This window comes from Odontesthes bonariensis, chromosome 6 (genome assembly GCF_027942865.1).
Source record: "Odontesthes bonariensis isolate fOdoBon6 chromosome 6, fOdoBon6.hap1, whole genome shotgun sequence".
Taxonomy (NCBI): Eukaryota; Metazoa; Chordata; class Actinopteri; order Atheriniformes; family Atherinopsidae; genus Odontesthes; species Odontesthes bonariensis.
Genome location: NC_134511.1, coordinates 39,691,167 through 39,763,255, shown reverse-complemented (window position 1 = coordinate 39,763,255; position 72,089 = coordinate 39,691,167). Strand labels below are relative to the sequence as shown.

Below are 72,089 nucleotides of genomic sequence, written 5' to 3'. Positions count from 1 at the left end.
CTATAGTACTATCCATATGCAGGGGAGAAGGCAACAGCAGTTGTCTTTTGCTCAGGGCCTTTCTGTGGCCTTCCAACACAGATGCACATTTGTCACTAACATTCAGTCTTGATAGCTTTATCACTGCTCTCCACATCCCTGAAAGAGAATTGTATCCCCAGTTTACTCTCTACAGACTGTACAGGATGTTTTTATTCAAGCAGCTATGGATATTTAATTCATAGGCTGACAAAGCTGTGAATTGGGATGAATGTGAAAAACAGTTTAATTCATTGCACTTTAGTCAGCATTTATTTTTTATTATTTGCATGTGTGTGTGTGTGTGTGTGTGTGGAAGGGGGGGGTTGTAAAAAAGAGAGCAATAAAATTAATTTCATGCCTGATCAGAAATGATAAAAACATACCTTCTCATGCAACAGTTGACCTTTGTTTGAAAAAAGCCAAAAGAAACATACCACTGACTAATTCAGCCGTGCAGTCAAAACACGTCTGCAGCAAGTGGTTCTTTAAATTGTTCTGAATGCTTATTTTCTATCTTTAAATCTCAAAGCATGTCGAGAGACCGAATCAAAGTTTCAAAGACGAATTCTGATTTTTGTTGCCCTCAAACTCTGCAGCATGAGGTTAGAGGCTCCCAGAGCATGTTTTCTGTGTATGTTTTTGTAAAGGATGTTACAAACATTAGCTCCAGTAAAAATGAAGGAATTCAGCCCATAAATGACTCTTTCACCCACAAGCAAGGAACCAATGCCTGCTTTTACCTACTTTGAGAGATGCCAAGAAGACAGCCACTGGTGAAATGTAATACTTTTTACTACAGGCTTTTTCCACTCAAACTTAATGCACTTTTAGCATTAGCATTAGCATTAACATTTGGATCATTCTCGAGAGTACCACAAATGCCACAAGTTCATCCGCCTGGCTCGGTTAAACAAATTCACTTCTGATATGCTAGAAGAGACATGATGAACAGAAAAGTAAAAGCTGCTTTGTATGAAATAAAGATGGCATTTTGTTGTCCCATTTCAGTTGTTACACATTAGAATGAGTCCCACGCTCATTCTAATGGCTTGTCCTAGATTTTCTTCACCTACAGTGCACTTATTTTTCACAGTAGTGTCTAATCCGCCATCGTTCCTCCACTTAACACAAAAAAATCCTCCCCCTGTGTCACTCTGGGCAGCCCATGGGAGTTGATGTGGAGACCTAACTTCATCACATTGTAAGTAACATGGTTTTTATATCTCCCCTTTCAGCAGAATTATGCATATATGAATAGTGGACGGTCACCACTCGGCTGATGTATAATGCAGCGTGTATCTACATTTGTTTTGCATTATTCATACTTAATAGTTGTTGTTTTTTATTCAGAGGAATAATTTCCTCACTACTGAACAACTGAATCTTAAAAAGGGCCTCACGAGGGAGCCGGATTAGCATGTTTTTGGTGACATAGGCAACCAAAGCTGACGCGTTCTAACAAAAGGTTGTTGCCAGGTAGGAGAATCGGCATGTAAGTTTATTAATAGCCAAAATGCATAAAATGCATTGCTTGGTGTGCAGAGGTCCTTTGATCTAACAATGCTCTAACGTTATACTGCAAAAGGATGTGCAGAACCTATGTTAATGAGCAGCCTTCTGCTGTGTCTATTTACATTACTAGCTTCAGGGCAAAATATTTAACACTTGAAAGCATCACAAAGATGACCTCCAACTACCAACTGGGACATACATATACATATATATATATAAAAAAAAAGTGCGGATAGGAGCAGTAGTCAATACATTATTCAATAAGTTAAAAACTGTAAATAAAGCAGTGTTTGTATGAAGTTGGGCAATTTGTTCAGTTTTTAGTATACAACATAGCTTTAGCTGAGTTAGGAGTGGTTTTTTTACAGGTTTAGGATAAAAACCTGCATTTCAGTTTTAACTAACACATCACATGGTTATTTATTTTTTTTTTTTTACCTTTATATATGTTAATTCATGCTCCCAACATTACTGACAGCTGATTGTGGGCTTTACATGCAGCTGAATCCTTTGCAACCTTGCCCTCGCCTTCCAAAGGAAATGGAAGGACTTTTGGCAATTACCCACTGGGTTAACATGATTAAAAACACATTTCTTCATCACTGTGGATAATGAAGCATTTTATCATAATTTTTCTTGAAACCTAACTGAGTAATTTTTCTTCTGAAACGCAACCAAGCAGTTTTTGTTCCTAAACCTAACCAAAAAATGTTACTGCCTAAATTCAATCCTACCCTGCCAAAATTGTGCATCTTACACCCTTCCCTTTTTTACATTACTTATATGTTTTTTTATATTTTTTATATTCGCACTCTTTGCACTGTTTTTGGTGGCTTTAAAATTCGTTGTACCATGTATAATGACAATAAAGGCATTTTGATTCTGATTCAAATGCTTGAGATGTCTAAATATAGCCAAACTTAATATAAAAACAAAAAACAGAGTGAATGAATGTCTTTTACATTATTCCATGAGAAAACACTTCATGTGTCACTTTGTTTAAACTGTAGTGTACTGCATGACCCTATACAATCCGTTACAATTTAACATTTTAGTTTAACTTTAGTATTCATCCATCCATCTATCCACTATCTGCACTTGCTTCTGAACTGGGGGTGGGCTCCAACTCTAAACGACTGCAAGTCTGTCACTGCTGACCAAAAACAAGCACTAATGTTAAATTAACTTCCATATTTGTGAGTGTGTGTACTTGAGTGCTAAAGAATGTCCCCTGTGACATATTCTAAAAGGGCTGCTTGCTTTGTGAGAAAACCTCTTAATTCTTAAAAGAAATGTGACTGAGGTTGTAAGATGAACATCATAAAGCAAAAAGAATAAATTGATGACAAAAGACTCAAGTAATGTTTGTGTACATCATACTTGTACTTCAGTAAACTACTTATTTTTTTATGTACTCAGTTACATTTTAGCACTTTAAAATGGCACAACCAACAGATGAGCAGAATAAGCAGAATTAAACAGTATGTACCTAAGTGTTGAACAGTGGCAAATAAAACAGTATATGGGATTGTAAAACATCATCAGCCTTTGGAGCAGAGTGTAGCGCAGTTCAAAAAGCATGTGATGTGTTTTAAGGTTTTAATCCCCGAGAGATTTATGGCTTGATTTGTTCAAACTGCATTTTCATTTATTTCCATCACATTATCTGGACCTATGTGACATATTTACATAGATTTTATGTAGATTTGCTATATAATCATTTCAGTGCAATGAGGAGATATCAGTAGAAGAAAGATGTAACTATCTGTCAGATTGTGTCTTACTATATGACGTGTGTGATAAGTGAGGTGATAAGAATAACCTATCTGCATGAATATGATTCAAATCCTGACACAAATAGATCTTCTCTTGAGATTGCCCATCCAGTTGCCAGTGTTTCACACCAAACCTTAAAAAACGTTGACTTGTGCAAACAGTACCAAACAGTGAGCAAAAAAAAAACCATCCTGGATAACGTGTAGGACAACTGACTGTACATTTTAACACCAGTTTTTTTCCCTGTGAATATGCTGTATTCACAATATAAATTGAAGTATATTTTTAAACTCAACTATCTCTTTTCATAAAGATCTTTTAGATCTTTTCCAAATCTAATCAGGAGTTTGTGTTGCTAAAACTACAACAAGTAGCTGGGATACCTAACCAAACAGTGAACAGAAACTGCTAAAACAGCAAACTGATACAAACAAGGAAGAGAAAAAAAATCGCTGTCTCAATTTCACACGCCCTTTTACGAAGGCATTTATAGCATTTTACTGCTATTAATCATATGATACCGATGTGTCCAGCATAACACCAAAGTATGACTCGTGTGTATCTCTAAGTTGACAGGAGCTTTGACAAAACATTCCTGTTTGATTCCCTGTGACAGTGGGTTGTCTGGAGCAAAAGTTGCTAAGAAATAAAACTAAAACCATGATCTAAAACAGGGATTCACTCAACACTTGCTTGCTGGTTGCTATGTGAATGCTTTCATATTGCTAGAGGATTTGCTGACAAATGTTGAGATTACATTTATCTTTTGAATACCAACTGTGGTTTTCTATACCTGCAGAGTTTACAGCTCCTTTCCTTTACTGTAACCATAACAACTGAATGCCTAGTCCTAGCCTAAAATTAATTGCAGCCTTTACTTCAAAATCAAGATTGGTCTCTGCGACAAAACTTTCAAAGTTGGCCCCTCCCCCAACATCAGTTTGGAGAGAGAAAGAGAGATTGAAATAAATAACTAAAATATAGAAATATGAATATAAAATGTATCAAAGTTGCTGTTCTGCCAACAGAATGTGATTGTGTGTAGCACATACATTTACATAAGAGAGGAAAAGAGCGGCAGAGGACAGGAAATAGGTATTTGAACTGATTCACTGCATTTATAGTTCTCGCACTCTTGTGTCATTGACTTGTGATTACTCATTCTCTGGCCCTCCTCATGAGCTGCAGCCCCAAAACATAAGAAAAAACACAAGAAAATACATGCAGAGTCTGCAGAGAAATCCATCACTACACACTTCTGATGGATCATCTCTATTTTTTTTCAGAGACAAATTCTGTCATCATACCTTTAACTTCATAATGGAGTTTGCTCCATTATGAAGAAAGTCACCTATAAGGTTAACTGCAGATTCTACTCTGTTTATTCTGTATTGTCTGACAGTGACCCCTCTCTGCATTGCACTCCTGTCTTGTTTGCCTAATTCATTGCAAGACATAAACATGCCTCATACCGTGAAAACTGATCATGTATAAATCCCACAGGGGTAGTGATGACTTTACACACAACAGGAGGCAAATTACATGAAAAGATATCTTTGCTTTTGCTCGCATTTAATATTCCATTCAGGCTCTGTGCAGCTCCATGCTGTATGCAGAACAAATAACTTAAAGATTTGAGTAGGATAAAGTCATTATTGTTGTGTTTGAGGAATGGTTCACTTGCTGTATAGAATGTTCAACAAGCAGGTCACCATAAATATCTCCCTCAAAAGAAATTAGTAAAGGTCTCACCTCCTTAACACAACACTCTGATTTCCATGCAATACATGGAACAATCTATTGAAATTAAATCAAAGGAGTAAACAGGACATATCATTTACCTGAAATGAAGATTTAAAAATTGATCGTGCAATATTTACTCTTCCATATTTTGTTTAAAAGTTAAGTTCTGTATTATCATATAAGTATGGTAGAGGTGAAATGTGGACAGTATTTTCTTAGAAATGTGAGTGGCACCCCTGTAACTATAAGCTCTGGCCACCATATGGGTACAAATAATGCTATGAACATGACATATGTGTTGAAAAGGCACAGAAGCTATCCTCTCCATGGGAGCCCATGGTGCACTCCTGTGAGAGTCAGCATTGAACGTGTCTTTGGGGATGCTCCATTATTTACAGCGAGCCTTCCTGTGGCCACGATGAGACATGACAGGAGCCACAGGAAGCTCATGAATTAAACAGAAGGGCCTAAAAGCACGAGGGAGGGTACAGGGTGGTGGGGAGGCCTGAGGACACAGAAGGGCTGCAGATTGCACTGCACATGTCAACGCAGCCTATGGTGGGGCTGGAGGGAGGTGAGGCAAGCAAACAGGAAGGGACACACTGGTAATGGAGGGGGATGAGAGAGAGGGGGAAAGGGATTTCACTAAAGAAGTTGAAGCTCGAAGACAGCAAATTGAGACTAGAGTAAATAATGTCTGACAGGATTTGAAGTATGTAATCAGGCAGACAGAGAGGAAACAACTAAAAGAGCAATTCCAGAGTTAATATTGCCAAGGACACAATGATCCGTCGCAGACGCATATAAAACACAGGAGTGAAGATGATGTCATGCATTCAGAGGACAGTTCCTGGGGTGTGTGTTGTCTCAGCTGTTGATAAAATAGGCTGAGCATTGAGTATCCTCTGGTTTCTGTCTGCATGTCAGAACGGATGGGATAACCTCATTTAGGCGGTGACTCATCACCTGATACAGCCAACCAATGCACAAAAGCTGTGGGCTATAAAACGCTCCAGTAAACAACCTTTTGTAATGCCTCTCTTGTTTAAGTGAAGTGATAAAATCTAATTAATGGGTATTAAAGTCACAGACATGAATGCTGGATTTGGACGATGCACCTTGGCCGAATATTTCTATTGGTTCTCATTCTGTACAGTCCATATTGTATGCAGTACAACCAAAGGCCTCCATCTGTACCAAGATTAACCCTGAATGATTAGCACAAGTTTGGATGTCTAATGTCTTGAATTCAATGGCCAGTTGCCCAACAGAGCCATTCTGTTCTCTCTCTCTAACACACTCACACACACGCACGCACACACACACACACAAACATAATGGTTTGTTTTATCGGTCTGATATTTGTAAGTAACTTTTTTTTACAGGAAGTGCCTCTAATGACAACCCCCTTCACGAGTCACCAGGGAGCTGCTGTCCATCTCTCATGGCATCCCCAGACGGGAAAAGGAACCGCCCAGACCACTGGTGCCAGAGTGATATCATCTGACGATCTACCTCAGATATGGGCGCTCAGCCACATGGTGCATTTTCATACAGTGAAAGGTCTTCATCATTAATTTTCCTCCTTTTACACTCGTTTTTCCCCCCTGCAAATATTGATCCTGCAGAACAAGGGGAAATTGGCTTGTCATATAAAATGAGAAGTTGTGAGACTTATGCCTGAGTGAGCTGAATGAGTGCCAAGTGAATTAGGCTTATTAACAAGAATCTGATAAAGAAAGAAAAAAGGTTAACTTTAAACGGAATGTAGCTTCTCCCACTGACAGAGTCAGAATAATAGCAGTCTGTCTGGTGGAGAATCAGTTGTCATTCTTCTTGCACTGAAAGGATCTAAATTCCATCCACAATCCCAATGAACAGGAATTATTTTAATCTAAATAATATGTGGGTAACATGCAAGCTTTACACACCCATTTAATTTATTCCTAAATCAACATAGATATTCACAACAAATCCAGTATAGCAATGATATGGACATGCGTTTCTGTAAATGATACTTTCAATGATAATTGTGCATGAAATCAAAATTCGGATCTTTACCAAAACAGGAACTCACACATTACTATGGTGGAGTTAACCTTTATCTCTCCTCAAACACACACACACATTAACAAACCTAGATAAAGTCAGTGCACGAGGCTGCAGTGGGACACTGCATATGACGATATTATTTTCCAGTGCTGCTCTCTGAAAGGGATTAACACTGCTGGAAAAGAAAAATCATTACGCTTATGTTTGAAATAGAAAAACAGATGAAAAGGCGAAAAATAAAGAAATAGATTTGAATTTATTTGTACGTTTAATAATTTGAGAAGTGGTGCATAAACTAAGTGTCCCACTTTCTTTATCCATCCTTCGCTAAAGTGTGACTGAGGGGGCCATGTGCTTTCTGTCCACCCACCCCCTTCTAACCACCACTCAGCCCATATGTGCCTCTGAGTAGCAGCTGCAAACTCCCCCACTTGCCCTCTGAAAAAAGAAAGTGAAAAGCAGCCCTCAGCACCACAGTGAAAGAAGGAGAGTTTTTCTGGTTAGCCTATATAGCAGTCGTTGTGGGTGTAAATAAAGAACAGTACGGACAGAAAAAGGCTTGTGATATATGTTATATATGTGTTATACATGAAATGAGAAATCATTTCATCAAACTTTTTTTTCACAATTTCTCACTTTTTTTCAAATTAAGTAGATGCATCAGCAGTCACACAGAGAACTGGTAATTATCTTTGATGCACCAAAGTGGGCTTCCCATCTATTTTCTTCATTTCCTCTGGGGAATGCAGTAGGTTTAGAGCAGCCAGAGCACTTATTTAGGAAACGCCAAAGGAAGTCTCGTGCAATGTGAAGACAGGGGGAACAAATGTAAAAGCACGCTGCACACACTGACACAAATATCTGCAAGCCAGTTCTTCTTCTGTTTCAGATTTACATATACCACACATGTATCTGGTAAATGTCAGTTGATTTACGAAAAAAAAACATATCTGCTCAGTGGGACTAGTACTTGTTGCTTCCTTCAGCATGAGACATTTGGTGCAAAAGAGGAAATGGAGTTGGTAAATGAAATAGACCTCTCAAAAAATAACTGAAATGATAGAAATGTCAAAAAATGAGGGCCTATTTTAAATGTGTGTGACATTTAAAGACCACACCAAGCAACAGAATGTTGAAACTGCTAACTTAAACTTATTAATGGATGATAAAACAATTCTAATATATGAGTGAATAAATGCTACCAAACGTAACTTATATATCCAGAGTCTTATGTGTGGTTACCTGGGGAATTCCATGCAGTTCTGATGCTACATTTCAATGTGAACTAGTGCTCCTACAATAACAGCAGACACCACAGTAAGACAGACACGGATATGCTCATTGAATTAGATTTTTCAGATGACCGACTTAAAGTTTTATGTCATCATATTGAAATTCACATATGATATTAAACTTTAAGCATCTGGTTTAACATTGGGCATTTCATGGAAAGCTTTCATGAAACCCATGAAGTTAATGTTCAAAACCCATCCTCCAACCCCAGAGGAACTGAGCTCACTCTATCCATCCATCTGTTACAGGCACCTCCTTTCTTTTTCTGTAAAGATTTTTATGTTAACCCAGTGAATTATTCACACAAATCCTGAAGTGATTACAGTCACTTGTACAAGTGTCCCCTGATTGAGAGGGTTTGAGTGTGATGTGAAGGCAAATGTGCACTCCACTAATCCAGGAACTCAGAAAACACACCTAACTTGTGTGTTAATGCGAGTACTTCACAGCAGACACCCAAGGGGTGAATAGATTGACACCTGCTGAGAAAAAAAACTGCATAAAAAAAAGCTGTTGTGTGAGGAATTATAACAGAATGTGAGACTAAGAAAGGAAGTCATGCATGTCCCATCCAATATTGTCGCAGGGTTGTTCAAAATTTAGGTCTGATACATGACTTGTACCTCAGACATCCTAACCACACAGGATGAACAATGAGCAACATAAACTTAAACCACGGGTTCCTGCAGCAGTCAGACCATGGCAGCAACAAACCGGGGACTAACATTCACAGTTATTAGTATCCGTTTTCTGTTACTCCTCTCTCTTTGACAGCATAGAAGCTTAACTATCTCATCTTACAAGCAACATGTTAGTAATAAGAAAAAGAAAAAAAAGAACACATAATTGTCTTCAAACACATTTGAGGGTGGAGATTTTCCCATGTGCTCACATTGAGGGCAATGGAGTGTTAGGATCATATATTTATCAATAAAGATGAAAGCTGTCAGTCGACACCAAGTCAGGATCCCATGGCACTCATATCAGTGCCCATCCTCTTATCTGACAATGCAGTTATGGTGCAACAGAGCAAAACAGACATGCTGCCCTGCCATTCTCATTCAAACTCTCTTCTTCCCCTTGACTGTGCAAGCACACGCTCATTCTGTAATACAGACGTAGAAATACAAACAGGAAGACAAAGATATGGAGGTGTAGACATATGCAGATAGAATCCCAGTACACTTTTGCCAAGATGGACTGAGGTCTTGAGTTTAGGTTTGGACTCTATTATTCAACTTCCACAGTTTCTAAAATCCCCCTTTTTTCTCAGAGTCATTTCAATTCAGGAAAGGTGGTAAAGAACAACTGATCTACCTTTTAGCAGGTATGAAGCTGGTCTTCTCCCTTTAACTGTCTGGCAAGGAAAAGCGATTACCTGCATCCTGTCCACAATCTTATTAATGTCAGTCTGAGAGGATCCGCGGGGGCACTTTTCCACTCCCATGCAGTGATGGAGGACAACGTTCCTCCAGGTAAAAACATCATATCAGGCCAAGCAAGGACTTGGGACTACTGGCCTTAGCAGCGATGAAGCTTAAATAAAGTACTTGCAATATATACAGGGGCAATGATGTCTTGATGAATAAAGACCAGGCTGCTGTAACACATTGTATCACTTACAGTATAGCATCTTGCTCAATGAGCATGATTAAGTGTCCAACTACAGCTAGTGGTGTACGATTATTTGTGTGTATAGCTGTGCAGAGTGACTCTGATATTACATGTGAAGTGACCGTAAAGCTTTAGGTTTTAGCTGACCTGCTGCGTGTGAGTGGAGAACACAGGCATCAGCTCCATGAGTGACTGACAGGTGCAGAGTGTGCCCCCCTCTGAGTGACAGTACAGTTTTTCAAACTCTTGCCAACCAGTAATCATGAGAGGAATAGTCAGAAAACAGGGATGATCAGGGAGTGGAAAAAGGCAGAGAGGTTCATAAATTGCTAAATTGACAGAGTTACTTTAAAAAGATAAACTCCAGCGAGCAATAAGAGAGAGGAAGGGACATTAAGATACCCTTTTAACGGTGCCAGTTGCTCAGAAACAGATCAGTGTGAAGGTGGATTGGCCATGGCAGCTGCCCTGAGGACAAAACTGGAGATGGGTGGGGAACAACAGTGGCTGATATACTAGAGATTACAAATAAACTTTCTAGTCTGTCCAGAAATTGAGAACAGCCATGCTTGAAATTATTCTTTAATGCAGCTATCTTGAGATCATAAGTTAATTGCCCTGTTATTGAGAAAACTAAGCTCATTTTGTTGGGGTAATGAGTTGATTATTTTGTAACCGTGAGATAACAAAAGAGTCTCTGCTGATGGTTACAAAGATGATACTCTATGCTGTGATAACTAAATAGTCATGACAGTGATATTAAGAGCTGTAATCGAGTGTGATCAAATGAGCTAACAGTTTTCCATAATCATCCCGTGAGCTCGAGAAAACATACGCCGTCTTCCTGAGATAAAGTCCTAATTTACCTACCAAAAAGTTGCTTCTCTGACGATCGCTGAGATAAATCTACTTATCAAATGAAAACAAACTTATCTCAGGAAAACAATACCGCAAATCCATGATTTAAGAGGAAATTAATAAATCATTCAAAAACTTTGGCATGAAAAATCTGTGTTAAATTTATTTATATTGTTAAATAAAACAGTTTCACTGTGCCAGTCAGAATCACTGTATGTTTGTGTACTCCAGTTCATGTGCAGGTCTAGCATACATATGTTGTGTTGCTTAGTGATGACATATTCGGCCCACACGCTCGTCATACCCACTCTTTGCTTCTTTCACAGGGTGTTAATGTCTCCAAATAAGTCTTTGATTGCATTCTGTTTATACGTCTGACTAAGGCAGTCAAGCATTCGTCTGTTTTGTTGAACAAATACCCCCCCATTTATCTCGTCTGAGTGACTAGGATCGTTTTCCTGCTGCAGTGGTGGAATACAGTTCCACAGTGCTGCGGCTATGTATGTCATTAAGATGCAAAGCAATTAACAACTGAAAAGCCCTCTCTTGATACAATCTGACTGCTTTTCATGAACTTTTGATCATTTGATTGGCAGAGATGAGAGGTCGTGTACATGTAATCAGGACTGATATATAACACCACACAAAATATCTAAAATCAAACCAGAATACATATGAGAAATACAGTGAGAACAAGAGTTTTGGAGTTTTAAGTATCGTTACATGATAGAAATATTCTTGTCACACCACGTGTTAAAACTACATATTTACCATCACATATGCACAACAACACACATGGCATTATACACCATGTCATTACTTATTCAACAATCACTAAAACACATAAACAGTGTGAGGAAGAGTATGCATTTGATCAATTGATCAAGAGCAAGTGTGAGCACCTCTATAAAAGCAGAGGATTTAAAGCATTCAGGTGTGTGTTGACACAATGCCAGAAAGGGAAAGACATCAGCAGTGATCTTAGTGAGGCAGCTGCTGCTGCCCATCCATCTGGAATTCCATCTATTTATCATGCGATGGTGAGAAAGTGTAAAAAAGATTTACGAGTGGGAAGCATTCAAGAGAGTTGCCAGTCTTCACAGGAGCGGACGTCCCAGCAAGTTCGCCCGAAGGTCAGACTGTTCAGCTCTCAGAGAAACTGCCAAAGCTTTAAATTTCAGACCCTACGGGCCTCAGTTAGCATGTTAAAAGTTAAGGTCCGTGACAGCATGGTCTTAAAAAAAAAAAACGTACAAGAATGTCTTGTTTGGAAGGGTTGCCAGGAGAAATGTCTTCTCTCTAAAAAAAGAACATGGCAGTGTGGCTGCATCTGAGTACACCCAAACGGTTCTGGGACAATGTCACTCAGACAGACATGTTTGTGTGAATCCAGATGTTTGGACATAATGGACAGCGCCATATTTGATGGAAACAAAACATGCAAATAACCACAAACGCCAAGCACAGAGATGGAGGGGGGATTATTTGGGCTTGTTTTGCATTCACATGACCTGGGCACTTTTTGTGTTGACCATGAACTCTTCAGCATACCAAAGTATTCTGGAGTCAAATGTGAGGCATCTGCCAGGCGGCTCAATGATCCCAAGCACACCAGCAAAAATACAGCCGAATGGCTGAAAAAGAAAAAGAGCCAAGGTGTTGCAGTGGCCCAGTCAAAGTCCAGACCTCAAATCTACTGAAACGCAGTGGTGGCACCTTATGAAAGCTGTGCAAAAAACTCAATGAACGGAAGCAAAGTTGTAAAGAACTTCCTCCAAATTTTCGAATTTCCTCCTGAGTGATGTGAGAGAATGAAAACATTGAAAAGAAAACATTTTTGTGGTAAACACCGTTTTTTATTTCTTCTTTTAACTGTCCTGATGTGTAAAACATTAGAATTAGAAGAGTGTGATTTCTTTTTTCTTTTTCTGTAGCGACATCATAAAGAACAACATCTTATTTTAACATCAAATATGTCAAAGCCAAAACGTGTGTCTGTATGTCCACCTGTGGACTTCATGCTTACAACATATTTTGAGGTCAGTCTGTGACTGCCAAAATCTAAATGTCATTAACATGTCACAGTATGCCTGTCCACCTGTGTTGCCAGTTTTTCTTTGTTTATTTGTCTTTTAATAATCAATGGATAATGGAGTCGTTTTTCCTTTTAAATGTTAAAAACAACTTGTGCAAAAACCGTATTGATTAGATTTTGACACAGGTGCATTTGCAGGTGCCATTGCAGCTCAAATTTGCTGTCACTGGCTGTCGTCTGACAGCTGCCTGACTCTCAAAATAGCCATTATAAGGTTGCATTTCAAGCGTGGGCTGTAAGCCAAGGGAAAGTGCATATTTTTACTTAGATTATTATTGGTTATGATAGTCTTTCTTGGAGAAAGATTGAAGATATCATGGATTAAAGTTGTACCGCTCGGTGCTCACTTAGCTGTGTCTGCTCAGTGACTAGAGAAGAGTGGCAGAGGGAGGGGAGAAAGAGCAGCGCAGCAGCGGGCAAGAAGCCACCAGCCCTCAAACCCAGGAATAAAAGCGAACTTAGCTTCTGTACGCAAAGAAAAATGTACTTTGCTTAGAGCAATGGTTGTTCAAATAGAACGAGGTAGCGTTCCGGGGATCTAGGCGTCGGGGCTCGGTCGTTTGCGGACTGAACTTGAGAGGGCTGCGAACTCAGAAGGAAAGAAAACAACAACACTGGTAAAAAAAAAAAAAAGAGAGAGACGGGGATTACACACAACAGTGACAATAAAACACTCCTCGACAAGTGGTCTGGTGGCTGGTGCGGAGGGTGAGGACCGAAACAAACGGAAAATACCTGTGAATACATATTCTTCAGGAAATATAGTGTATGTTAATTTCCAAGTGGCGCTTCTGTGTGAACTTTAAACTCGGGAAACAATGAAGACATAGCGAGCAAGAACTCATCAAGTGTCTCGAGGCTGCTAGCCATCCCGCTAGTGTTAGCTTAGCTTCACTGTGTTGTAGCGAACGAATGCTATGCTAAAGCTAACGCCCGCTGCAGCCAGTTGAGCTAAGTTAGCTGTTGGCTAACCCTAGCTTGCAAGCTAACAGCGTTTTTGAGAAACTTTTTGTCTTGTTTCCCCGAAGCCCAAACACTGAAGGACTATTCTGAGAACAGAGGGGAAGGGCAGGTTCCCTTCTGGACTTTTTCCCCTCTACTTATTTTTTCAACATGATGGCTGCGGAGGTCAGCAGTGAGGATACGGGCTCGGTCACGACAGGGACAGGGGTGGCTGGCGGAGGAGGAGGCCCGGAGACGGCCCCTTTCCCTTACTATCCAAAGCCGAGCAGAGTGCGAGTTACTGATTTGGGACAAGGGCCACCACCAACCCTCCGCCAGCATTCAAACACTTCTCCGGACTCACTTCCCGACATGAGTATGATCTATCCCGTGGCTGGTGGGGATATGACGGGACCAGTGCTGTCCGCAACAGGGAGTGGCGGAACGGGAGGTGGACATTCAGTTTTACAAGGAACAAACTCAGGGACAGTGGGCGGCATGTGCTATTCTCCCACCTCAGAGGGTCCAACTAGTCGCATTTCACCCAAATCATCAACAGGCCCCGATGGTCCCCCTGCCTTTCCCCCACTACCACCACCACCTCCTCCCCTTGCAGGCTGTGGGGGGCTCGGTGGTACCGTGGATGAAAGCGACATGCAGGATGCGCAGGAAGAGGAAGAAGAGGTGGCGTTTCCTCTCTCTGCACCTCCCACGAACCAGTAAGTAAACCACCAGGAAAATGACAGCTTATTTTTTGATACTTCGAAATGAACATCTTCTAGCATCTTTTAGTGTTTGAGGGCTCGTCCTTCCTATTGGTGTAAAATTAGGGTCTGGTAGTGTTCACTGTAGATTAATCAGTAAACTTGTGCTGCTCACATGGCATCTATAGTTCTCAGCACACAAACATTACTTTACCCACTGTTGGTGTTGAGAGTAGTCGTAGTTCCTTATCACCTAGAAATAATTGAGCAATCTGAACATTATAAAATGTGTATTTAGCTTACCAAAGGACATCTGATGTTGCCATGAAAGCTGAAAAGTAAGATCAACAGTAAAGATGGGCTATTTCCATGGCACAATCAAAGCATTGTGTTCTAAATGATGAATTAATAAAGTAAAAGGTTATGTACAGTTGGTTAATTGTACATTTATCCAGGAGTCCTGCTGTTTTTTCATTATTTTTTTTTATTTGATTTACTTAAACTGGAGGATGTTAACATACAATATACTTAAAGCCAAAGTCAGTATTGTCTCTACTAAAGGCTGCAGCATACAAGTTACTTTACAGTGGAAGCAATTTTACAAATCCCATCTGACTTTGCAAAGATTGAAATCACCAGCAGTTTCCAGGCTGAGCTTGAAAACAAACACACATGACATCTTCTCGAATATGATATATTATCACAGATATCTCCAGGGAAGAAAGTAATTCCTGGAGAGAGCAGAGAGAAACTTCTCTTCAGGAATTATTTTCATCCGTGGAACACAAGGAACAAACACTAGATAATACTCAATACATGTCAAATTCTCTACAATACATAATCCATATGATGTCTTTTCTGTTGTCCTGCAGCATGGATGCTCTTTCAGTTGGTAACGTGCGTCAGGACAGCCCCGTAAACACTTTCAGAATTTGACTACAATAAGACTCAACTTATTTTTAGTGATATGCTTTATCGTGCCACAGAAATGTTTTTTAAGATTGCCCCCCCCCTTCTCTTTTTTACATCACAATGTTTACCGACAACCTCTTTAAAGTCCCCTGGCACATCAGGCATGAAAACAAGCACATGCCCAAACCCATGCATGTGCCGGTGTTGTAATAACCTAAATTCATCCCTCCCATTTGTTACAGTCTCATTAGAGAACTGCTGAGCTTTGTCATTTCTTGCCCTCATACTGTGAGATATGGAAGTGACTGGGCTTTGAGTGTGGATTCAGCTTTTATTTTCGGAGCCACCCTATATCTCCCTGTCAGATTACAGAGGGAGGGGAAGGCCAGCATTTCACCAATCATGCCTGTTGTTGGTAATGAATAACCAGAAATAGAACTCATTCTGCACTCGGATCCAGGTTCTTACAGAAAATACGACTGGAAGTAATAGTTTTTCTTCATAGGTACCAGCATTCCAGTTTATTAGCTTTCAGCTTTTTCAGTGAATTATTGGAGAGGTTGTTGTTTGTGAATAGATGGCATTTATTTCCATGGTTTGATTTATCCTCTTTTGTCATGAGAGACTTTAAGTCAAATGTTTGTCTGCCATATTCACTATCTTGTTACTTCACAGACTGGGGAGAATCGAGACGAGTATACTGAGTTGCTCTAGCCCAGTCTCAGTTGCTTTAGTTAGCCCAATTTGAGCAGGACCCATAAACAACATAAGCTTCTCTTTTGTGGTCTGGTGGCAAATTGATTGTGTTGATGACAGATGGACTTGAAGACTGAGCAACAGTTCTTAGAAGTTCATCATTGAGCAGTGTGAGGTGTATGGAGGAATTTGCCTACCTTTCTGGGCGTTATAGACTCTGAAATTATTTAATATGAAGCTGTAGGATAAAGTTGTGTTGATAGATTCTGACTCTTTTTGTCAGAAAATTGTATCCAGCAAACCTTGAATTAAATCAAACCCCCCCCCTTTTTTTTTGGGCTCTTTCAACAGCTGCTAGTTACCTACACCATGGTGAAAGAGAGGGCTTTCTTTTGAGTATGATGTGCTGTGAGTCAACTGAGGTGTTGTGTTTGGCCTGAAAAGGAAACTTATGTCGTTTTTACACATGAACACAGGAAATGTTCAGGAGAACGTGTGTGAACAACTGATGTGGTCTTTTTCTACAGTTGCCGTTCACACAAGCGAGTCACAGTGGGATACTTTCTGCTAGAGATGGAGAGATGGGGCTCTAGATGGCTGGAAATGCAAGGAGGAGATGTGGGGCAGTGGCAGTCTGCATTAGATGCAGAAGTTAGGCTGTGGAAATCACTGGGTTTGGGGGGCGGTCACTTGCACTGTGACTGCAAATGCTCTGGATCATTTGCTGATACATTCTTACGTTTTCTCGCCCACTGGTGTTACTGATATTTTCTAGGGGGGGCTGGGTAGAAAATCACCACAAGAAGTCCAGAGCGAATGTGGCAGACATTTACGCTCTTACATGCCGCCATTCAACTTTAAGGAATTCAAGAACATTTAAAGTTTGGAAGTGAAAATATATATATATTAACATTTGCATTAAAGAAAAATTGCGTGATATTTCATGAACTATTTACATTTCAGTTTAAGCTATATTTAGAAAATCGTTCACATATTTTCTTCTTCTTTTTTTGTTTTTCTTTTTTTACAAGCCGAAATAGTGAAATATACTACTACAGATCTCCTTGATGTGCTTCGGTCCTGCCGGTTTCACTCACACCGTACACCAAACCTTTTAGCATAGTTACTATAACTGTAATTACTGTTCACTTCTGTGTAAGAGGGTCCCTGTCTGTCCCTCGCTCTCAGTGTGAGGAAAAGGCCAGTTAAGCTGACAGCTACTCAAAACGGAGACGGAAGAAAACACATTTTCATCTGGAACAAGTCAACCCTTATAAGCTTTTAGCGGTCAAAGCAAACATTAAGTGTGGGATTTTTTTTTTTTTTTTTACAGCGGTTCACTTAAGCCCAGGTAAAACAAGTGAAACATGAACTTCCAAAGTGGCTGAATCAAATGTAACATAAAGTATGAACAGTACTGAGGTGGGCCACTCATAAGCTTCCACTAAAGAGATGCAGTTTACATAATAAGTTAATGGTTGTCAAACCGCTATTGTACAGTGACTGAAGCTAAATTAATATAATTTGTTTTTAATAAACAATGGCTACAGTACTCTTTTATAAGAGTTTCACATTGATGATAACTAATAAAGCAAGAGTGAAAACAAGAGTGTCAGCTGTGTTCAACTGTGATTGTTCTCGCTACCTTTAGAGACATGTGGCCCTGTGCCCGAGCTTAAACAAACAGCACATTGGGAAATGAGTGGTTGATTTTGAGTTTCCACGAAGATTAGAGGGGATTTTAAGTCATGAAGGGTTTCCCTGAGGAGGTGGTGGCAGGAGGAAGGGGAAGAAAGGGGGAGAAAAAAGGTGGATTTGAAGATCAGTGGCTGTGTGAATGTGTTTATCAGATTTACCAGCCGGCCGTGGAAAAAGTTGATGTAACCATAGCGTCAATTTAGGACCAACGCTACTTTATTGCCTTTGTGAAGGGTAGTGGAGACAGTTTGAAAGGTTGGCAAAAGGGCCTTGTCACACAGTTTAATTCGGCCATTCTCTACTGGAGGCTTTTCCCACTGACAGCAAAATAAATGTTTTACAGCAATTAAGGCCATCATTTTATGTTTTTCTTTTTAAATGATTTTGTTCTTTATTACTTAAAGGGTTGTATAAACTAATACAGGTGGTATTAAACTGTGCTTGCACTTTGCCCCACAAATATCCCCTCATACTCCCAACCATTATAGCAGAGGATGCACACACTTACGGTTGGTTTTTACCAGACTTGCTGATTGAGATACCACTCCGACAGAAAGAAGTACCAAAAGGTCTTGTTCATTTTGATGATCATGTTTTTGCATTGTTACTATTATTGAGATGAAGTTTATTGTTCCTAAATCACTTGCTCCACATAAGTATCGACAAAAAAAGGGGATTTCATTCTGTAGGTCATGTAAATGAGCTTATGCTGTTATAGAGGCATAATAATGAACATAGGTGGTAAATTTAATCGAGCACGATCACAATTTGTTGGACAATCACTCTTCAATTTAAAATTCCATAATCACTAGATCCTCAGCCTGTGCTGAGGATGCATAGATGTTTTTTTTAGGTCTGCCTCAGTGTGTTGTTACGATCTGTCAGCTGTTGGTGCTCCAGTTGTTGTTGCATTGTTGTTGTTATGCCTTTCAGGCCAACAGTGGACGTTGTTGTAGAGCATAATGGAGCTTGGCAACCAACCTCACAGCTCAGAGCTTTATGAGGCAGCGAGCGCAGCCATTGTGTGAAGCCATGTACCACAACAAACAAACAGAATGCTGCTGATCTTTGTGCTTTTCGCAGTGTTCCAACCGTTTGAATATGGTCAAGATCAATTTGTAAAAAAACACAGACCAAGTAGGTTTTACAGAAAGGAATAGTCGCAGCCACTGTCCCATGTTAACCCTTTTTTTTTCAAATGTATTGTTCCATTATTAACGTGTTAGAATCAGCATATGGTTACTTTCATTGTTTTTTATTAGTTCAACTTAACTAGTATAACTGAAGTCTTGAGTTTTTACCAGCCTGTTTTCTAACAAGCAGTGACGCTAACTGACTTTTCGCTACACTGAAGGTTCTGTAATTTGTCCATTTACTAATTGAAGGCTTGGCGTGAGATTGAAACCGGTTTCTGTATATTTAAGGGGCATACACTCCATATGATTGTGTGTCTCGGTCTTTAAACAAAGTTACAGCACATGTTAAAAAGTTATCCGGTATGTTTCCATTTTGCACGTTGATGTGAAGCACGAAATGTGTATTCCTACAGTTGTTTGTGTCCGATTAGATGCCACTCCCTTCCCCTTGCATCCCTGTACTTGAGAAACCAATAGGCATCATGCTCAGACGGCGTGGTCTAATAAGAGAGCTAGAGGGAGAGAGTAAGAGAAGGAGAAAGGCAGAGGAGGATAAAGTTAAGGGACTATGTCTCAGCAGCTGAAAGATTAACAAGTGTAATTCTTTAGCGCAGCCTCTAAAGGATATCAGGACCAAGGCATGGCTGTATTTTTCATCTAATTAATCAATCAAATGCACACAAGTACATTTGCATCTCTGGGGCCTCCTGATTTCTCTATTCCATGGATGTTACTCTTTGACCCTTGCTAAAGGAGATGACTGTGTCAGGGCTGCAGCTGGGGAGCATCATCATGCCTTGTTTGGATTTAGAGCAGCCTTTTCTGTCTTCCACATTGGAGTTTGCACTTTTTGCCAGGCTAACAGCAGTATCGTGGAGTGGGCACACCTTGTGAGACTACGGGACACGGGAGGGAGATGCAGCAGAGGGTGAACTCGGCGTAAGTGGGGCATCTCTTCTCACTGCAGCTCTTACCTTGCACTTCCTAATGGGTTGATGGATGCTACTCCTCTTTATCGTAATGATTAGTTTTTTGTAAAGTCCTATTCTAAAGCGGTTTTAAAGCATTGTTAGAAATGAAATGAGGGTGCACAATTTAGTCCAAAAGGCATTACTGTCCTTGCTTTGGAAAAATGTAGCCTCAGTTTAGCGATTAGATTTCTGAATGTATTCAGGGTCCTGATTTAGGACTGAAAGTTGATGCAAATTGTTGACGGGACACAAACTAAAGTCAGAGTGTTGAACTTGAATGTGACATGATCAACCTGCGCTAATGACCCCTCTCAGTTTGAGTTATTAGAGCAACAGAGACACATTGTCCACTGTTGTTGAACAAGTTTCACGGTGTCATCCATTTTTATTTTTATTTCTTTTACCTCATAAGCATTATTTAGCTAAGTAAAGATGACACAAAACTTCCACCAGACAATTTTATCCATTGAAGTATAAAAAAAAAAAAAAATCTATTTTATCAGATAAAGCGACTGGCACTGATGTACTCAAGTAATATGTTATCTATTTATGTAAAAAGCTTTCTGATTAATCTTGCTTATCTTGCCAGCCAGCTGGATTCTTATCGCACGATTCACAATATCCCACTTTTGACAGAATCAACTTTGCCAGGTTTAAGCTCTCTGTTTGTGGCTACCTTTATAAGACACTGGTTGGCCCAAACCTTTGTGTTGTAGCTGCATGCAGGGTTTAGGTGTGACGACAGTCAATAATGGCAGCATGATTCATTTGACTGGTTAAAGTAAAATACACAGACGCTTCATCTACTCACATGCTATATGTAACATTTTATATTTCTTGAGTTTTGCTCGGATAAGTGTTTTATATATTGTAAAAATGTCAGTGAACGTCACATTAAATGTGCTTTGCATATGGCAACACATAATGCTACGAAGCCCAATAGAGTTCTGCAGGCCTATTTAAGAGAAAAAGTTTTGTTTATGTTTGTATTGAATTGCTTTAATTTTATATGTAAAACAAAAAGTGTACTAAGTGCTTCTTACAGAAAGTCTCTGACTTGACTGAGGCGCATTGCTAATGTGCAGTAATGCAGCGTTTCATTACTTTTTGATTCTGATGAGGGCTGGCAGTATGTCTGTTGAGATGTTTTAAGTACAGATGCCCCCATCAAGATGGACGATGATGAAATGAGAATTTAATGAGAGTCAGACAGGCGGACTGACAGCGGGATGGCGTCTAACTAGCTCAAGTCACAGCAATCCCAGTCTATCCTTTTAGTATTACTGCCCCAAAATACGGAGCTGCAGCAAACGGAGGAAAATGTAAAATTGTTTAGTCGGATTCCTTTAACATATGGTTGCGATACAACTGGTGAAGTTGATTGGCATAAATAGTACTTAAAATTATCATTAAAACGGAAATTTGGTTGTATTCTGTTCGTATTAGTAGTATTTCCCATAATGGTCATAGACAACTGCATCATAATGATTTCACCCTCAGGATACTGACTGATTTGAGTTTACTCACCAGTTTATGCAGTTGTCAGTGGGTTTATGTTTTTGTGGTTATGTCACTGGCTGATTTCTCCTCTAGGGACTATTCAACAAATTTATGAGCTGATATAAGTGTTTTCTTGTGCTCAAAAACAAATGTGTCTCAAAATGCTCTTATTATGAGCTAAATGCACAGAAATGGCAGAGTGGTGTCGTTTCCTATTCAGTCTCTAGTGTTATGGTGTCGTGCTGGCTCTTCTTCTCTGTTGCGCAGTGTTTGCATTAATGACAGAGCAGACGAGTGCAATAAACTTTCACAACAGTTGTTAATAAAGTAATAAAGACGGTCGTGGGGCAATCTCAAATGTCTTAAATCAAGAAAGAAAAAGAGGATGTCAGGACATGCACGGTTAGGTTAAAGCTTGGATGGAGAACCTTTTACCTGTGTTGCTGTTTTAAGAATTAGATTTTCTTTTACGTAATGCCGTCTTAAGCAATTACATTTTCAATTTCGGCAGTAGAAAATGATATTGTTCTTCACAACATGCTTTTTTCGCTTCATAATTTGTTTCGGTGCCGTCATCATTACTTGGGCTGTTAACTGATGTGATTTGGCTCAACCTCTGGCAGTATTTATTTCATTTTAGCAATCAGCCTATTAGTTTCCCATAGGTGAACTGAATACAAAAAGGTAACTCAATGCCTTATCCTTTGTTGAGTTCAACCAAGGCATTTCTATGTTCCATGCTGTTCATGTATCGACATGACAGAACATTCCTGAAGTTGAAAGCAGAATTGCATACTTTCACCGTCATGGTCTAGTTTCATAGTCTGTTTATCTCACTGTCCTTCCTGCATAGTTTAACCTTTAACAACCCCTGTTATCATGAATTTTTTTGTGTGATGTGCTGTTCAGAGGATTTATTGTTTCGAAAATACACTCCCTGGCCAAAAAATGGGTGTATTTATGAATATGTCTATTATAATCGGTCATGACCTTGCTACAGAATATCTGTGTAGGTGTTAAGATTCGTCACTGTGTCTAGATTCAGTTTGGCTGCATAAAAAAAGGACTGTCATTAAAGTCTGTGTCTTTAAAGTCTTTTAGTTGGTTTTCGGGCCAGTGTCTGTCTCTTTTGTGAAGGAGTTGTTAGAAAGCTTTTATTTGGGAACTTTTCCCACAAGAAGCGAGCTGATTACGATATGTGCACCAAAGCCAGAGATGTTACAACAGCTTAGCTTGCAAGTGTATTAGGTCAGCACAGTGTCAGATTGTTTATCACTGTCATTAAACAACAATATTGGTAGAATAAGGCCAGAACCCATCATGTGTGAAACATGTGGGCAAAGCTGGATTGTATGTTTTGGAGGGTTTTGTACATCCTGGTGATACAAATGTCTTGAATAGGTTCTGATTAACCCAAGTGTGTTTTGGATGAATAAATAGAGCAAGATGGAACCAAAACCAGGACAGGCAGCAGAGCTCCTTGTTAGAATTGAGCTTTTTCTTTTCAGATCTGATCTGTTCAGTGTTGTGGCTGCTATTAGAGGCCTAAAGCTGTGGAAACCATAAGTGACCCCTCAAAAGGTGTTTTTTTTGTTGTGTTGTTTTGATTGGAATGTATTCAAAGACCTTCTGGATTAGGGAATTTGGTTCCAAGTCTTTCTCCACTTGATTCACGGCGATGTCTTTGTTTGTTGGAAATGTGTGTATAATGGGGCTCTTGGCAGTTTAAGTTTTAATTTCTGTTTTATTTCTTTTTTTTTCAAAAGTTATCTTTGTATCCATTGATTTCCCATTCAGTACAATTCCCTCCAGCTTTGTAAACAGTTTCAGAGCTCCTCGCTTTATTCTCTGACTGCCCTCAGTTGCCCCTCTTCAATTCTTTTATCACAAACACCCCCCCCCCCCCCCCCCCTTCCGTCTCATTTTCAGCAAGCTTTCCTCAGCTTACTTACAGCACTGTAGCAGATTTCATCACGTTTACTTTACAAGCACAGACCTGTACTCCCCGACACCAGATGGAAGCCATTTAGGTCTCCTGTGAAAAGAGCTACTGCTGCAGCTCATTCATCGTCTCCCCACTGGATGGTTTTCCACTCACCGGCCCTCTGTTTTAAAATGCATGAGTGGCCTAAATTTGGAAAACCATCTTCATTTTTTACCCTAGCTGGAAAGAACCTTTTAAGCAAAGCATTGCTTTCTGAGATTTTAACAAATATTGTTAAGTGTACTTTTTGATTAAAAGAAAATGCACTTTAAAGGAGTCATGGAAACTCACAGGAAAAGCTTTTGCATTAGTTTGGAAGTGGTTTCTCTTTAACGTTTGTTTTCATGAAAGACTTATTGGTATTGTAATTTGCAACACATCCAAACGGTGCTCCAGACTGCAGCTGTTTAGTCTTATGTTGCCACCTTTTTTTTTTTTTCCAGTCACACTCTCGCTTCCTCCTGGTGGTCGTGTGAGTGTGCTACCGTGTGTCGTGTATAATGCAAACCTGTAGTCACCAAGACGTGGGGTGGGAGAAATGCTGCACGGGCTGTCATCTACCCGTGTGGTCAGTAAGCAGTCTGCTGTTGCTCTTGCTTCACCTTTTCAGAAGAAAACTTCATGCATCCTCCTATGTCTCAAATGTCAAGTCAGAGAAGGAGGCAGCTTGTGTTTTTCAGTTTTAAAAGGCAAAGACCTATTGCTTCTGGAAAAAATAAAGTGCCCACAGATATTCTGGTATGGTGTATATTTCGTGTTAAGAGTCTGCTGACTCGCCCACAAACTTTAAATAGTTGTAAAGTGCAACAACAGCGTGATGCATCAACTAGGGGGGGTGCACTGATGGAGATGCAGCATTTTTAAAGGCTGGAATAAACTAATTAGTTTTCAGACGGTCAGAATCTGGCAAAGTGACAGAGCTGCCATTCACAACATTCATGGGGCACATTTAAATGATTGAAAAAAGTTTTAAGAGAATCTCCGAAACAATACAGCATGTACGTAGCTCATTGGAAGTTAAGGAACTTATTAGCTTACGTCAACGTGCTACTCAACATCTCACTGTTAAATGCTTTGAAAATGAGTAGACAGTGTAACCTAACGATGTAGCAAACGGATGTTTTATCTTAAAGGAAGGGATTCATTTATTTGGTCTCTTGTGTTTTTTTTTTTTTTTTAACTAATTTAGAATTAAACAGGAGTTTGATATTTTATATGTGAATTGCGAATTATAGATTTTGTGCTGGTGCGCCTAAAATCAGTAGTGCTGCTAGTGGGGAAAGTAACGTCTGTAGCCCCGTCATGCCTATTGTTATTATCCTTGTATTTATTTCCACATTGTTTGTCTTCTTTCAGGTGGTACCATGGAAAACTAGACCGAACCATTGCAGAGGAGCGTCTGCGCCAGGCCCGGACCCCTGGCAGCTACCTCATCAGGGAGAGTGACCGCCGGCCCGGTTCCTTTGTCCTGTCTTTCCTCAGCATGACCAGTGTGGTCAACCACTTCAGGTATGATGGAGTACCTCCAGCAAGCAGACATGACTCAGTCTTGGTAGCAAGCCCAGACTGAATCTGCAGCAAAAGCCAGTTTAAATCCTAAGAGAAAAACACATTCTAGTTTAAACACATTAGGAAAGTCCTGTTGCAAATAATTTGCAGAAGCTACTATTTGGGATGTATCCTGACCGGAAGGAAAGCTTTCGCATAGGTAATGACTCCCCCCACAATCTAATTTGAGGTAAAAACAAAAAAAAGAACTGTCTTGTGCCACTAAACTTATTATGAAGGCTGAAGCTATTCCAGCTTATTTTTTTTTCCAATGTACTTTCTCTCAGTCTCTTGCAAACTCTTGTTTGCAACTCAAGTCTACGGGAAAAAAGCCACGAGCGATGCCACCAGCAGCAGTGTTGAAAAGCAGCTTCATTTCCACAGTGTCCACCGTTTCTCTGAAAAAACACATTGTGTCTGGGCCACGCAGTTCAAAAACTTCTCCCAGAAGGTGGCTGCACACTGTGTCAGGCTTCTCACACAACTACCTCTGGAGCAGTGAGTCCCGGGCTGACTGTCGCTCCTGCCTGGGCTGACAGACCCATGCAGCTGTACCAGTGTGTCTCTGAGAGTAAGCAACGTCCAAATGGTTTCTGCATCTTGTGTGAAAAACCTATGATTCTGGCACTCGGCGAATGGGAATTAGCAGCAGCACTACTTCATTGCTGTTTATTCTTTACAATATGAGCGTAACAGGGAGCTTTCCAGATTTGGAGGAGACGTTGAAGAAGTCCTGAGGGGCTGAGATATATTCACAATGTTTTTGTTTTTGAAATTGTATTGGTTGGAAGGGATTTAATATTTGCGGCTGAGCTCCCTCCAGCCCACAAACCGGGGCTGGCGTTGTGGGTTTAATCAGCAATATAATGGATAGCTTTGGTCTTAAACAGACTATTGCCAACCTGGCAAGGTGTCACCATTAAGTTGCTTTTAACTTTGTCTGTGGTGGATTATCGTACATGTAAGTATAAAAAAATTCATACCACAGACAACTTTAACTCACTTAAAGGATGATTTTGTCAGATCACACAGTAGTTCAGGGATTTATTGGAGCAAAACGGAAATATGGAAATGCTTCAGGCGACCTGGAGTTGACATAGTCTTATTGGGCTGATTTTCAGTCACAATTTCTTGTGCTGAGTTGTCTGAAAGACAAGTACCGCATCAGTATTGCCATAGTTCTGATTTCTCTTTGTGGTGTGCCTGAAAGCTAAACACACACCTAACTCCCAAACACTGACTTTCACACAGCTGGCTATTTTTTGGGGGTTAAATTTAACACTATTCTCAGCCATTTCAACTCTGAAAATAAAAACAAAGTTCAAATGCCATAAAAAAGAACTACAATTCCATCTCAAATGAACAATTCTGGACCTGAATTTAATAGCGACACAGTCCAGCTTGAACCGTCCTCCACTGCTGAACTTCGAACGAAAGGTGTGTCCGGTGTTTGTAGGTCAAATGCCAAGAAGACAATAGATCGCTGCTGCCAAAGGTGCTTTAACCACATACTCGGTGAAGGGTCTAAACGCTTCTTTTGAGATTATGCTTTTGTTTTTCATCTCAGCGGATTATCTTTTTATTTTTTTTTATATTTATGTATTTGCTATTTTTCATCATTGTGGAGTTCTTGATATGATAGATAGATGTGACCGATCTCTGTCTTTATCTACTTATAGCTCTAGTATAATTTAAGTGCCGTGTTTTGGATTTGACGTCCTCGTGTCCATTAAGAGATTGTGCAATTGTCAGATATCCGTACAAGTATTGTTTTTCAAAATGAGGAATATTTTTGTCCCTAGAAATTGGTTTTCAAGGTTGTTGTTTTTTTTCCAAGGCTTGCTGTGTTCGGTTGCAATTTCTCTCCAAATGGGAAATTCAGTTGAATGTGTTCAATGCTGTGGAGAAAATAACTGTGCTCTGATTCATGTTATCGTTACCGCTTTTAATAAACTTCTTTGTTCTTTTCAGGACAAGGAAGCAAAAAAGGGGGTTCATATCACCCGGCCCCATGTGAAATTTTATCGTTTTCTGTTGTCTTCGATGCAAAGTGATGAGTCTTTGTTTTGTTTTAGTTTTTTCTCTGTCGTTCCTTACTGTTGCTTCTTTTCATTTATTTGTTTTACAGGATAATTGCCATGTGTGGGGACTACTACATTGGTGGTCGGCGGTTCTCTTCTTTATCAGACCTGATCGGTTACTACAGCTATGTGTCTTGCCTACTAAAAGGAGAGAAACTGCTATCACCAGTGGCACCTCCAGAGGTTAGACTGATTCCAAGGCTTGGAATATATTAGAGAAACAGAAATGAAAAGCAAAACGCAGCGTTTGTGACAAGAAATTCCTGCATTTGTGAAAGTTTGCATAACTCCTCAGGGATTTGAATCATTTTTAAATGATTTACACGAGGCAGTATTTCTTTTTTATGTCCCTCATTCCTCCCGTCTTCCAGAATAAACAAGGTGAATACAATTGAGCTGGATCGCATGAGGAACACAGTGGAATAACATATAATCTCATAAAAAAGATGCGCTGTGAATTGCAGCTCATTGATCACAATGTCTCTTTTTGGAGTTTTTGCTTCTTTGAAAACCAGAATCTTCATAGCTTTATATTAGAGTCTTAAGTACTCTTTGTGAATGGAATTATGTTAGAAACTTGAAGCATCATACATTCTGTATCAGCTAAGACTGAAATCTGAATATCAAAGAAAGGGTTTAAATAATGAACCCTAATCTCTTGAAATGTCCCATTAAAGTTGTTCAGTCGGTTCAAAGGTTTAAGCCTTAAAACATGGGGGGTACTCTTTCAAATCAATCAAAGTGAACCTTGATTCCTTTTGTCATCTACTTTTGCATGGGAGGGTTTCCACATCTATTCCCTTTTGCTTTCAGGCAGTATTCAGATCATTCTGAGGCAAAGCTCAGGCTAATGCTGATTATATTTTTATGCTGCTGTGTTATCTCCTTGTGGGAGTTATAGTGGAACACTTGATGTAGTCACATTAGGGATTTAGCATAAATATGATCCTGCAATGTCAAGAGTAAGATTTTTTTTTTAAAATTAGTATGTGTTTGTTTCCGCAGCCCGTAGAAGATAGGCGGAGAGTCAGGGCCATACTTCCATACACCAAAGTGCCAGATACTGATGAAATCAGGTAAGCATTTCTGCAAGAGGGCAAAACACAATTTACTTCCCTAAACTCAAAGGATAACACCCGTTGCTTTCTTAAAAGGGCTTTCATGAATATGATTCACAGTATTTCAGACAGAGATGAGAACTAATGATATTCGAGGCTTGAAAAGAAAATATTTGACTGTATCGCTCACAGAGAGCCGCCTATATTCGCTTTGATTTTTGAGGAATGAAAGCGCAGCCTGGAAAGCACATCATCTGTCTTCATATTGAAAAACAATCTCGTTCCTGTCATGAAGCCGCGGTAGGCACACTCACTGATGAGTCCAGCTGCATCCTGATTTCCAAAATTCGATAAACATCTGTCTGTCGTCAACCTTGATACTCGGGGTTAACGGTGTAGATGGATGTTGAGCATTTACCTCAGATGTTGTGAGACAGAGGAGACACCTGCTGGCAACGCTGTGGTATTATAATCTACACCAAACAAATATTGCGTTTTGCTTGAACCCATTTCTTTTTATTTCGTAGTCAAGATGGTGCCTTTTCAGAGCAGCAGTGTAGTAGCAAAAGATGGTTTATGACATTGTTTCATACAGTGTCTAAATGCAATTTACTATCCTCATGTCATTTTGGCTTCTTCTGTCTGCAGCTTCCTGAAAGGAGACATGTTTATTGTTCACAATGAACTGGAAGATGGCTGGATGTGGGTGACAAATGTTCGCACAGAGGAGCAAGGGCTCATTGTGGAGGATCTGGTGGAGGAGGTGGTAAGTAAAACGCAACACGAGGATGTTATGATAAACTGCGCCGACGATATTAAACTGTTCATGGAAAGATGGAATGGATAGTGGCCAGGAAAGAGTAAACTTGCAATGTGCACCAAAAGAAACCAGTGTTGCACCAAAATGGCAGCACACACATAGTGTCTACAGTTGGGATTTGACATACAAATGAATATCTTAACAGCTTTTAGGTACCACAAAGACTGCAGTCATTGATGTATTGACAGCTTTTCTGTATGTGGTGTTTTGCAGGGCCGGGAGGAGGATCCACATGAGGGAAAAGTGTAAGCTGCATTGTTCTGAACCTACTTAATAAAATAATGTTTTATGTACAACTTTCCTATTTGTAATTGGTTGCTTCCATCATGTTTTTTAACAACACAATAAAACCCACCCTGTCAGCTCAGCATCTTTTTTGCATCAACTAACAGGGCAGTTTGATTTCTAAATGATGTTTTAATATTGACTTTTACAGGCGGAGCAGCATGATGGCACAATGTTTACGCTGTTAGTTATTACTTTCTTTTCACCTGTTAGGTTCTTCAGCTTTGGCAAATCTTTAAATAGGACAGTATACTGACATTGTAGCTCTTTTTCATGTGATGTATTTGCATATTGATGTCAAGAATCGGTTGTTGAAAGATGCTTTTGTTGCAGTGCACCTGACTGAATATTCTCTAGTTGGTTGATTAAGTTGCATTCAGTTATCCTTTCTTTTTCTGTTCTTTTTGGCCCTTTTTCAGCTGGTATCATGGAAAGATCACCAAACAAGAGGCTTACAACCTTCTGATGACGGGTATCATTTCCCTTTGCTTTTCTTTATGCTAAAGTTATTAATAGCAGAAGACGTTGTCATTGTTTTTGACAATTTTTGTCAGATGTATGTTTGAAACCAAAAAAATCATAGCCCGATTCTGTCTTCCTCACTCTGTTTTTTCATAGTTGGCCAGGTGTGCAGTTTTCTAGTCAGGCCATCAGACAATACGCCGGGGGACTATTCCCTCTTTTTTCGTACCAATGAAAACATCCAAAGGTTTAAGATCTCCCCCACGCCCACCAATCAATACATGATGGGAGGGAGGTACTACAACAGGTATGTCTGTGTCCGCTGTGTGCAAATTGTAGCAAATTTGTATACAGCACATATTGTACATTTTGACTGATGGGCTGCATCTCGTTGGCTCTTTTGTTCGCTCTGGCAGCGTTGATGACATCATTGACCATTACAAGAAGGAACAGATTGTTGAGGGCTACAACCTGAAAGAACCTGTTTCAGTGCAGGTGCGCACTTTACACTTTAATTGAAAATATTTAGCATTTGCGACGATGAACTTTTGAGTTTAACAGAATAACGTATGGATGTAAGCTGCTTGTTTTGGTTATTTAAGAGCTTGATTTGTATTTTGTGCAGCAGCAGGAACAAGTACTTACTGATACAGTGGATGGGAGAGAAATTTATAACACTATAAGACGGAAAACGAAAGATGCTTTCTACAAAAACATTGTCAAGAAAGGCTATCTCCTATTCAACAAAGGTAGCTATAACTTTTATTGACTCTCAGGGCTTCTGAGTAGCTTCTTGTGCATGATTAATTATATTCTTCCTGCCTCTCCGTGTGTTCTGGTCAGTGAGGGTCTTAACTTTTCCATCTTAACCTCAGGTAAAGGCAAAAGGTGGAAGAACCTTTACTTCATCCTGGAGGGCAACGATGCACAGCTCATCTATTTTGAAAGTGAGAAGAGAGCTACCAAACCCAAAGGGCTGATCGACCTAAGTGTGTGCTCCGTGTACGGTGTGCATGACAGTCTGTTTGGCAGGTGGGTCACACAAAGTTGGCAAAAATGTGCGCTTAGTTGTCAATTTTTGAGGAGTTTCTTGAACACTGCGTTATACATTATTTATTGCGCACAGAAATGTGAAATTGTCTCTTCTGTTATTCTTTCAAAAGGCCAAACTGTTTCCAGATTGTTGTCCAGCACTTTAGTGAGGAACAGTACATATTCTACTTTGCGGGAGAGGTCCCGGAGCAGGCACAGGTAATAGGAGGCTCACCCGCTTACTATCGCAGAACAGTTTTGAGATATAATGAAGAAACATGTGTATATTTGTCTTGTGCAGATGCTTAAGTCTGTGATACTGGGGGGAAAAAAAAGAAAAAAAGGAAATGTTTGAAACATTGAACAGCTTTCTTGATTTCTATGAACCCTAAATTACAAACCTTAGATCCTCAGGGAATATTTTACCCCGTTTTAACTGGGGTATAATTTACAATTAGGTCCCATAGAGTTAAAGAGGGCTGCTAGTTACCTGAGGTATATAATGCATTATTTTTTAAAGTAATGTTAAGGTTGATTTAATTACAATAATTGCAGGTGATATTGTAATTTTGCAGTCCGGCCTCACGGGGGCAGTGTTGATTCGCTGGGAAGATGATATGGAGGCTTGTTATAGTATCATCACAGCCCTGCTGTTGGCTTACAGATTCGGTTCCAAGCTGCAAATGAAAACTAACCTTTAAACAGCTGATCACCAGGAAATAATATCTTTGCTAATAATGAATCGACTCCCATCAAAGAACTAGAGCAGGGAGATATGGCAGGCATTCTGAATGGTACGGTGGCCCAAAGGCATCAAATCGGCTGTTGTAAGAAGAGTTTGGGACTGAAGGGGTAACTTAGAGGAACCCCGATCTCGCTGCCTTTGTAAACACGCTCGTAGTTTCCAAGGCCACGTTTCCGAGTTGCAAGAAAATCCGCCACTCTGCCGAAATGTGTTCACAACAACCTACTTTCTTAGCAGCAGGTGAGGAGCAAAGAGGTTCTACTGCTTCTAAAAGCTGATGAACGTCTTTTGATGTGTTTTTAGTTTGTCCAGATCAGAGCCACTTCAGCTGAAAATATAGCTGCTGCAGCCTAATAATTCTCTTGATGTTCAGCCCCAAAACAGCATATCACAGTGAGCAGTGATTCCTGTGCTTCCAAATGTAGGTTTACCTGTTGCACTCCTTGAGAAATTACAGCAGACTTGTGCCGGATAACTCAGTGTAATAAAATACTGTATTAGTGTGAACTGAGCAATAATAATTTGTATTTTTCTGACTTTATAAATCATGATTCTATTTTCACGAAGGCCAAAAGAATGTGGTTGCATAATAGTCATGATTAGCACTCTTTGGTTTGAAAGTTATTTAATTGAAGAGCTGAGGGGCAAACCTCCTTTTCAGCTTCCAGATACAGATGGACAAAGTGACTCAAGTTCTTACAGAGAGCGACCAATACACGCATCTTATGACAATGTTCTGTCTGTGCAGGACTGGATGAAATGCCTTCAAACCTTCTGTAGTAACCTAAAAAAAACCACTGCGCCCACCTCCAACAAGAGGCTTCGACAGGTATGTGTACCATCAGCCAGTGTGTGCTCATATCTTATTTGACACCTTAGTTGAGCCTATTAGTATTTAATTTGTGGTTTCAAGTTCTGCGTCTGAACTGCTTTTTAGCCATTTAATCAATAACATAATGTTTTCTGTAATTTTCCTCAGGTGAGCAGCCTGGTGCTGTATGTGGAAGAGGCCCACAAGCTGCCAGTGAAGTATTTCACCAACCCTTACTGTAACATCTACCTGAACAGTGTTCAGGTTGCCAAAACTCACCCAAGAGAGGGACAGAACCCCGTCTTCACTGAAGAGTTCATCTTCGAGTAAGCGGTCATACTCGTGTTCTCGTTTCCGCTAAACCCACCTTGCTTGGAAATTGACAAACGTTTGCAGACGTCCTAAATGTATTTATCTGTCGTTTCAGTGATTTGTCCAGTGAAATCAACAGATTTGAAATCAGCCTCAGCAACAAAACAAAAAAGAGCAAAGAAAGTGACATCTGTAAGTACACCTTGTTGCTCCACTGTTAACATTTTTCTGTCTTCTTCAACGCATCGGTCTCTTGTCCTCTCAGTGTTCATGCGCTGCCAGCTAAACCGTCTGCAGAAAGGCCAGATGATTGACGAGTGGTTCCCTCTCAGCTCCCACGTTCCTCTGAAGGGCATTGAGCCGGGCTCTTTGCGTGTACGTGCCCGCTATTCCATGGAAAAGATCATGCCCGAAGAGGAGTACAGCGAATTCAAGGAGGTCTGACCCACTGGAAATGTGTTGCCATCACCGTGTCTTCTAGCTGTCCGTCCTGTTGGTGACTTCAAATGATGTCAATGTTGTATGTCCAACGCAGATGATCTTGCAAAAAGACTTCTACGTCATCTACTCTTTGGCTCACGTGTGTGGACAAGACCGCACCTTACTGGCGAGCCTCCTGTTGCGAATCTTCAGACATGAGATGGCCGAAGCCCCCCTATTGAGGACGCTAAATGAAAGAGAGATTTTAATGGAGGGTAAGAAGCACAAATTACCTGGAAAGGATAAACTGAAAGCTGGTGGAGCTTAATGGATTGGCAGGCCAGTTCCCTCAGGAACTGGATAAGTATCAACAATCATGTAATGTGAGGGCAGGCTGTGACTGGCAGTCCTGCTGCTTAGTAACACCTATTTCTGCATTGCTTTGCAGGTTGTAGCTCATTGTTTTGTTTGCTTTTTGAATGACTTCAGCCGTATATGTTCAGAAATGTGTACGACGGCGTGCCCATATATTTGGATAACCTTGTCTTGCTTGTGCCACATGACCAGACGAGGCCACGACCTTGTTCAGAGCGACCACACTGGCCAGCACGCTGATGGAGCAGTACATGAAGGCCACAGCCACACCCTTCGTCCATCACGCGCTCAAAGACACCATCCTCAAGATCATGGAGAGCAAACAGTCTTGTGAGGTACAAACCTACAGACGTTTGTCCAGCTGCTGTTTCCAAACACAACCGATCGGTTTCCACCCGATACATCAACAATCAGTAGTTACAGAAAATCACTTTCTCATGACTTTCTCAATCTTTTTGTTGTTGTTGCTGCTGCTTTCAGTTGAACCCTTCCAAACTGGAAAAGAACGAGGACGTGAACCTGAACCTGGCTCACCTCCTCAACATACTTTCTGAGCTGGTAGAGAAGATCTTCATGGCGGCAGAGATCTTACCACCGTAAGCTGATAACACCTCCACGCAGATTTCTCTGCATATCACATACTTGCACTTAAAAGTCAAGTAGACCCAAATATAACATCAAGTGTATTATTATTATTTGTTTTTTTTGCAACAGAACATTGAGGTTCATCTACGGCTGCCTGCAGAAGTCTGTGCAACTAAAGTGGTCCACCAACAACACCATGCGAACGAGAGTTGTAAGGTAAATGCTTAAGATGAATGCAGGGGACAACTTTTGGATAGTTGAAAGCTTATTTACCATCTTTATTACTGGCATGCTTTGCCTTCTGCTGTCTAATTGAACCATTCCCTTTCCTTTTCTAGTGGCTTCGTCTTTCTAAGACTGATCTGTCCAGCTATCCTCAACCCCAGAATGTTCAACATCATTGCTGGCGAGTATCTGTTGAAAAACACACAGTAGGTGTTCTGTTCATCACAGGAGACATTTTATAATATGTTTTGCACTATTGATTCCTTTTTTTACAGACCCCCCATCTTCAACAGCTGGCAGGACCCTCACACTGGTTGCAAAGTCTGTCCAGAATCTGGCCAACCTGGTTGAATTTGGTGCCAAGGTGTGAACTCTGTCTGCCTGAAACTGCAGTATTCAGCTTTTCTTTCTTTCTTTTTCTCAGAGCAAAGTTTCTTCTTGAACATTGTTTGATAACTCTTTCTTTTTTTGAACAGGAACCCTACATGGAGGGTGTAAACCCTTTCATCAAAAACAACAAACATCGGATGATCATGTTTCTAGATGAGTTGGGGGTGAGTCACATTTGTAGTAATTTATTACTTAACGAATAATCTTAACTGATCTGATTACTTGGTAAATATTCTCAGGCTCAAGCTTCTTAAATGCATCTTTCTTTTTAGAGAATAAACTCTTTGTCTTTGGCATTGGTCTTGATGAGTTTTTTTTGGAAAGTGTCAGTGCTTTCTACATTCTGTAGACAAAAAGATTCATCAAGAAATGATTCGTTGATTATTGAAGATCAAAAATAGCGCAGCTTGTACGCAGAGACTTTTTAACTGTTAACTTTCACATTGATCATTAACTGTGCTCGCAGAATGTCCCTGAACTTCCTGAAGCTGAAGACCACTTCAGGACGGACCTGTCGCGGGACCTGGCTGCGCTGCATGAGGTCTGCGCCACGCACTCGGACGAGCTTCGCACCCTGAGCAATGACAGGGGAGCACAGCAGGTCAGAGGCCAGTGATCCCTGCTCCACAGACACACAGGGAAAAACTTCCACTGTTAGAAGAGTCTCAGAGTCCTAATTAACTGGTGTTTCTTTCCTGCAGCATGTCTTGAAAAAGCTGCTGGCCATCACAGAGCTCCTCCAGCAGAAGCAGACTCAGTATGCCATGTCCAACAGCAACAGGTAGTACTGCACTCCCTCTCCTACCATCTCCCCATCCCTGCGCCAAGTCATCTCCCCTGGAGTGCAGCCCAGAGGAGAGGCATAGCATGACTCTACCCTCATCACCATGGCAACCCATCCACCTCTCCATCATGTCTTCCTCTGATAGTCCTACCCATCATCTTGTCTTGTTCACCACAAGAGAGCTATGCAACAGCAGCAGCTGAGTACAACAAGCGACGCAGTACTTAAAAACCAAAAGAATTTAAAAAACAACAACAAAAAAAAAAACTTGCATCGGTTACTGACAGCTTTAGGCACAAGAGAAATATTTTTCCCTCATGAACTCTGCAACTCTGACATGGGTACATGTCATTCCCTTCACGACGAGGGTCAAATATAAAGATGTCAAGCGATGTTTCTTTGTAGCCGCTGTTTTGATAGCACAGGTTGCCAAAGTGTACCACCCACCCCCACCCCCAAGTCCTGCTTAATGAGGAAACTGACATGAAGAAGCTAGTTCTCTCGGTCCCCTTTAATGGTAACTGGATTGTGAGCTATAATGCTTTTTATACTGTAATTAGTGACTGATTAATTTTAAGATTGTGACTGCAAATATCTTCAAAGTGTTGAAAGCATTTCTGTCTGTTCTTCTCTTCTCTTTGTTTTCTAGATTGGAAAAAAGTCTTTCAGAAAAATATGGTTATTTTATATGAATAAATTCTCTTGCTGGAATCATGAGTACATAAGTGAGATGAGCTGAACATTTTTTTTTTTTTTTTTTTTTCTCCTCCCATAATTGTAACGGCTACGTTTTGTTGATTTGGTTTAAGCTTTTTTGAAACGTCCCCAATGCCAGACAGGACACATAATCACAGAAACCAAGTAAAATGAGTGTTTACAGCAGTAAAAAAAATTTTTGGAATAGTACAGACTGTATCAGACATGCATGCACTTATTAAACTGTTTTTGTAAAGTAGATTATGGAGTTTTTTTTTTGTTTTAAGTGTCTCCTGACAAAGTTGGAGAGATGTGTGCACACTGTATCATGCGGCTCTTTCTTTTGAGGAATATCTTTCACAATAACTTCTAGAAAAATATCTTTATTATCTTGCAAATTAACACTCGGTCGTGTTCCGCATAAATGTCACCAACATTTGCTCATATCCTTTTCAGAATACTGGATCCAACTTTTGACAATTTTCACAACCGCATACATCTCACATGAAGTCTTCATCGGTCCATTCCTGGAATGAAAAAAACATAAAACTTTAACATGGAGCGAAGTTTGTCAGAATGCTGGTCTGAAGCAGATGTGAGAGATTGCTCTTACCTCTTCAACCAAGCGTGGTTCTTTAGCGACATGGTCGTCTTCCTCGTATCCTCGCTTTCGTTTGCTGCAATACAAAGAACATTTTTTTTTTTAGTATGAGCAGTCCTTAGGGGGGAGGGGGTCCTCAGTGTCTGTGCATCAGTTGCCTTGGAGTCCATCGTCAACACTCATTTAGATCCATTTAGAGTCCACTGTGCTTCCATGATCTCCATTAGTAGTAATAGTGTCCTTTGTCTGTTCATGTTCATATAGACTAGTTTACACCTACAGACAGAGCTGCATTCAGAAGCATTTTAATACATAGCAGAATTGAGTGATCTGTAAGCATGTGTCTTTCACAAACATGTCCACTTTATCTTGCAGGACTGAGTGCACCATCATGTCACTGGCTGCTGCCATCCAGGTAATGTGAGTTTTACGGATCTCCACCTGAGAATGTGGTAGTCAGACCCCCCCCTCCACAGCCCCCAGCCAGCCAAAGTGAGAGACTAAACTGAAGACTAAAGTGAGTTTGTACTTCTATTGTGAGCTTGTGGCCTAGATTCCTGGCGACACTAATGCAATACGACTGTTCTTCATGGAAAACCACTTGCTGCGTATACGAATACTGTCCTTCCAAAGCCCTCTCCAAAATCCGTCGTACACCTGCTGCGTGCTGAGCTCTGACTTTGAAGAGGTCATTTCTGCGAAGGACTGAGATGCACTTCGACTGTGCTGCAGAAAAGTCTGAACTTCCTCTGTCCTGTTACTTCTGTCTGGGTGGTTGTGATTTGGCGATTAACATGGAGCCAGACTAAAGGGGCTTCTTCTCACTGGACAACATCACTCGAGGTGACTTGACCTCAGAGGGGAGGCGATCCAAAGCACTGAAGTAGCGTTTTCTGCTGTCATCAGGGAATTTAAACGTAGCACCTCTTTCCAAGACGACACAAGCCTTAACTCCCTTTCTACTCACGATCTTCTCACCTGTCACCTGACTTTATGATAAGCTCTTTCTCCGAATCATCAATAACTTCCACTTTGTGTATAAACTTCCTTGCGGCACGTAACCACTTGTTACATTTTTATATGCTGTTGCTCTTTCCTTTTTCTTATTATATACCTAGGCTTGTAAAGCGATTGTGTTTGTGAATGGCATAGCTGAACAGAGCTGAGACATAGTCTAAGAGTTTGTAGGATATGCTTGTAACCTGTCCTGTGCATGTGTTAACCCTGACTGGATTCTGCTGTAGTCTGTGGGCCTACATACAGTATATGCTGCTTTAACAACCACCACCTGAACTCCTTCTATGCCTTTGGATGTTAATGAAAGTTTTGATGCATTGCAGTCTCTCTCGCTGTCCCACCGTCACTGGTGGCGTTTGTCCAGTACACCTCAGCACCGACTTTTCATACAGCTCCACCCTGAGAATTCATGCCACGCACAGATTTATCAACTTCAGAGTCCTAAGGATTGGCCTTGTGTGCCTCCTAAAAGATGCAAGCAGCTGCAGAGTCTGAATCTGTGCCTGTCATAGCTCAGAACTTTACCAAACCGTTTACTGTAGTTGCACTTAATACCACGGACCTCACCAAGTGTTAAAAGACAACTGGCGACAGTTGAGCCTAAAAGTCTCATCAACTATACCAGTATCAGTCATGCTACATGGTATGGATGGTGTAGGTAGCAGTGTGGCATGCAGTTGTACTTGCTTTCTGTATTTCATACAGCCGATGATGTGTTCCTTTTTATTTTTCTACCTGATTCTGAACCTTGAACCTTTTGCATCTTAGATACAACAACCTGGCTGAAATAAAGCTGTTACTACTTAAGACTTTTGCCTTGGGTTGTTCACTGGGGTTTGAAATCACAACTGTGATGAGATACATTATTTCCAGTATGCTACAATAGTAGTTTATACATAGTTCCTAATCTTCTTACTTGCTTGAGCTGTTATATTGAGCATGGATCCTCTCCAGCTTTTGTTTGTACGTGTTGACCTCGTCTGATTTGGGAAGTTCATACTTCTTAAGGAGGGTTTTCATCCCTGTGTGAACAGAGGGGAAAAAAACCCATAAATGGAGTTCTAACAGCTCAGCGTCGCCATCGTGTGGTGTCAAAAAGAAGTTTACTCACGTCTCATTAAGTCGTACATCTTTGAGAGAGTCTCCTTGTCCTCTTTCAGTCCCAAGCATTCAGTCAGGTAACTAGATAACAGAAATCATTAAAGAATGGGATTAAAAGATAAAACGATTGGAGGGTTTCAATTAGAAATGTATCCTGCTTCAGTTACTGGTTTTACACATTTATACTGTGCACAAATTAGGAAGTTTTGAGGGCAATTTACATTTCAAAAGGTCCCATTTCTCCACTGACTGAAAGTTTTGCAAATAACTAGAAAAAAAATCTAAATGCTTCTTTATTCAATCTGACTGGTGTCACATGTTCTTATTTTAGAACAAATATCCCACCTCTCCATGCTGAGACCAGCTCTTGAAGCACTGTTCAGTATAGCAGTCAGAGCGATCTGGGAGGGGGAAAATAGCAGTCCAGCATCTGTCATGGATGCCTGAGTCAGAAAGTCATCGGCACTCTTCCTCAGTGATTCTGGGTTCTCCAGAGTAGGATATCGAGTCTGAAGGAAGAGCAAGACAAAATGATCGGATAAACAGCCAAGCGAGCTAGATGACGGATGTGACCGCTCACACTCATTAACCCCCCGTCCCACTGTAGAAAATCCACCTTGAGATCGATGAGCAGACCCTCCATGGGTCTGTAGGGGTTGTGGACCACCAGGTGGAAGTTGAGCTGCTGGATTAGCAGCAGCTCAAACTCCAAGATTTGCTCTAGAACCTTCTCCTGTCCCGCTGGGGTCTCCTGCAGAAGATTTCCCACAAACTGGGTGCTGGACACATTGAACTCGTCCACTTTGCAGGACAGATATGCACACGTCAGCCTGAAACAAGAAGGTGAGTTTCAGATGGGACGTGCAGAGGACCACGGCCAAACAAACAACTTATGGCTCCAAAGCTTTGAAAACACTTGAGATCAGCCAGATCCATAACATGATTAAAATAGTACAAAGAGACAGACATTTAACTAAGATTTTTCAAATGCATTAATATTTTTTGTTATTAAATGCTCATTTTGGCAATAGGTTATGAAAACTTTGGGAAATAGGGCAACGTCACCGGCAAGGTTTCTGTAATTCTTAAAACAAACACACATGGCAACAGATCACTAAAATGAATGGGTATAAAAACATGGGCCGTCCAGCTTCTAATCAACACATGGACGGTATGTGGGAGCAGCAGTGCTGAACCACATGCTATCTTCTCTGAGAGAGAACTTGTTCATTTCAGCAAGACAATGCCACACCACTGGCAAAAGCAAAACTGAGTGTCAGAGAGCTCCATCGCTGCTCCTTGCTTCCTGTAAATCAGCACTACTCACATGATAATCCTGGGGTGATACTCCATTATGGAGTTGTTCACGTAGAATCTCCTGAAGTACATGATGGCTGTACCCTGAAAAGGTGAGACACGGGCAGTTCAGGAATCCTGAAGGTCACGTCAGGTATGTTTTTGAGAAAGAACAAAAGAAGCCACACACGCACCACCACAGACTTTGGCATCGCTGGCTTGAAAGCGTTGCAGAAGTCCAGCAGCCTCCTCTCATAATGTCGGAATAAAGCGTCTTCCTCATGACGCTCCAAGAACACGGACTCACTCACTCCAGGCTGAAACAAAAGTGAAATAAAACGGTCAAACAGTCCCACGTTGTTCTTGGTTTAAAACAAAACAAAAAACCGCCTCACGTGCTGTGATGTACTAGCTACCTTCCCGCTCTGCATTGTCCTGTTGCGGAATTTCTCATTGGCTCTGCACCTCATCTTCTCAACTTCATCTTCACTTCTGAAGGTCCAGTGTTTACTCTGTGAGCTGTTGTGGAACATGACGGCTTCTGGAACAAGACTGTCTGCTACATGACACAGCCAGAAGAGCAAAAACAGTCAAACACGGATATAAAATTTCAATTAAAAAAATCATGAACGTTAGCCGACCGAAAACTCAATGTGACAGACTCGCGGCAACATTCAACCACTTACGTTCTTGTATCTAAATAAGTGTCACTCCATAAATGACGGAGCTGGAACAGATATCTGTGTACAACACTACTGTTTTAGTTTCTCAAGTGTAACTTAAAAATGTATTCCAAATGACAGTTCCAGTCACAACCATAACAGAGCCCAGGCGCGTCGTCTATTTTTGACGTAACTCCGTCTCCTCTTGATGACGTAACAACATACCGTAATTAAAGATGTAGCGCGCACTGAAATTCGCCCCACGTCTGCTAAACTCTTCAAGAAAATGTGTTACTGTGGCAGTATGGGTGAGAAACCAACAAGTTGGTCATTTTTGATCGCTTCTTAGTTTTACCTGGAAAACATTTTATTTCTAAATATAATATATGTTAACGTTCACTCGTTTTAAAATGATTGTTCAACTGAATTTGAATAAATCTTTAACTTTGTTGATCTTACAAAATACGCCAACAAAGCACAAGTGGGTGCTTAGATTTTTTTTTCACATTCTATTTATATTTTCGACTATTTTTTTTCCAAATTTTTGCTCTGAAAATTAAATGAGTTTACAATAAAAAGCCAAAATATACAAGTGACCATGTTTTATCCACAGCTTGTGTTCTTCTCACGCACTGTTCCGCAGACCCCCCCCCCCCCCCCCACACACACACACACACACACTATGCCGTCAAAATGAGCCACCCCGAGCCCACCTGGATGAAAGTTCAGAATACCAGCGGTTCCTGGATGTATCTATCAAATGTTCTGGATCATTTTAGTTGGAAGAGCGCAACAGAGATGGAATCACACAGTATGTTTAGGCAGAGCCACTCAACCCCCACCAGTGTTTCCGTATACCGTCATTTGCATAAACATGAGTAATTTATGAATAATAAATACCCCTGCGTTCAGCGAGAGCCGCTAATTTGCATATCACCACAGCCTTGCTGTGTTATCATGAAGCCCTCCGAGCTTGCACAAACCACAATCAAAGAAATAGTGCTTTAACAGGTATGTGCTGCAGACTGTTTTATAATGTAAATGTCTTTCTTCACGTGCGGGGAAGATGCGTGTCTGAGCTCTGTCTTTGGTGGGCTTGTAAATTAAACCCCGCGTGGACACTGTGATGCTAGCGTCCGCGGTAGCCGTCGCCCGGGCTTGCCCCGTGAACTGCATAAACATGAAGCGCGGATGCATTATTGATGAGACTGTTGCAACGTTTACTGTATGTGCGCGCACCGATGGTACACAAGCGCGCGTGCACGCGCAAGTGGCTGTGAGCATGCATGTTTGTGCTGTCAGTCTTGACACCTTTCCACCTGCTATTTCGCGTAGTTCCGCTGCGTGTGATAACTCATTCCTGCCTTCGAGCTCGTGTTGTGCTATTTTGAAACGTGTATTTTTCTTCTTCTTGTCTCTGCGTCGCATATTCCGTTTATATTTTTGGCCTTAAGGAGACTTCCTCCGTGCAGTGTGACTTCAGGCAGGGGAAACGCCTGGATGGTTGATTGTGTGGCAGCAAGTGTGTGTGTGTGTGTGTGTGTGTGTGTGTGCAAAGGGTGGTTTAAAAGAGACAGAATTTCAGGCACCAGGCGTGTGTGTTGCTATGAGTAAAGGTTGTTTCTATATAATCTGACAGGCATTGTATTATGGGAAATCTTACTTGGATGATTTTGTGGCGTTGCCAGATCAACTCAATGATTTCTGAGCCTCCCTGATCAAGTTAGCCTCATTCCCTCAGAGCCAAGTCTGCAGACCTGTCTGTTATACTTCTGCTGCATATGAAAACCTTTCCAGGCATGCTAAAACGATTGCAATCCATAAACATAAAGTCAGCTAAAATTCAAGCATTGGCTGTACGCAACTTTGTAAACTTTCTGGGCAGGGAGAGGAGAAGAAGCAGGAAAATCTCCACTTCAGCCCCCCCCCCCCCGGCCCACCTCCCACCATCCATCTATGAAGTTACTTCCTGAGAAGAAAGTAAAGAATTTGGCAAAAAGCTACACAACGATGCAGATGAGTTCTTTGAGCGAATATCTTTCAGAATCTTTTCCCTAACTCTTCTATTTCCCGTGTCGTCCATTTCAGCCTCGCACACAAACAATTAAATTCTGATTTCCTGCATGCGCATATTCATTTTCTGCCCTCCACCACTCCCCTGTAGTGCGGTTACTATGACAGCCAGTGGTGGCAGTGCTGATGTCAAAGACTCCTCCAAGGACAGTCATGCAGGCATTGGGTCAGGTGATATGCACTGCTGCTGGGCATCAACTAACACCCAAGAACAAAATGGCCGCCATCCCTCCCCTCGCATCCATTTCTTTATCTAGTTTTTGCTGCCTGGGAGAGACTCTATTTGAGCTTTAAACAAGAGAGGGAGCACACCTGTGCTGGCCCGACACCTTCTTGGTTTTGATAATATGTGTGATATGGATGATGTGAGATATTCTCACTGTGATTGGTGTTACTGAGAGGCACCACAAAGCTGAGCTGTCTGAGCCCTCAGAAATCAGCTCCCTCTCTGAAGAATTTACAAATCCATCTGGAAATTTAAGTGCATTCATATATGTGTGGCTTTATTTTGAATGTGTCCGTATATTGGTTTTGCTCAGGTTGGCATTAAACAGCTTGGCAAGGTTTGTTTTTTCCCTCCTCCCCCTCTCTCCCTCTCCCCCTCCCTATCCAGACACTCAGCGCTCCCCCACCGTCTCTTTCTTTCTGTGTCTCTAATTGAGCTTTGTGTCTACCTCAATCTCCATTCAAATCCAGACTCATTTGCATACTGCCGCTGCGTGCTGGACAGCTCCCCAGCTGTACAGTACAGAACTAAATGAGGAACACAGACCTACTTTACGTGATGTGAATACTAAGCAGTCAGAATAGTCATTTTTCTGTTTCCTGAAAATTCAGCTACCTGAGAGATGAGGGGTAAATAGGAAGGAGTGAGGTTGTATTGAATCAGAGCATTCAGGGAGAGACAGGGATTACCAGGCTGAAAAAAATTTGCTGATACAGAGGCACAGTCTATTATTTTTGATAAAGCAAGACACTGTAGAAGATTGCATACTCTAATTTGACATAAAAGTTGCCAAATGTGCTATGATGTACCAAATGATTTGTTGATAAAAGCCAAATTTAAATTTGTGGCTGTATTAGAAGTTTAGATCACAAAAATCCAGCATGAAAATAGAGAATTCACAAACCTTTTTTGGCGCTAGTCACATGATAATTGCTCCAGTTTTGGCTGTGTTTTTGCAATTCATTTGGACCCCTCCAACTCACCCGGCATTGAGGATTTTCTGAGGACATCTTGCGCGAGTGCATGACGCATAATAATGTTGCATTTTTGATGCTCTCCAAACACACTTACCAGAATGTGTTAAGCACACTTTTAATGGGAACCTTAAAACCCCCAAGGCCAGATTTCATTTCTAGCATATTGGTATAGATTTGTGACATTTCAGCTCATTTCAGTGTTCAATCAAAGCCATAGCTCAAGGGAGAGGAAAACGAGCATGCTCTTTGCAGCAAATCCAGCTGTCCTTGGTTTGCTACACACACACACACACACACACACACACACACATCTTCATCCTCTACAGCCACACCTTTGAGAATTGGATGAAATTTGATGACCCATTTCAATTTTACCTTGAAGTCAAAGTGAGCAGTGCAAAAGTGCCCCTGATTTTTATTTTCCTTAATGAGTTTTATTTAGAAGACCAAGTCTTTCATGCCTTTTTGAATATGGCTGCTGGGTTTTAAATCACAGGAGAGTACGAGGAAAAAACAATAGAAAAAAGAAAAAGAGAAAATCCAACAAATAAAAAACACATATTTAAATACACACAAACATATATATATATATATGAATAAATAAACATATGTATATATATATATATATATATACATATAAATATTCATATAGAGTCCTTCATCCTGAGCACCAGCTTTGATGGAAAATGTCGGGGAGGACAGATAGAGAGATGTAAAGGTCTTTATTCTGGTGAAAATCTAAACCCTTACAGTATGACACTCATAGATGTCCTCTGAATGGCCTGTTATATCAGTGTGCAGTGCCCTCACCTTTCCAAATATCCAAGCCATTTGGATAAATTGGTGCTCATGTTTGACCTGTCTTTTAAAATTTTTGATTCAGTGTGTGTGTTTTTCTGGCACAGCTCTGTCTGTTTTACCTTAAACTGGAGTGTTTTGGTGTATTTGAGCATTCACGCATCCCACTGGATGTGTGCAATTTTTATATAATTGTGTAACTTCTGTTTGCTTCATTTAGAGACATTAATTCACATCATATTTCTTTAATTAAACTCGGAAAGGGGCGAGTGTTTCATCTTAAACATTCTGAACAAAATGAATCCTTCACAATGCATGATGCAAAACGTTTTGGTTTCACAGTTGAAATGGAAAAACGGAATCCTTTTATTAAATTCATCAATTATCAAATTAATAATTGTTCGATTTTATTTTCTTTCAGATATTTGGTTCCTTTACCAAAATTCGCGCTTTTTCTTAATTGGGCTGGTTTTGTCGTAAAACCGTTGGGTAAGTGTGTGTGTCGTGCATCAGTGTGAATCTGCTTGCAGTGGGGGTTATGCATCTTAATCTAATTAAGAACTGGTGCTTGAATATAGATGAAGAATTATGAGCTTACAACTGGGGGAGGGGGACTGTGTTTGATCAGGTCAGGTTGCCAAGCAACCTAACCATTTATTTCAGAAAAAAAAGAAGCCCTCTAAGAGTTAATAATCAGGTCATCTGCATTAAAATGCAAAGGAGGTCGGCAGACTGCACCTGAAGGACAGCAAACATTAGCTAGGGTAAATTCTCTTCTTACAGGTGAATCGATGACCTTCTACAGTCAACGCCTGTCAGAATTAATTGTGAAACCCGGGTAATCAGCCGAAATAAGCTTTGAGCTTGTAAAGATTTGCGGGAATAAATCGTGTATTTCTCTCAAGTTATATTTTGATAATTGAGCACGCTGAAGGGAGTCTAAATGTAGTCGACACATTTTCAGTTTTCTTTGAGTTTACGTACCTCATTTATTCCAGAGAATAAAAGCAAATACAATCACAGACAGGTAAACAAATAAATCTGACAATGGGGGTGAAAAAAAGCATTTTAAAAATAACAAATTTTAGAAACAAATATTCAGATTAAATGTTTTGTTCAAATATTCTTCAACTGTAATGAAAAATAACATTTATCAAATATCAACCAGCAGGAGGGACTTTTTTTTCTCTCTTTCTTTCTTTTACACTATTTTTGGATTCTCAAATTGACAATGCAACAACCTGGTGTTGAAGTGCTCCTGCTGTAATCTCTGGCACCCTCCCCTCTTTTGTTTTCCTAATTGCTGCCATGCCTTTTGTTAGAAAGTGTTCTTTTAAGTGCATCAATCCCTGCCAGAGAGCACCGAAGGCTTCCAGTGGACTTCCCATGGACTTCAACAAAAAGCCTTGTCAGGTAGATCATCCATTAGTCACCAGTCCACATCGTTCTCTGACAAATTTGACGTTTAAAGTACACGCGTAATTCCAAAGCGCTCCCTGCACTGCACAAATTGCGGGCATTCTTTATCCTGAAATGCCACAAATGTTGGCTTGAACTTTTACAGAAATATCCTGATGTAAAATGCTGATTTAGATCATTTCCCATTTAAATTTTATCTCAGAGAATAATTGAGGATGGGAAATCTATCTGTAAAAAATAACTGTTGACAGTGATTAGGATGACTAGAATTTGGTTCTCACATCACTGTTATTCAATTCTTTAGGTCATTTTGTCCCTAAAAGTAGATTTTTATTTCTAAATGTATATTTACACAGGATTGATACTTTTAAATAGCATTTAGTTTTTCGAAGGAATGTGAAATATTATTTCTACTACTACTAATAATAATAATAATGAAAAAATATATTACTATTATTGGAATCAATCTTTTTTGTAATCCCGTTTTACCTTATCTCAATTGGTAATATTTGTACAAATTCACTGTGATCTGCGAAAAACTGTTCCTCAATTTCCAGATTAAATAATGCCCTCTTGTGGTCTATGTGTAAAGAATATTGAAGGCAAGCAAATTTTCTAATCAATTTAATCAGCAGTACAAATAATTGCTTGTGTTTCTTCTCTTTCCTTCATCTCATAACACTCTCATATCCCCACATCATATGTTGTATTATGTGAAAAAAAAGATTATTTCCTTTTTTAATTGTGTTTAATAAACTAATTTAAGCTAAACCCCGCAAACACACACACGCACTCACACGCACACACCCTTATGAGGGTGATGGGAATTACTTGTTCTCCTCACTAGATGGAGTAAGAACATCATTTGACGGGCTTTACAACTGGGCAACTGCTACAGCACTGCGTTGTTGCTAAGAACTTTTTTTATTTTTTTAAATCTTCAAATCCAGGGTCTGAACTTACATCATCTTTCCAATTTATGCTGAAGAAGGAATTTCTGGTTTCTCCCCACAAAGTTGTTTATTTGCTGATTTGAAAGCAACACTTACCAAAGTGCCTGAAATGTAAAGAAAAACACAAAAACGGAGATTTATGGGAAGATCACTTCTGCTGTGCTTTCTCAGTGTGTTCGACAAAGTGGGACAGATTAGATGTTCGGATGATTTGCAGAGCTTCCCCTGCAGTCGACCTCCTCTGTGTGCTTGTTGTGTTTGCCCTGAACAAAATAACCTCTCACTGCGTAATATCTTTGAATCTATTTTAGAATTCAAATCACTATGTTTCTCATACATTCACCATCTTAAAATTGCGTTTCTCTGCAGTTCATAAAGTTTCCCTCTCTGCTTTCTCTTCTCCGGGCCTGCTTCATTCATTCATTTCAGAGCAGCGTATCATTAGCTCATGGTTGTGTTATGGCCCACTGTTGTTCGTCTCTGCCCAGCTTGTCGTTGTGCCTGAATTGGCATGGGAAAGAGATGGGGAGAGCTGTGAGACTCTATGGAGTTGACAAGTAGCTCCTTGATTAACCCATAGGCTGTCTGAACAAACCCACACTTTGCCTGTGTTCTTTATTCATCTCCCTTGTCCCCTTTCTTTCAGAAAGAGACCCAATAAGGCCCAGCAGGTGAATGTAAAGAAACGCGAGAGGACTCCCCTCTGATCAGCCTTTGAGAGCCAGACAATGGGCCCTCCCACCTCTTGTACCGCAGCATTAAAACCCTGATTAAAGCTCTTCCTGTTAGCGATTGATTGGGGATGCAAAGCTAAAACCAACAAAAACCCGCCGCTGCCGAGGCCTGATAATGACCGGGCCCCACCTACAAAGCACATGCTTCAAGTGATTAGTGGGGTTTTGTTTTCTTAGTAGGTGTGCGGGTTTGTGAGTGAGTGAGTGTGTGCTGGTGAAATGAAGAGAGGTGAAGGAGGAGAGGCTGTCTAATCATAGCGGGAGGTCTTCAGACAGATAGCTCTAATTAATCAACGGGGAAAAAAAAGTCAACAACAAAACTTTCCCTCTTTTTTCTTCCCTTGAAGATCTGTATCTCTATTAGGAGTGACAGTGTGTAGGTTTGTTGGGAATGTGTGCAAGTGCATATTTGTGTATTAGGTGACCATAACTAAATAGGTGGGTTCAGAATGTACTCTAAGCAAGCACAGGACTTCATCCATATCTAGTCATTGAGCTGTAAAAATGTTTTTTTTTTTTGCTTGTTGATGGTCAGAAGCTGCATCTTGTTTTATCATTGGAAGAAATTGGAATGTCATTGTTATGTAAACAGCCTTTTTTGCATGTTAATCCTTTTATGAGAGAACATTAGTGAGACGCGTGACAATGTGGGAAATGATTTACAGAAAAGACGCAGGGAAGACTTTAACTGTGTGTGTGTGTGTGTGTGTGTGTGTGTGTGTGTGTGTGTGTGTGCGCGCGCGTCTGGAAAGTCAGGAAGAGAGAAAGGCTCTTCAAGGAATCCATAAATATTGCATTTCTTTGTTTGATGGATGTTTGACACATTTTCATGTTTCCTCAACAAATTCCACCGTCACATTTTGCCTTTCGTCAGTCATCTTCCAAACAGCAGATCCTGACAATTATCCCAGAGAAGCTTCTGATCAAAACCACCTTATTCTCTCTGCTGCTCGGCTCCATCACGCGCTGATTCTGCATCACTCGTTTCTGCCTCTCACACAACCTTTAGTTGATTCCAGATCTCTATATTGCACCAATCGAATGTTCTAATGCAACAAATTGCATTCACAAAGTGTTTGTGTGACGTATAATTCACACATTTTTAAAATGGTCTCTTTGTTGATGCGCAGACTTCTATTGACAGGCTGATCATCTCAGCGGTTTCTCCATATGCTGTAACAAAGCAGCTAACTCATAGTTTAGATAGAGAAGGGCGTCTTTGTTAATTGTGACTTCTCCTAATGATGCGCTATCTACGAAATATTTTATAACACTGGGTTAAAAAAATGAAAAAGCATTATTTAGGCTAGTTGTTTTACCCTTTGCTTATTAAATTTAGAGGAAGATATATGTATTTTTAAAGAAGAGAAATAGAAACACCACACCATATACATTTTAAAATTATTGATATATGCTAATCTGTGAAATTCCATAGCAAATCTTCACAAACTCCAAGCTACAAGAAAAACATGTTTTTGTTGAAACATTCTCGGAGAGTCTGAATATCAGGAGAGCAAAAAATAGACGAGGAAGGCACGAGGAGGCCCTCGGGCGACAGTGAAGGTCCTGGGCAGATTGGCTCTGGGGCTCCACAACGATCCTCACATCCCACACATTTATCAGAGTAGGGTTAGTGCACCACAAGGTGTCCACACTTACACTCTGCTCTGTACAAGCACACTCAGACATTTAGACCCAGATATCCGCCTACACTCATTGTAAGCCTTATAGCCTTTTTAACTTGTCTGTGCACCTCTTCCTCCTACTCTTGTTATTAGCTTCTCACACTCAGACCACATGGCCCCGCCTCCTGGCATGTATATGAGTCAGAACAATGGGCAACGTAGTTATTTTCAAGAGCATAATTGGTCTGTAGTGTGCAAGAAATTTCCACTGCAGAATCAGAGAAATGGGACAGGAAAAAGACTTAGTAATGCAATTTACAAGATATTGTAGACATTAGAGATTCTTAAGAAATCAGGCTGGTGAAAAAGCACACTTAAGTATGTTTCTTATTAAGGTCATTTGAGCACTTCCTCTAGTAAGTTAAAATTCCTGTAGCTCAGCCTAAGTTCTAGGATCCCTTTTTCTGGTGATGGAGTCTTATTTAGTCTTGGATCAGGGAATTGTGGTTTCAGGCACAAATTAAACTTAGAACTTATTCTACCTGCCAAGCTGTCTTTCTTTCATTTGCACCTTTTACTTCCCTCCACTATTCAGAAACTTTTTGCAAGGATTTGGACTTTAACTGCACCTGACAGACAGAAAGTGGGATACGTTCAAGCGTCTGTCAATTAATTCAGCCTAGTTTGTTGTCTGACAACATTTTCTATGATTTTTCTAGATTGCACACAGAGCTAACCTCTGCATAGAAATGTCTTTTTTTTATGTGTCCTTAATATAATTGTAATTTCCTTACCAAAATAGTGTAAAGAAAACAAATTGTTCTGATTTATATGTTCACCAGGATAGAATTGGATGTCAACGTTGTATTAAAATGGTTAGAAAAAATAAATAAAAAAAGCTGAAAATATGTATCTGTGCCCTGAAAAAGACTGGCAGTCCTGACACAACCCCTGTCCTCAGCTCAAACCCCCATCCTTATCCTTGCCCCCAAACCTCAACAAACCGTAGTCCTCTCAAGCACAAACAGCAGCATGTTGTCACACACCCGACCCTCTGTGACAGCGCCGGGTCATGGAGGCCGATGACGGGCCATGTGTACCTTCAAACTTACATGTCAGTGTGAAGGATTGCCAGATTGTCAGTAACTCTTCTCATCCAACTCTAAAATATCCCATAGTCCAACGCCAACCCCCCCCCCCCATCCCCCCACACACTAACAGTGTCAGACCGGCTCAGTATCCTGGTCTATCTGACCCTAGTGGATGTGGATCAGTGCAGAGGCACTGACAACTCAGTCTTTGGCATGCCAACATGTCGGGTGTCGATGAAGTGATGCTTTGAATTAAAAGTGTGTTTGATGCTGAAGAGTTGCTAACCTGATTTGACTGGCTAACGTGATTTGACTGAGCTCAGACAGAGATAGAGAGCTACTATGCATGGAGAGAGGTGGATTCCTGCCAGCCCAATCTGCTTATTCAGTCGATAATGGAAGCAAATGCAGCCAAATGAACCCCAAGGTTCAGCATAGAGCTAATCTGAAATGCTAACAGTTGGCCTTACATTGATGCTATTCAAGGTCTTATCACTATGGTTATCTAATAGCCTCTGCTAAATTTCTATTGAGCATTACATGTATTTGCCATGGTGATCACTGATGAGCTCACTGTAATCTGTTCTAATTTCATTTTTACTGTTGTTCAGTAAAGAAATAAATGCAATCCAAATGCAATTATGTGTAAATGTTGTCCATTTAATATTTTATAGTCTTTAGCACTCTAAATATCTATGTTAATCTCTATGGCTATATTTGTTTAACACTAAACTCTTGAGATTGGCATACTGTGGCTAATTTCGTTATTGAGGAAAGCTTTTGGTGAGTGGGGCCAGGTTTCTGAGGTGTTGTCAGAGGTGATAAAGTGTCAGAATTGGTGAGTTACAAAGAGCAGAAGCGATGATTGGGCAGATGTGGCTGCATTATAAGATTTGAGAGAAAAAGATGTTGATGACTAGGGTAACCATTTAGATCAATGCCTCTGAAATTTCAGTTGGTTTTATTTTCCTTACCAATATTCTGCCGCATGTTGTTTTTGCAGAGTCATTAGCTTTTCTCATAAAAATACGAGCTGCAGCACCACGACCCTCAATCGAGCATCGATCAGTATTTTTCAAAGAAAAGGATGGTCCCTCTGTGTTGCAGTCCTTCACCCAAGAATTACAATACTCACAAAATAGCTTCAGGATGAAGTATACAGAGCTTTCCTTCAGAAAAAGATGTCCTCCCACTGATCAACTGCTTTGCTATCATTAAACAAGAACCCCATCTATAAAGCGAACAGACAAACAACCCTTTCTTTGGAAAGAAATATAAGAAGGAGAAATGTATTTTCCACAAAAGATTTTGTATATTGTCAGCTTTGCATCTGCAACAAACTCACCATTGTAATGCTTTTGAGTATAAATTGTGGATATATCTGTGAGGTCATCAGTCTCAGGTGATTTCAGAACAAGCCAAAGCTTGACCTTCTTCTGCTCTTCTCAGAAATGTCCTTATGATCTCCAAGTGTGAGGCCTTGCTCAAGAGGACCCAGCCTTGTTTCCTCCCTAATCCTGTATAAATGAACCAGGAAGATGGCTTCTCTGCTCCATCTCTGACCTCTGGGTTCTCCAACCCCTCCCAGTATGTGACAGGATTAGTAAAGCAGGCCTCTAGCACCCCTGCTGTCTCAGTGCAGAGCTGACCCCACAACCCTGTGGCCAGGTGGAGCTCTGCAATGAGTGGATACCCAAGACTGAATTATTGTCTCTCTTCCTCTCTAAATGAGGTGTCTTGAGGGGCGCCAGGTAAGACAAGTCACTCGGCGTCAGCTAACCCCTGTGGTCTGACACAAAAGAGGCAGAGGGTCACCTACCGCTTTCCAGATAAAATGAGGGCTTAAATCGGGGGCTCTTCTCTTGTCAAATCTCTCTCCATGACGACTCAAGAAGGCCAGACACTACTGTATAGCCTCCCCCAGTCTTGGCCTCCTGTGGACCCAAGACCCTGTTGACTGCTAACACCCCTGTACTTCGGCCCAGGTCCCCTAACAGTAGCCATAAAGCTCTTAATTCCTACTCTCAGCCCATCACTAAGTACTTTGTGCATAATGGAGCTATAATCAACCTCTGTCCAATGGTGCCTATTCTCTCAGCATGTCTGCACTCATGTTGAGCTTGTATGTCGAGTTGAAATGAGATGCTAATTAGACGTCATATCTACAGGGTTAATCTGTGTGTTCACATTCAGGTGCTTTTAATCCCCTCCATAACGTTTCTAATTTTCAGGTAACATTATGAGAGTAGTCAAGGGAAAAGGCTAACATTATCTTCCAAAACATTTTGATGTAGACAATTTTGAATTGTTCGGATGCAACCCAAGGGAGTCATTTCTAAGCCTGTGTAAAGTGTGTTCTGTGGCCCCAAAGTTAGAGACTGGATCCTCTTCTCTCTACCAAATAACCTTATCAAACTGCACAGTATGACAGAGTAAGTGAGAGGTGTGGCGATCCAGGTGCCTAGCACAATGCCCCTTGTCAGTCAACCTCATTCCTGGGGGTGAAGAGGGGCGAGGGAGGGTGTAGCTGAGGCAGCCACAGGCTCTTGGGTCTCTGTGATTGGCCTTAATCCGCCAGCTAATAAGTTCAGAGAGGAGCCATATGCTGCAGTGCAATGTGTGGGGAGGGGAGTGTTGCCTCATGTTACTTACACCAGGCCAGCGCTTTTTTAGGTACCGCCCTCCCACGGTCTGTTCCTTTGTACTGGGGGATCAGCCCTCTCCACGCTGTGAATGGTCCGAATTGATTAAATCCCACCGTATAATTGTCAGCAAATCCTAGCGAATCATTTCCCATCCATTTGAAAAGTACAATGTGCATTTCTCTTTTTCTCCTCACCTCCTTTCTTCCTCACCATCTCCACCCCTTAAGGTTCTTCCCCACCTATTTTTCTCCCTTTTTGCAAGGCCTCAAGTTTGTCCCTGCATGCCACTCCTGGTCCCCTGCATGACAGAGAAAGCAAAGACGGGAGGAGGAAAAGGATAAGAGGAGGCAGGAGTGAGGAGCCATAGGGTATGCTTGGCTGGACCGTTGGCCATAGATGAAAGTGGGCAAACGGGAGACGTGTTTTCATCTGTGGCCCAGGTTAGAGAGTAAGGTGCTTATCTGAGCTGGTGCCTGCCTAGGCACAGCCAGGGCTGGTCACAGACCATGAGTCTGGTCACAGCAGCAGCTCAATGCTGGGCAGTTTAGATTTGGCAGAAACTTTTCAAACAGTCTTACTTTGAAAAATAGCCAAGCCAAACTTTTGAAAAGAAGTCCTGAAATGAGTGTGTTCGGAGCAGTAGAAGAATTCAGTTCACGTGGTGAATTGATGGGCCACAAGAACCTTTAACTTTAGCATTTAATACATGCTCTTCCTCTGTAGTTTATTTCTTAAACCATAACCTCAATCATTCTATAACCAAAATCCGAAGCTTATGTTGTAACTGTGATGATTCAAGTCCTTCGAATGGGTCGTGTTTTGCTTTAGTCTTCTTTACTTTAGGATGTTGTTGTAACTTTTCGTCCAAATCTAGAGTTCAGGCCAGATAGACCATGAGAAAATTATCCTGAAATGCTGTGTTTGTCTCTTCCCTGCACTGTTCTGGCATCACTGTGTAACTCACTTGCATTGAGCCTGTCCAGTTTGGCTTCAAAGATAAGCAGCTGTCTTTAACGCCCCCATGTAGGGTCAATTTGCCGACCAATATAAGGGTTGGAAGGTTGTTTTTAAAGAAATGGGAACCAAAATTAAGCATATAAGACTGATCGATAGCTACTGCAGCCATGTACAGTTAAATGGGTAAGTCATCTGTGAGCCAGATATTTTGGCTCAGAACTAATACATCCACTTTCTCTGCCTTTTAATAACACAGTTTTTGGTGTCTTTTTGGATAAATATACCATATTCAAGCCAAATTATTCTGTAAAACAATGATCATAGACCAATTACCCCATCTGACACATGTCCTCCATCTGTTCCATCCACTTGTTCAACAAGCTTTCATTGATCTGACTGGTCCCTAGACAGTATTTCAAGCCTCTCCGACCTTAGTAATTTAACCCTTGACCTCAGCTACAGGGTGAAAGCATGTCCCAATGTAGAGATTCAATTTGTTTGTTTTTTTACTTTCAGGGAATTTATTTATATTAAGTTCTGTACACAGATTTTGCAGAAGATAAGTAGCTTCAAATGACATTTCATGGCCGCAATTAATGATGCACTCACAAAAACAGATGACACCATACCTCAAATCCTTGTGCTTCAATGCTTGTGAGTGATTTTCAAGTAAAGTGCTTATAAACAACCACAGGACATGCAGCGAGATTTATGAGGAGGGTTACAAGGGGAGATGGAACAATGCAGCATCTTAGCTGTGCTCATGAACAGTAAGCTGTGTAGATTTAGAGTTTATAAGCAGTAAAGGTTGTAATTATACTGATGAGGAGGAAGCTGGAGTAAGATGGACTGGGACAGGTAGTTGACTGATATGCAAAAAGCTATAGTTATGATGCTTTGGGATGGATAACAGAACCGAACGAACTGAGTTGGTGCCAATTCAAATCAAAACCCCAATGCAAATGTGCATGTGGATACGAAACTTACCGTGATAATATGATAATCTTGTATGGTATTGGTGAGGCTATGCTCCAACCTCTGACCCGTATATCCATTCAGACTACTTAATATTGAGACCATCAGTCGAAACTGCAATCTTCAGGCTGTCCTTCTGAAAACCCCATGTAGAGAGTTAATTAATAATAATACTAATTCCTAATAATAATAAAATACTTTTATCATGGCACTTTAAGTTGCTAGGCTTGAGACTGGGGATAGAGTTACTATAATGTGGATTTATTCTTTCTCTGTTTTAAACCTATGTCAACCAATACTGCAACACAAAAGAAGTCCATTGTCAGTTCCTATTGTTTTTGGACAATGGATTTGACCAAGTGATGGGATACTGTTGTTGCATGGATTACATTAACTCAAGTGAACAAATATATGGCTGCAGCCTTCTGACTATTTGCAATTAAGCCGCTTGTTTGCATTGTGTTTTCACGTTTTGGTCATGATACTGCTGGCAAAGTTAGCATCCAAGCATGTCCAGAACCATTAATCTCTCACTTGTCTGGCCCAGTTTCTTGATGATGTTCACTAACTTTCATGGAGAGTCCATCAGCAAGTCTCCTGGGAATGAGGTCATGGCGTTTGGTTTGTAAACTCTGACCCCCAGTGACCACAAAGGTCTGACCATACATGTGTCTTCGTACCAGTGAGGTCACCGACAGGAACTTGTCAAGATCCCTCAGTAAATAGATTAGAACTATTGTTTGTAAATAGAGTGACCAGCTGCTTCACTGCCCATCATTGAGAATGTGTGACCCGTGAAATAGAGGACATTAAGACTAGTTTATTAGGATTTCAAATGGCACTCATCACTTGTTGTAACATACATTTGTTTGCAATGAAATGATTGCACGTATTTTCTTTCTTAAGGCAATGCTGTAAACAAGCAAATAAATGTGACCCTCCAGCATGACATAGCTCAATGAAGCAAAACATGACTTTCTCCTCTCGTAGTTTTATTGAATACCAGTCAGTTCCTGGGATGGTGGGGTGAAGTCAAACATTGCCTACAACCGATCACTCCCTTGTTAACCCCTACCCTAAAACAAATTGCCCCTTTGGTATTACACAGTAGCCACTGGCCTGTGCAACCCCCCCCATCCCCAAACCCTTGGAGGGCACGGCGTGGCTGACCATGTTCTCATTTGACCTGCTTCTTCCATATGGAGTGGGCAGTGGACAGATTGAGAAGTTGGAAGGTCGGAGGTTAAATGACCAGGACTGTTTACAAGGCAACTGGGAGTTCAAACAGCAGACTCTTTTCACCCCATTGTCCACAGCTTGATAATGACACTCTAAGATTAGAGTGTATTTGAATGTATTTGAATCGTTACTGGTAAAGAACATTAACACTGAGAATTTTGTAGAATAACTGAACCATGTAAGTCTCACAGGAGAGGTTCATAATGTAAAACTAGAGAGAAATGCAAGGAAATACAAACGTATGTAATCATTTCTTCTTGGTGGTGAATAAGTAGCCTGAAGTTCTTCAAGTCTCCCACATCTCAGCTTCCATATTTTCTCACATGGGTTATGAATCTGATTAACACAGGGTATGCTTTTCTTTAGACACCCTGTGTTTACATAAAGAGGCCCAGTGGGACCAGCCCTCGAGGTCAGGGGGTCGAACTTTGGTTGTCAGAGAGCCTTGTGACATTTCTTTCCCACGTCTCCCGGCAGCCATTGTCCGCGGCGAGGAGCCCCTGTTAACGTTTGGCCCTGGGAGGTAGAGTGGCGTGAGAGGGAGGCCTGGGGGCATTGGACCCTCAGCGGGTCCCTGGGAAACGGGCGTAACCAGGCGGGGCTGAGGCGAGCAGAGACAGCATGGGGTCATTTTCCGGCTTGCTGCCCCTCTAAAGGGCTTTGGAGCACAGTATTTGCCCCTTGAGGAGTACTGGTGTGGAAGACAGTACAAAGGGCTTTGTTTGTGTGTATGTGTGTGAGAGAGATATGTGTGTCTGACTGCACACCTCAGCAGGTTTGTGTGAGTATAAAAATGATAATTTTGCATGCTTTGCATGACTGTAAATTTTGGTCTCTGGTTTTATCAATAACTTATTTTGTCATTAGGCAAGGAAGTTGAGTAATGTCATCATGCTTTCAGCAGGGCAAGGGCGGCAATCAGTGTTGTTGAAAACCCACCAGGGTGTGTGTGGTCATAAATATGAGGGTGTTACAGTAAAGGTGGGAACTGGTCCTGACGAGAAATCAGGATTGTCTGATACATTCTTTCAGATTTTCAAAAGTTGAGGTAAAACATGCAGTCTAACAAATTGGGTTAATATTTTCTATATAAGTATTATTGATAATAAAAAAAAAAGGCTCAGTGGCTGCAAGAGATGGTGGTGGAGAAAGGCCTCATCCACAACACAACACAATGTAGCACACTACAATTCATGTGGTGAGTAAAACTAGAAGCCGCAGGTCATCAGACGGCATTTCATGCATGGCCATATTTACCCTTTTCAGGTTATCCCAAAGGAGTGTAATTGTTGCAAATGAAATGCAAACACCTTAACCCTGTTATTCTTTTCCGAGGTTGTTCTAGATCATTTATTTGTTTGTTTGTTAATATCTATTGACTTGATTTATCTCAAGTATTTTCTTCCCTACACAAAGCAATTATGAGCCTACGTCTACACATCCAAAATGTTCAAGGTTGATGGGAGAGAAAAAAAAAAGACGGAGGCAGAGATTGGAATTTTTACTCAGAATAACTGAAAAGCACTGTGTGTTTGCCTCCAACAGACCATGCAAGCTCCTGAGTGCTATATACACAAGTTTCAATAAAATGTCCATTCATCCCACTGTAAGTGTACCTAGGCTGAACGTATTACCAGTGGCATATCAGCCACAAAAACTAGCCTGATAGAATCTCTCCACTCTTCCAAATCGCAGACAACACATTGCAATCTGCTGGCTGATTGCAGCCATTTTCTTGCTTCTCTCTTGAGCAGAATTGTTTCCTGGCCCCTCACGAATTGAGTTTATCAGGTGTTGAACAATGGAATAGGGATGGTTTATCGGATGTTAAACAACTGAGTAGAATATTGCAGGAAAAGGTCGCAACTTTTTGCATAACTCAAAACCAAACTTTGTCTCGACTTTTTATGCAGGAAGAGGAGCAGAAAACCTTTAAATTTAAAAGGAAAAAAAAAGAAAAGAAAGAAAAGCGGGCCAAGTAGTCCAGGGTGCTTTGGATGCTCTACAGTGTTTTCACACATCGCTTGTTGAATAGTGCTGCTACGTGGGAGGATGTCATTTTAATTTCAAATGTATTTATTCATGGATCTGACATTTTAAACCTTTGTGTGCTTCCAGATTTTCAAACTGAGCTAATTTTCTATCATACACCATATGTTTAAAGCACCACCACATTCCATAGGCTGTTAGATCTGAAGACTATTCACTCGCTGTCTTTCTCGCTTTGCCTCCCGCACTCCCAAACCCTGAACCTGAACTTGGGAGAGCAGGCATAGATTTATATGTATGCCCCTCCTTTGATGACAGGGTAAATATTCACACCCGCAGCCAAGGTGCCCCCTTCATTACCCATGTGCTATGTGTTTGCCCACCAGTTAAATTCTTTGGGGGATTGTTTGGTGAGATGAATGGAGCCAAAGTGCTGAAGGACGTATCGGCGTTCAGCAAACAAAACCTCCCCTGATTGGCTCAGCAACAGCTCGGTCCAGTGGGCAAAGTTAGCAGCGGGGAGGTGGGAGGGTGGAAACGAGCTGTTGTAGAGTTTTGCTTGTCAATTAAGGTGCTGTGAGAGCACCAAGCTGTGCTTGCCATCCCTCTAGTCCTGGTGGATCTGTGGAGATATCGCTGAGGTGCTATTCACCTCAAATAGGAAAAATCTTGTCAATATTCATCTATTTAATAACCCTGTATGTCCTCACAGTGCCTTTTGAAGACTGTGGGGTCTGCATTTCCCTTTGATGTACCTTCATTGTCAGACTCTCTATCTGAAATCTTCGAAGATGGAATTGGTGACATTTTCTCTTTTTTCATTCATTCAATCCAACCTCAAAGGTTTCAAGTCATTGTCCTCTTGTCCAAGATGCTTTGTTGTATCGGGTGAGGGCATTCAAGTTGGATGTAGTTCCCCACTAGGATTTCCATCACTGGGTAATGGAAGACCATGAGATTAAGGCAAAATGGCAAAGATTTTACAGACTGAAAATACAGTACTGAAAATACTGAAGATATATATGGATATTGGATGTTGGCATTTCTCCTCCTAAGACTGCATGATAACATGTGAACCAATGCCAGGTCTTCCTCATAATATAGAATCGTAAAAATGATATTTTATGTGCTAAATGTGTATGACTGCTGCGTACGTATGGTAATTTGGGATATTAGCTGCAGAACATGACAGAGGTAAACATAAAGAAAGAGCAGAGCTAAAAGCAGCATAAACAGGCTGTGTCCTAAATGCCAGTCAAGTTTTCCTTCACATAGGTTCACCTAATGCTGTTCAGTCTGTTAAAAGCTTTTTTCCTGCAAGTTGTTGCACTGGGCACAGCTGCTACCTGTGTGTGCGTGTGCATGTGTGTGTTTTCCTATTGTGTGGTGTCAAAGGGAGGCAATTCTCCCTCTGTTTAGGTTGTAGCCACTTTCCAGTTTGTTAGAAATACACAATCATTTTGGGTCCAGTCAAAACCCCCCTTTCGTTTTTGCTTGGAAAGGTTCCTAACTGAGTGAAATTACCCCAGAAGTATGTAAGTGCCAGCCCTGATAAGAATCAGTCAATGTTTTTAAATGCTATGGACTGGGCGCCACTGCTTCCTTCAGTGTGTCCTTTACCATAGGGTACATTGGACCATCCCTTATGCACTAAAGAAGGTAACAAGTTGTCAGAACTTGAATTTAACATAAAAGATGTAGATAACATTTGAATGTGGATTCCTGGACTGATTTAAATGCACCATGATGCAGTCAATAGCCTGATGCTGCAATTAAAATTCGGTTAAGTTCTTGCTGCAGAGCCAGCATGGAGTTAACATAAGATTTGAGCTTTAACTTTAAAGTAAAATGTGGAAATGAATATGGCTGCTCAATATGACACTAGAAATAAAAAGAATGTGTTGGTCAGAACAAAACCAGAGTATCCAAACATGTCAGTCCAACCAAAATCATAAAAAAATTTAGCTTCTTAAAACCAGACTAATTGAAATGACTCCTGCATGCATATGCTCAATGGGCTGTAGATGCACAGCTCATGCTCCAAAGTTCCATTTATTTGAATTTGTGTTAACATAGTAAAGCATAGGTGTATATTCATAAAGCCAAGCTCTCAGTAAAGCAACGGTCATTCACATATCTTCTGTTTCATTTGTCAGAAAATCAAACGTGAATAAATAAATGTCATATAATGTGTAAAGATAATATGTCAATTTGCAGTCATTTAAAGCATTCCCAGACTGCCACTATGATAAAATCCTGATTTTATAGCTGCAGTGTCAGCTGACAAAAATCACCATTTAAGTCACCTAAAAACATTTGTGCAGGGAATTTGGTTGTACCTACATGTATAATGATTTCCCTTAGAGAAAGTTAGAAGCGGCAGAATCAATAACTTGATTTTCCTTATGTACATGTACACTGGGACACGGATGCTGGTCCAGTTAAAAGATGTAACCACCTGAGCTGTGAAACTATGCATGCAACCATACTGACTCACAGGGTTTACAATGCAATCTAAAATTGAAATTCTGAAAAAAGATAAGGGTTCAATAAGAGCTGAAAATTGGATAAGAGTCTGGCCATTTGTAAGGTCTGTAGTGTAGGATTAAGCAACAAATCTGAACACTTAGTTGTGACATGGCAGAAAAATGACCAGGATGAAGACATTGTATCAAAGATTTTCCAACCAAGTTAGCCAAAACTTGGTGAGGTCAAAGGTATTTACAGCATTTACTGCTTGATATATGGTTTAAGGTTAACAAACTAAAAGGGTCCTTCTAAATGTGTCTATTGCAAAAAAGCAAAAAAGCAATCAAAATTTCATCACCTTTCATCAAATATATTTATTTGAAATGAAACACCCATGGTATTTCTAGAAGTGGTCTGTTGTGCTGCATGTAGGCTATTTGCATTTGGAATTAATTTTGGTTATATTATGGCGCTTTTAACATGTGATGATAGTGTTTGTCACAGAATCACCCCTAAAGGGGGCTCACAAGGATCTCATAGCCTTTTTTTCAGGGGTCGTGAACCGGAAGTTGGAAGAGACGATTTTACTGTTGTAAAGAAACAAACAACATGATGGAGAATGCGCCGTTGTGCATCGTGTTTGTCCAATAAGCAGCTCATCACAAACGAAATGTAGAGGGATGTAGCTTCATCTTGCTCTTCGTTCACCATTTTGCCTGAGTTTGTTGTTGTTGGTGTTGAAACCGGAAGTGGCTCTATTAGCAATAGTTGAAATGGGTACAGCGCCACCTATCGTACCGGGGTATGACATGCTTTGTGCCTCTGATTCGATTCATTCACCGCCATATATCCAAGGAGAATTACCCTTGCTCAAATAAGGAGCAACTCATTCTTATTGAAATTTAGCCAATAATCCGATCCTTTCAGTGCCATGTAACCCCACTGAGAAAAAAACAACAACCTCTCTGGATAAAGCAACCATTTCTAATTAATCTCCACCGAGCACCTTACCTAAACCTAAACCACCCAAAAATATTTTTAATTTGAAGCATCTATGTCATACTAGAGCAGGTTATCTTGTCAGACTTGAAATTTGAAACATATAAGACAGTTAGAGAGGAAAATATGCCAGTCAATTGAGAAAAGGCAGAAAATAAAGTTCAACAGAGTCCGAGCAGACAGAAATAAACTCAATAAAATGTTATTGTACTGTGTCTGCTTTAGCATCATAAGCGTACATGGTTAAAGAGCAAATAAAATGATAATTTGACAATTTCTTTTAAAGAAGGTTGTTTTACTGCTTTTTTGTGCATAAAACAAACAAAACGCTCTATGGAGACTCAAAGCTCTGAGCATAGGCAGCTATGCTAACCCATACAGTGTATGTAGTCACAGCAAAGTCCCAGGGAGATGAATATGACAGACTTTCCCTCTCTATAAAGTATGTCTCAAGGTCTGTCTGGAGGAGGACGTAACTAGAGAGCCCACGCTTATGAGCATGCAGCTGTAATGTCTAACAATTTCCTCCATTTCTCATATTCAGTTAATTTGAGTCTTCCTGACTGTCTGTGGCACTGTATGCTCTATACATCTTCACCCACCATCCCCTCACATTTTTACTCCGTGCACTCTCGCTGTGGAGGACCTATACACTCTCAGATAAGAGGAAATGAAGTCTCGTCGGCACAATTTGAAGCGCTGCTTTGAAGCTGAATGTGAAATAGCAGCTCCGCACCTCTCTGCTCCTCTGCGGCTGGTAAAATAAGGGCCCTCTCGTTAAAAGCACTTTACCTGTGCTCCCTCTATGGATCATTGCTCTCATTAAACAGATTGGGGGTTACATTCAAATCACAATTACTCCAAGCACTAACTGTTAATGGGCACAAGGGTTGAAAGAGTAAGAGAAATGTTTCTGACATTTCTTTTTATATCTCTCTTTGAGCTGCAATGAGATCACATCTAAAGGTTGAAGGTGAAGCATAAACCAACCATAACCAGAATGAGGATTCATTTTCAGCTGTGTGCCAAACTGAACTGCATTAGATATCAGAGCTAAGAAATTTAAAATTAATGCTAGATTTTTGTCTTCTTGCCAGCAGGGAAGTGTTTCTTAAAAAAACGATTATATATTTCAAATATAGAATCTTTCTTTTATTTTTTCCAGACTGAACCAGTGACCGGAGCAAATTCCAGTCCTTATGTCACCTTTGAGTACTTACAGAGTGGGTTATTTTCTTGAATATGTAGTACACATTATTGTGTTAGTGCAACTGTGTTTGTGTGGGGAGTGTTGCATGTGTACCAGGCAGCAGAAACACCCCCGGGTCCTCCTGCACAGTGCCGAGAAGAGAGCAGGCAAGATACTTTCATCTGCTCACCACCAACATCCTGCTGGGTATGAATGTGAGATGTTTTTCCGAGAGGTTAAAGGAGGGGAGGATATGTCACTTTGGGCACTGCAGCAGATTGGAAACACTTCATCTTTCTTTGTATTTCGGATTCAGTAACAATCCTAATTTGACACTTGATAGATTTCATGATATTTAAGTGACTGTTTGAACTTTGCATTGGTGTTCGTCAGGTAAAAATAAACCTCTTTAAGACTGATAGGCGCATTGTTTCCACCAAGAATTTCTTTCATTCCGTAACCTGCTGACTGTCTCAGGAAAAGAGGTTCATGGATCAAGTTTTCCATTAACCACCAAAAGTAACCAGAGGGTGGAGGCTTCTCCTTTATGCAGGTGTGTGTTTAAGAAAAATAGAATCTGATTTTAAAATGTGTGCATGCTGGTGAGCATTTTTAAGGTCCATGATATTTATGTGTGTGGGCCTCTGCTGGTGACTGCCTTGGGCAATAACACAGGATGTAATCCCATGTATGCCTTCAGTCTCTTAGCTGCCTGCGCAGATGTGGAGGAACGTTTTAGCCCCTGCAGTGTGCCGTAGGGCACAAGTGCTCACCCTCCCCTACTGCCTACAGACAACAGCTGGCTGGTGCAGTACCAGCAGTTTCTCCCTGGCTTTCCCCATCTGTGTGTGGCTCTTTCTCTGCTCAGTATCTGTGTTGCACAGTTCAATTTGCAGCAATGAGAGGTGGCTCAAGGAGGGAGAAATTGACTTTTGACAACCATTATATTAAAGTATGCACACTTTCACAAATTTGTATCGGTGTCTGGAGGTGAAGAGTGCTTTCTTGCCTGAAAATCAAATCATCTACCTAATGTATTGCCTTATCTAGATTGGCAGTTGGTTATACAAAAGCTGAGAAATATAGTTGGTAAAATACAGTTATAGAGAAGCCAAATGTCAAGCAGACATCCTTAGTGCTCATTTCAGGTCCCGAGACAAGCAATCATATTCTACATGACAAATGAATTCAAGGAAACATCCTGACGTGAGTGTCTTTGTTCTGCAGAAGCAATGAAATCCGATCCACTTAAAATAAACTTCAAATTATTCAACCTTTTGCCGTTTTCTTAAAATGGCTTAATCTCCATTTTCTGATTTAAAAAAAAAAAAAAAAAGGGAACCGTGTAAGTTTTCCCTAAATGCTTTCCTCTGATGAAACCTACGCAACCTATATATTCATACGTGAGCGCACTATTCAGAGAAACTCTTTTTTAATCTTTTATCAATCCTGAATTCTGTAGGCCACCTGTGTGTGTGCAGTCTGTAGGAATGTAACCAATACGCAGAAACATGTCCCAACATATGGAGTAATTCCATGTTTTCGAAGCCAAAATACTTTATTTTTCCCCATCAGATTGAATTTTTAAGCCTAAAATGCCATTATTCTAATTGATCCTAATATTGACATTAAATAATCATTCTGTTTGGCAAGGTTTAGGTGATTTGCTGAATTTAGAAGTTGTAAGAAGAAATTGTATTCAGGTTATGGGTGCTCTCACAATTGGCTGTGAAGTCTTTCATATTATGTGCCTGTGTCCTTATCCTTTCACCTGGTTTATCATCTTCATGGCCTGACCTCCTGTGGAGTTTATCAAGAGTTCTGACGAGCTTCTTTAGGAAGGCTGCGGGAGTGACAGCTGGTCTTCATGATAGGTTTCCATCCACAGCCCTCTATCTCACCATGGTGCAAACCACCATGACTGATTTCATCTCGCTCCATGGTCATAATATAACACAGCAGAAACGTAGATCAATAGATGTCCTAATCGATAGGTTCAAATTAGAATCACTAAAAGATCAGTCTCAGTCGATTCCCAAATGATCGCACTGCAACCTGTGTGCGACTGGCTGTTGTTACTGTTGGTCATTAACAGTGAAACCCTGCTGGATGGGAGCACCTCTGTATAGTTTTAATAACGTTGCCTAATCCTAATTATTGGTTCCACTCTGGCTGAAGGGGCAGATGATGACATTTTCATCATCTATGTGTGATGTGTTATGGTCTGATATCTGCCCAGCCCTAACACCTCTGACCCTGTCTCTCTATGAGAGCTCCTTGTTAGGAGAGAGCCTGCTTACCCCCCGCTGCATGTAGCCGCTCCTCGGCAGCCATCATTAGTGAATGGCAGTGGCGTATGCGGTTGCCACACTGCAATGTTCTCCAGGAGGCCTTTCCCAGACCTTTATGTGGCCAGATTGCAAAGCGCAATCCTGCTCCACCATGGAGCCTAGCAAGACGCCCACCTGAGCTCTAAGCTCTGGCTGATTTCTTCCTCCGTCCACATTGGAGTGAAGCTTTGATGGAGTTTTAACTGGCTTGAGAAATGCAATGTCAGAGGGATGATGAAACTGAGTAAGTTTAAATAGTGAAATACAGTCGGGTTTCCATTGCTATTAAGAAGTCATGTCAAGAAGATGGAAATAAGAAAAGATAAATAAAAAGGTAATCAAAATTGAAAAAAAAAAAATTATTAATTGATGTGCCAAAAGGTTATATGTTTGCTTCAGATGGTTTTTGCCTGTTTCAAATAAGAGGTACATTTCTTGCAGCTGCTTCTGACTTAGCCTAGATTAAAAAGATGTGTCTAACCTGCTGTTTCTGGTCACTCATGTGACGGACCAGCATCTTCTCAGATATGATATGATATCCCAGATGTTCCCAGAGATTAAGATCATTTCTGAGCTCTCTCCAATTTCTCTATTGAACCATGGTTATTGTTCTTGTTTTCGTCTTTGAGGTTTGGTTCCAGTTAGTAAAACTACTTCCTCTACTGAACAAGGCATGGACATTATACTGCCACACACTGGCAAGTCTACACAAGTTTATTTATTTCAAACCTGGTAATGAAAAAACATAATTTTTTGCAACATTTCAAAAGATTGCCTCAAATTTGCTTTGCTAGAAAATATGCTATTGTTTTTTTTCAAGACAAGAGAGATAAAAGTGTGTCACAAGCCTAAAAATGGGAACGGTGATCGTCAACTGCAAATTTGAGTATAAAATGAGTAAAATGCATCTTCAACACAAAACGAAAATGAAAGAAAGATACTGGAATGCAACTTCACAGCCCCTTTGACCCTCTAAACCTATTTTGTCCAGTGCTTCGCCCCTGAAATGACATTAGCATAAATCTCTAGCCCAAAGAGGTAATGATGGCGTGAAATTATAGCTGCTTCAGCAGACCTTATTCCCTTCTCTGCTCTCTCCCTCTGGGTCCAAGGCCTCAGCCTTCGACGGATTCCGTCTCCCGTGCTTTACTTCTATCCATTCTCTCCCTCTCTCTTCTTCTTTGCCTTCCAGTCCCATTCAAAGTGAATGTGTAACTGAATTTGAAATTGAGTGCCCTTCTTTCAAGGACCACAGCTAATGAGACGTTTTGCCTTGAAATCCATGCCGGATGGGGGAAGACCCTGATGGGCAAGGCCTCGAGATGGTAGCCACCCTGTATATCAGGTGTTAGGCTGCTACGAACTCATAGCACTGAAAAGGGGAAAGGGGGTTTCTTTTGGAGGAAGAAATAACTATATGCCGCCATGGATTGAACACTTCTCTTTGGGTCACCCTGGCTTTCAGTGGAAATCCAAGAGCCAACCTGCGGTAGGCCTTCGTGATCTGTATCTGTGAGGGACAGAGAAACGACACCAGTCAGGCTTTCCCTTTTTGCATAAGTAGAGTAGATTCCCTGGAAAAAAAAAAACAAAGACCACCATCATCTGTAGAGTGTTGGGAAGTGAGTTGACAATTAGGCTCTGATGGAAGAAAGCACACTGTAGTGCGTCTGAGTGAGTGGTGGAGTGATGGAGGAGTAAGTCAAAGAGATGGAAACGCGGTCGGGCCTATAGAAGCAGGTATACTTGACAGTTTTCTGTCCAGGGATCATCCAAGCCTCTCTGCATGGGTGCAATGATGAAAGGAATCGTCCAAGGGATTCTTCTTTTAATCAGGGGCCCTGAGGAGAGAACCTTGCAGCCGATGGGCCCCTAGCCACTGCTAGCCACTGTCATGCTAATGAAAGAGGCTCATGGTGTGAAAAGAGAGACTAGCTTTTTACGAGCGTGCTAATTAATGCATGTGTCAGGTGTGTGAGAGTGTGTGAGTGAGGGTTTTATGCATTTTAATGATTTCTCCGCGTATGCGTGAGAGTGTGCATGCATGTCAGGATGACAAGGATTTGAAGCCTAAAGTGAGACGGATGTGTGACCAAAGCAGAGGCTCAAGATGGCAGAGCACAGCAGATGCATCTAGAAATAGTGTGGGGATAATTTGTGGAGCGCTACTTGAAGTGAAGGCTTAGTCTTTAGTCTGCCTCCAACAATATCTTTTTGCTTTCAGCTTCAAATTACAGTCATAAGAACAAAGTAGTAGCATGGATTCAGTAGGGGTTTAAAAAAAAAACGAAACAATGTGCAGATATCTTATCACTGATTAAAACTAGTTGTGACCAGCAATAAATCAGTTTTGTTCATTTATACAGATCATTTAAATGACTTCCTCATCTGGAACCTCATTCAGTCATTGTAAGGTGGAGACAATCCTGTCTGATTTACTTTCTCACGACAGGCCACATCACATTAACTGCTGTTGATCGACGCTCTTGTGTCGGTCATGTCACAGACTATACCACAAAAAAATCCTCCTTCGAGATGTGCTAAGGGCTTCACTCCAGACAACCTTTTCAGTCTACTTCATGTTCCCACGGATGGATACAGGGGAGGGGGACTTGTGGATGGCCTTAGGCACAGCATATGGCCCTAGGCTGCACCATTGTCTGAGCTGTTTGGGTTAGATAAGAAAAAAAAAGACATTGTTGCACGTGTCACTCAGACAAGACATAGGGGCGTGTGTCAGTGCAAAAGTAGAACCATCAAAATCTGTGACCTTTTAATTTGCTGGTGGCCTCTCCCAAAGATTTCTGTTGGCCATACATGCCCCAGTCTGTGATTTGGGACTCTATCAATCTCATTGCTATTGACAGGGGACATCTTTACTGGATTCTGTTTGATTTATGTTATCCAGGAGGGCAGTGCATGAGAAGAGATTGTTAGATTTATTTATTTATTTTTATTATTTTTCATTTTTTCTTGACACATATGAAACATACTTTCCACAGCGGGAGCTTGGGAAAATTAGGTTAAATGCTTGGAGCTAATAGAGCTTGGAAGAATCAGAATTGTTTTGTGGAATATCTACATGAATATCTCAAAGGATATAACCTGATATGGGGGTAATCAGTTTAAGGAATATTCTGTCTTTTTCTCCCTTCACTCAGACAATTCACATCCGTGCCATTTAACATCTCATCTTTTCCAGCAAAGTTAAAGGTTTTAGGTTTTATGGGTAAAGTAACAGCTGATGCATTTAGATTTTGCTGTAAAAAAACATCCTTCCATTAAACATCCTGCTCTCAATTCTGTTCTTTTCATATCTAAGTGTGAGACACAGCGCAATTAATAACAGAACATAACATAGGTCACTGTCTTACTTCATGAGTGGGAGATACACTAGAGGTCCCTATATTTTGTGCCACAAGTACTGCCGCGCATATAGCACCCTACCCCCAACCCTTGTCCAATCTGTAAAGTGCCATTATAAAAATGTCAAGGGGTCCCTCTCGCTCGTCCTGCTAGTCAAAATCATGTGCCATTATGCAAACCACCGTGCGAACACACAGTTTCAAAGGTTTACATACGCTATATGGCCTGTAGCTCAATGGAGAGTACAGATTGGGCAGAATTAATCTGCACAACAGCACAAATATTTAGATTTATAAAACATGAACTAAAATCTGGTAATGATGGAAAATTAAAAAAAGAAAACATGCCTGTTTTGTTTTATTTGCTATTTGTACAGAGTGACTAGTTCAACCTTTATGTTCACAGCAATTTGCCACGTTTTCCAACCAGATGTTATTCGGGAAATATAGATCATTTAGGAAGCTTGACTTTTGAAAACCAGTCATTGATGCGGAAAGCTTTGTGAACAACTCCGAATCTGCTGTGCTTTTTGAAATCAGTCAAAACATACTCAAATTTGAATGTGTTCTTCAACTAAAGAGGATTTTACATTGATGTATTTTATTGAAAAGATGATGCAAAAGGGGCAATGACGGTCCCCCTCAAATTGAGTTGAAAGCTATTGTCTCTGTGACTATTAGACAGAAGTGAATATGTGATTTGATCTATTTTACATTTCTTAACTCTTTTTCTTTGCTCCCACTGTTCTTAAATGTCTGTGTTTTGAGCTTAGTGCAAATGGAAATAGTGTGTGTGAGAAAAAGAGGGGTACAAGCAGCAGAAATTTGTCATTTATGGTGTAAAGCACAGATGCGCCTGGGATGGAGGTCAACTCTGTGATATACCCATTTGGAAGTTGCATCATTAAAGCCATGTACCATGACTTTCAATGCACTGCCTCTTGACAGAGGTCCTCCTATTGAGGGCTATAGTGAAAAGAGCTATGTGCATCCTTCTGCTGCATCTGCAGTATGCGCAATGTCACATTACAGAAAATCAAAAAAGAACAGGTAACGTCATTGCTCTGTGACACATCAGGGCAACCATTAGCTGCAGAAACTGCATATAAGAGAGCAAAAGAGACGGGAAGGCAGAGAGAAACAGACACTGGGCCTTCTGTTTTGACAGCCATGAACTAGAATATTGCTCCATTGTTTGCTTCTCAGGGATGTGGTTTGAGTGACAGTGAGTGTGATGTACGCTGACATGTAGAGCTGCTTCACATTTCCCCTAATTGCTCTGCCTTGCCCGAGCTTGGCACACATGTAGAGCATGGTAAGAGGCGCCTCTTTTCAGGTCGGAACAGAGAGCGCTGTGATTTGGCATACAAAGAGAAAAGAAGGCACAGGGAGTAGAAGAAAAGCAGCAGCAGGAGGAGAAGAGGTCAAAGTGAGGCATTCTATAATTTTTGATAGACTACCCTGAAGGACAGAGAGATGATGGCCTTGTTTGCACAACTCTGTGGCATAATAATGTCCTGTGCTAAATCTCTGGCCAGTTAAAGCATAGATATAGTGCCAGCACGCTAGATATATGACATCTAGGTGCATTCTATCAGTCAATGAAGTAAGATGGTTTTGTGGAAATAACCAAATGCAGAAACAAAGAGGGGGTGTGAGGGGTACAATACAGTGGCAGACACGGCATCACTTTTGATTCATGGTGTGCTGGAAAGCACTGAGATTGGAGGAAAGCCTTGTGTGGGAGGGGAAAAAGCCTCTATCCTTGCTGATGCTATTTTAATTAAATAGTTGCTAGGTTACACATTGCAGAATGACAGAGGTGGGTGGTGTGGCACAGGCGCCTGGGCAAGGGGAATAGTGTGTATTTGTTTTTGTGTGTACGTTGGTGTGTGTGTGTGTGTGTGTATGACAGCGCATGTCCGTGAACAATGAAAGCACATCCCCCCTTTTTTTTCTTTACACACCCGACCTATAATAAGGATTTCAAATGTGAGACATATTGACATGAAATAGAACAAGAGTGATTTTACGCTCCCTAAAACTCTCACTAGCTTTCTCCCTCGCTTTCTCCCCATATCCGTCTGTCTTTTCCATTTTTTCTCACAGAACACAGGACGGGGGGGAAGCCCCCTTTCATCCCTGTGACACTGCTTTTCACCTCCAGTGGTGACTAGTGCTCCTATTGCACACTGGGATGCCAGACAGTGCAGAATGCCATGGGCCTGTGTGCCCTGGCAACCACTTCCTCTCACAAATACACACACGTACACACACACCTCTTCCAACCTGCCTTGGCTCTCCCCTCCGAGCCTTCGCCTACGACTCTGACCACACAGAAACCCAGACTGGGCGCTGATGGATGGGGCTGGAGCAAGCAGTGAGTCCCTTGATGTTGGAAATAAATCTGACAGGCCCTACTGGATAAGGCCAAGCATAATCTTTCTCATTGACTTCATGCTGAAGGGTGTGTGTGTTTGTCTTTTTTTTTTTTTCCCAAAGCCATTTTCTTTATTTTCAGCACCCTCCCTCACCTCACCCTCAGCCCCTCTTTTCTGCCTCTCTATGGCAGCAGAGATAATGCCATAATTTACTGCTATGCATTGTAGAAGATGAATGATAGTTGCTTTTCTTGCTCAGAAGGCATTCACCTCAACCAGATAATAGTCTTTTTTTATAGGAATAATAAAAGAAATGCCTTCAAAAGAAAATTTGTATTTTTATGTTACATTCCCCTTCTTATGTGCTACAAGTCAAACAACATTTTCAGCCTTTCATTAGAAAGAAAATTGATTGATGATGAGTGAGCTGTTTTTCTTCAGCTCCTCCTTCTTCATATGCTTGAGTGAAATATTACAAAGTAAAAAAAAAAAGAATTGTATATATTTTTTTAATCATCTGTATTCTCCTGAGTGTATGTAAGCCCTCTGAGGGGGAAACACATCCATACACATGCACACTTCATTTTGCATGTGTGTCTTTTGCAAAAACATCTACTCTTGACGCATACACAGCATAAATATGTATTTCATGTCTCAGTCACAAATCTCAAACCTCTCTTGTAATTTTACAAGAGCTGCAACATGTGTCTGCACTAAATGAGGCTGGGTGCTCCGTGTCCAGGGGCCAGTTTCCCTTGGGGACACTCCAATGGACTCCAGCGACCTTCCAACCTTCTCCTCTCATGGGTCACAACAAGAGGTCAGGGGTTGTTTGAAGCAAT

The 72,089-nt window shown here is 40.8% G+C and overlaps 2 protein-coding genes across 4 annotated transcripts; one reads left to right on the top strand and one right to left on the bottom strand.

The window, feature by feature from the left end:
- Positions 1-13,340: 13,340 nt before the first annotated feature.
- On the top strand, positions 13,341-38,552 carry LOC142382669 (ras GTPase-activating protein 1-like). 3 transcript variants are annotated; one of them, XM_075468778.1, is made up of 26 exons: positions 13,341-14,625; positions 24,864-25,016; positions 27,184-27,319; positions 28,142-28,212; positions 28,843-28,960; positions 29,228-29,259; positions 29,719-29,771; positions 29,918-30,068; positions 30,178-30,256; positions 30,390-30,510; positions 30,637-30,793; positions 30,925-31,012; positions 32,287-32,367; positions 32,518-32,675; positions 32,777-32,853; positions 32,927-33,099; positions 33,197-33,356; positions 33,649-33,791; positions 33,937-34,052; positions 34,171-34,257; positions 34,380-34,447; positions 34,542-34,630; positions 34,743-34,820; positions 35,123-35,257; positions 35,358-35,437; positions 37,113-38,552. In XM_075468778.1, exons 1-26 carry the CDS (start codon positions 14,078-14,080, stop codon positions 37,159-37,161), a joined length of 3,201 nt encoding a protein of 1,066 aa, XP_075324893.1. In that variant the 5' UTR covers positions 13,341-14,077; the 3' UTR covers positions 37,162-38,552. The 3 variants fall into 3 exon arrangements, with proteins under 3 accessions (XP_075324893.1, XP_075324892.1, XP_075324894.1); XM_075468777.1 differs by having other exon boundaries at positions 30,387-30,510; XM_075468779.1 differs by lacking the exon at positions 37,113-38,552 and having other exon boundaries at positions 30,387-30,510; positions 35,358-36,395.
- Positions 36,504-41,001, bottom strand: ccnh (cyclin H). The gene is made up of 10 exons (XM_075468781.1): positions 40,838-41,001; positions 40,568-40,710; positions 40,346-40,468; positions 40,183-40,256; positions 39,472-39,685; positions 39,201-39,364; positions 38,866-38,936; positions 38,671-38,776; positions 36,750-36,813; positions 36,504-36,663 (listed from the first exon to the last, which is right to left on the bottom strand). Exons 2-10 carry the CDS (start codon positions 40,682-40,684, stop codon positions 36,637-36,639), a joined length of 960 nt encoding a protein of 319 aa, XP_075324896.1. The 5' UTR covers positions 40,685-40,710; positions 40,838-41,001; the 3' UTR covers positions 36,504-36,636.
- Between the last annotated feature and the right edge of the window lie 31,088 nt (positions 41,002-72,089).

Coding starts and splice junctions, on each gene's coding strand:
- ccnh (XM_075468781.1), bottom strand. CDS start 40,684: ATGTTCCACAACAGCTCACAGAGTAAACACTGGACCTTCAGAAGTGAA. Junction 40,469..40,567: donor GGACAATGCAGAGCGGGAAG/GTAGCTAGTACA, acceptor CTTTTGTTTCAG/CCTGGAGTGAGTGAGTCCGT. Junction 38,937..39,200: donor GCTGGTCTCAGCATGGAGAG/GTGGGATATTTG, acceptor TCTGTTATCTAG/TTACCTGACTGAATGCTTGG.
- LOC142382669 (XM_075468777.1), top strand. CDS start 14,078: ATGATGGCTGCGGAGGTCAGCAGTGAGGATACGGGCTCGGTCACGACA. Junction 27,320..28,141: donor CACCAGTGGCACCTCCAGAG/GTTAGACTGATT, acceptor TTGTTTCCGCAG/CCCGTAGAAGATAGGCGGAG. Junction 33,357..33,648: donor AAGAGAGATTTTAATGGAGG/GTAAGAAGCACA, acceptor CCACATGACCAG/ACGAGGCCACGACCTTGTTC.